We start from the raw sequence: 58253 nt of genomic DNA, 5'->3' as shown, positions 1-58253 counted from the left end.
GGCTAACCCTGCATGGCAGTGGTGGGCTCAGTGTGAGACATCATCGGCAACGACAGCACTGATCCTCTGTCGACCTCTATGCCCAGGTGATGGTGGTGCAGTTTGGTGCACGAGCGGTGGACGTGGAGTGCTTGGGTGGTGTGCTGCCCTGATCTGACCTTCCAGGGTTGTTGTGTTGAGTTGAGTTAGGCAAGTGTTGAGGTCCCAATCTGACCCGTCGGTGCTGTTTAGGTGTTTCTTTTTTCTTTCTTTTTTGTCTGGTTATGGCCTTCCAGGATTATAACATTATATTTTCTGCTATATCAATAGAAACGCACACGTTGTGCGCCATTCGTTAAAAAAAAGTCTACGTTTTCAGAGCGGCATTTATCCGTGCAAGAATTTTTGCAATTGTACTATTCAAGTGTCCAACATTTAACATGAAAAAGCATTCGACAGAACTAATTTACTGCACAATAACCTCTTATTTTCTCCTTTTTTTTGTGTATGGCTACAGAGCTCTTTGCTCAGGCCTCAGGGTACCGTCACCTATTTCTGCTCTTTCTCTTCATCGGTTACACTACTAATACCCTCGAGCGCCATTGCAGCATACTGCACATGTCTGAGGAGCGCTCCATAAATCTTCCTCCGTACTCTCTCGCACGCATCGCTCTCTTCTTCCTCGGACAGTACACCATCCTTGCTGCCTCTGTCGATCGAAAACATCCTCTCGTGCCGCACCACACGGTTGAGCCAGTCATCCACCTTCTTCAGCTGCTGAAGAAGCCCTGCAACCTGGGAATCACACGTCGTGTAGGCGGTCTCGCTCTCGATGTCGTCCAGGAACTTGTCGATGTACTTGAGGAACCACCGATTGCAGTCCGACCGCATAGCAGTAGCCAGGTCCAAGGCTGCATTCAGATTGCTTCCTTCAGTGGAACCATCTGCATTCTTCTTCGAGGGCCTGCTGTTGCAGTTGCACTTTGGCTTGGAACAGAACAGTGGGCTTATAGGCTTCGGCTCGGACACTGATGCCTTGGTAGATTCAGAGGCGGCTCGTGTGTGGCTGGAGAAGGGGGACAGGTCTGCTTCGATGGACGCTCTGACCCATGAGATGGCAGCTTGCTTCCTGTCCAGTGCAGCCTTCGTAGCAGCTCTCGGCGAAGCTGAGGATGTTGAACAGCGACATGCTTTTGCTTGTGTAAATCTAGCCTGTGACTCAGCTATGAAGATAGCGCGATCAAGTTCTTGAGAGAATTTCAAGAACCTGTCAATGAGCTCCTTCGGGTCGTCATCCTTGTCAGATTGTAGTTCAGAGTATTTGCTGAAAAGGGAGAGAAATTAAGATTGAGCTGATGTACACACTTTCTGAATATTTTAGAGAGTTTATGCTATGAACGTTTTCTTTCAGAACCATCAGACATGAATTTTGTCATAAATTTTACCATAATTCACATCCAGCCAATCTATCAGTGTTACTCACCTTAGGCATTTTATCAACTTCTCAGTGGCAGTTGCTTCTAGCAATCCATCAAGCACAGCTTGCAGTGCCATGTCTCTCTGCTTCATTGCTTCCTGCCATTGTGCCATGGGAAATCGGCAGTGTTAGATTCTTGAGGTAACAAAAGAGAAGAACAGCATACCGTGTACATTGCTACTATTAGAAGTCAAAACCTCAATGTTTGACAGCACGATTCAAGGACATAAAAGGAAAAGAAGGATGAAGTACTATACCTTGCCATGCTGCACCAATCTTGAAGAGAGTGAGCTCCACAACACATTGTTCTCACACCACTTGATGCCGCTGGATGAAGCACCCTGCAGCATCGCTGCGCCACATGAGCTGTCTCTGGGCGTGTTGCTAGACGCATGGCTGTTCCTCCTGGAGAGCACCTTGAACGCCTTTTCTGCCTTTCTCCTCACCGACTCCAGCGGATCACTCGCCACGTCGTTCTGGTGTGCAGTGAGTTTTGAGCTGGATTTACTTGGAGACACCTGCACGATACAGCAAAGTCCACTGAATTAGCTTGATTTCTACTACTAGTCATCACTTTGGTACATTGAACAGTGAACACTTCTATATATGAGCTGCAAGAAATGGGCTTACACTGTTGCTACGTCTCCGGGGAGCAACGGGCCTCACGTCCTTGATGCTTCCCGTGAAATCCCAGTTTCTCCTGGCGGTGGACAGCGAGGAGTACGATGACGACACGTCCGACGTGTCGTCGTCGTCGGTGCTGGTGCCGTCTATTGACGGGACACTGATCTTCCTCAGGCTCCTCGGGGAGTCCAAGCCCCTGAGCAGGCTCTCCCTCCTCCTCGCCACCGACGCCGGCGAGCCAGACTCGGGGAGATTCGTGATCGACTTTGACCTGTGGCGGTGGCTGATCGAGGCGGGGGATCCCCCCTGCCGCGCCCTCCTCTCCGGCAGCGGCGGCGTCGGCGACGGCCGGCGCGGACGCTCGGACACGACCTCCTTGACCTCTTCGTCGCCGGAGTCCTGCTGCTGGACGCAGGGGTACCGGCCGGGGAGGACGCGGAAGTTGCGGAGCACGGGGGCGGGGACGGACGGCATGAGGCTGTCGACCTCGATGACCTGGCCGATGTGGAGTCCGTTGGCGAGGATGAGGTCGTCGTGGTCGGCGTGGAGGGAGACGTAGCAGGAGCGGGACGAATCGGAGAGGCGGAGGTAGAAGCCGTGGTGGCCGGAGAAGGGGTCGGCGCCGGAGAGCGCGGGGGTGATGTTGGTGACCTGGAGGAGGACGCGGTCGCGGGCGCGCGGGCGCGAGCGCGGCGTGGGGACGGCGCCGGCGGAGTCGTCGTCGTCGGAGGGGTCGGGCGGGCGGAGCAGACGCTGCAGGGTGCCCGGCCGCAGCGCCGGCCTGTGCGGTGACGAGGGCAGCGAAGGAGTCGACCGCGACGACGACAGCGTCGGCGGCGGCGCCATTCGTGGAGGAGGGTGGGAGAGGAGAGAGAAAGCTGGTGCGAAATGTGCGATGGTGAGAGGAGAGAGAATGGCGGAATGGGAGGGGGAGCTGAATTTGTGGCGGGTGATGCGGGGTGGATTTGAACGGCAGTTTTGTTGCTGCTGTTGGGCTGTTGAACGGCGGGTAAAGCCCATTGTGATTTGTACACGGATGGGCTGTTGAATGGATCCGGCCCCAACATCATAATTTTAGCCGATTAATTAACACAGAAACTCGTGTTATAATCAGAGAGGGTGGCCTTCTAGATTTGGATCCGTTGTTTAGGACTTCTTTCCCTTGTACTTAATTTTGTGGGGAAGAAAGATCTTATGAAGGTTTGCAAGGAAATGTTCAACCTCCTCGTATTGTGGCGGGCCTTTGGAAGTTCGAAGTTCTTCTTGGAGCAAGCACAAATCTACCGCCATCCTTTGCAATAAGTTTCATATGTGGTGATAGAATAAGTTTCATATGTGGTGATAGCACATTATCCACATTCTTCTAGTGGTGTGTGATAACAGAAGAAGAAGGATCTACATGACTTTCATATCTTTTACTTTCGTGTTGAGTCCTTTTGTGAAAAACATTATACTTTGTACTTTTGTTTTCTCTGCCAATGAATACTAGTTATCCTTTAAAAATAAATGAAATCCCCTATCATGATCTCTCTTCTTTCGGTATCCAGAGGATCATCATTTCCTAACACTATCACAAAATTAAATAGCAATTGCTTAACTTTTGCAGATAATTATGCTAAAAATAACTTTGGCAGATAATGATGGTTGTTGCAACGTGGTCTGTTGCCACATGATAGTTCTCTTTTATCTACGCGAAAGTACAGAACAAGAATGGGATCCAAGAGGACTCTGGACATTGCCCTATTTAATTTTAGTATCTGCCGAACAAGGAAACCTAGCGCGATGGACACGATGTATGTGCTGCCGCATAAACCATAATCCCAACCACACTATACGTCATCGACACATGGTCAGCTACGTATACGCACGTCAGCACATGCGTGTATATACACGCTACACCCCGTACGATGCCACAGGCACAAGCACTGCTAGCTCTAGCACTTGAACATCTTCTTCTTTCAGGTTGGTTGGCATGCGTGTGTTTATTTCTGTTTTGTTAGTGTGTTGGAATTTTATCATCTCATCTAAAGTGTGTTGAATTTTTTTTCCCGGTGTTTGTATCAGCACTTGACCATCCAGCAGCAATGGCCATCGTGCGTTGCAGTGAAAGGACGGTACGTGATGGTCCCATTGGAGGAGCCAAGCTTGTTGGCATGCCGTAGCCGGACGTGTGCATCGAAGAGCACCGACCCGGTGACATCATACCACCAGTCGGACGACGCGACGACAAGCGTGTCGGCGTCTTCATCGATGGTAACTTCCAGGTTGCCCCTCCGGCGCCGGTCGTTGGCTAAACGCCTAAACCTGCCCTGCTCGGCGTGGGCTCCGTGGTTTATGCCGTTTTGCTATATATCCATCAATCAATTGAATAAGGGCGCGTTTGGTAGCCTGTAGGAGAGCTGAGCTAGGTCGCTCGGATGCATGCGCTCGTGTTTGGTTGGCTGGACGGATCATTGGGTCAGGCTCGCACGCTACTCAAAGCATGAAAGATGCTGCATCTAGAGATACGTCAGAATTGGTCGCATCCGGTGAGCCAGGCTCGCGCTGTGCAAGATTAGCATAGCTAATGATGTTATTAGCACATAATTAGTGAATATTAAGTGATTTCAAATCAAATTAAGATGGGATTAGGTAAAGTAAAATTTATTATAACATAATACCATAAGTAATTAATATTTAGTATTTATTTTGACATATTCGTGCTACATGATTTGTACTCATGTGGGCAACCAAACAACTTCTCTTCCGAACCAGGTTACATGCATACAAGGAACCAAACATAAGAGCCTGCATGCGATCAGCCTGGCTGGGATGAGCCAGGCCCATGGATAGGGACCAGGCTAGCTACGTGCAACCAACCAAACAGACCCTAAGACGAGCAGTGTAATATGGATCACTGTGCATTCGTGTGTATCTAGAGTGTATTTAGAGCTGCTCGCATGTTTGATTCATAATACATCATATACTTTGATAAGTATACCTGGACCGTACGTGCACGTCAGCGCTTAAAATCCTACGTGTCCATACTTTATGTTTTATTTTCTTTACCAATACATACTAGCTATCTATAGTTCTATGATGTATCTCTAGTTCTCTACACTACAAAGAGAGTTTAGATGTTTTCACCAAAGATGGCCACCTGAGAAGCTCTCATTATGGACCCACTGTGCATGTCAGCGGGTGTAAAAGCAGATAAGGTTGAGGGGAAATGGGCTTTCTAAAATGTTTTCATTGTTTTTTTTACCATCACCGAGCCAGCTTACCCATCTATATGCATCGGCACGGCTGCATCAGGAGCATCCAAATTAAATCATGGTTTCGCAATTGCATTCTTAGGATAAGATCTTCATAATAAGATCACAATTTAGCACGTTTAGACTTTAGACGATATTTTACTAAGAACATTATTTTATTAAAGTGGAACAATTATTTTATGAATATAGAACAAATGTTCGAGATTCAAGAGAAAAAATGTACCAGATTTGGAATAAAATTGTTTGCACTAAACGATCGAGAACTGAAACACAAATTGTTCGAGTGGAATAAAACATTGCTCAAGTTGAACAAGAAAATGTACACCCGGGACAAATCAGAAAACTCGCAGAAAAATTGATTTATGCACCTATCCTATTTGATAAGAATTATTGAACTAGAACAAAATATTTGTTAAAGACTTAAAGTTGATATGAGTTGCACGAAGAAATATGGGCTTGTTTAAGCGTGAGGAACAAAGAATTCAGCCCAGCCCACTTAACATATTTGGACTGAATGAAAGTCCTGTCTCGTCATGTATAAATTGAATCACTGGGCGTTGTTCTATTTTATCTGTGGATTGTGGACAAAGAAAAACAATTGAAACGCTGGTATAAGCTGGACATCCAAATTTTGGCCCACGAGCGTCCAATTATCCACGGAATAAAAGATCCATAAGAAAGATTATTCATATAGTACATCCAAATCCAATTACATCCGATCCAATGGGATGACACTGTGCTATTTAATTTTAGTATCTGCGAAGGAACAAGGAAACGCAATTGACAGCGTGGAGAGATGACGCTGGAGGGTGATGGACACGATGTATGTCAGTATCTGCTGCCGCATTAACATAATAAGTACATCATAATCAACACTACACTATCATCGACACAAGGATAGCTGCGTCCGTCAACGCTCGCCTCTCGCGTGTATATATAGACCTCGTATGAGTGCCGTAACCACAAGCACTGCTAGCTCTAATATACATCTTTCTCTACTTCTTGCGTTCTTCCCCGGCAGGTTGGTTGGCAATTTGGCATATGTGTCCTTTCAAAAAAAACAATTGGCATATGTGTTTACTTCTGCCTTTGTTAGTTTACTTGTATTATTATTAGTTTCCCTGGAACTACATACATATGTATTACAGCAGCTTAATTTGAAATTATACATATATATATATATATTTATTCTTTAATTTGTTTCCAAAAATATAGAGTTTTACATGTTCGTGTCAACTGACCATCCAGCAATGCCCACTATCTCGCGTTGCGACGAAAGCACGGTTGTTGATGGCGTCGGAAGAGCCATGCCGGGCCGAGTGCCGACCGAGTGGCCGAACCTGGTGAACATGGGGTATCTCCTGGCGCGGACAATCATCTGCACCGAGCGGCCGGACGTGTACATCGAAGAGTTTGCAGCCGGTGAAACCGTACCACCAGGCCCACGCGACGAGGAGCGTGTCCGTGTCTTCATCAATAGTAACTTCGTAGTTGTCCCTCCGATGCCGGAAGTTGGCTAACCTGTCCTGCTTAGGGCATGTACAACCCACAGATAAGGTGTTCGTCTTTAAGTGCCTCGAATCTATCGTACAATAAAGACAGATCATACAACCCACAGACAGGGGGTCCGTCTCTATACTGTTTAATACTTTGCATGTAGCTACGATCAACTATAAATAAATTTTTGTGTACCATTATGTGGCTATTTGGTAGAAAATATATCAAGGATAAATAAGAGCAACATGATTACAATATTTTTAAAAATCATCAATATAATAATTATATTTCATATAGATGCAACGTCTTTTGTCTAATTTCCTTTGTTTCCGTAGCGTTACCATATGTGCTCGATTAGATCCTTCTTGAGTTTCCTATGTGTTGGTCGAGCTTTGATAGTGGAATTTCTACTAAGTACCTCTGCGAAGGTAGGATTAGGGTTGTCGCTTGTACGCACTTCAGGTGGGAGCGCTATCATCACACTTGGATTCTCATTCAAATCCAAAACTTCTCTAATTGAATCCTTTTCATCTTCCACTATCATATTGTGAAGGATAACACAACCTTGCATTATGTTGATAACGTCCCCCTCCTTCCATAACCTTGCTGGTCGACGAACAATATTAAAGCGTGATTGCAGCACACCAAATGCGCACTCGACATCTTTCCTCACCCCTTCTTGCATCAATGAAAATAATTTGTCTTCTGCCGACTGAGGGGCCGTCACTGTCTTCACAAACTGCCCATTCTGGATATATTTTATCGGCAAGATAATAACCCATGTCATATTGTGTTCCATTTACATTATAGTGTACCGCAGGAGCTTCCCCTTTTATTGCTTGAATGAACAGTGGTGACTTGTTTAGAACGTTTATGTCATTCTGAGACCCGGCGGTACCAAAGAAAGCATGCCATATACGAAGATCCCGACTTGCCACCGCTTCAAGGATCATAGTAGGAACGCCTTTATCACCACGTGTGAACATGCCTGCCCAATCTTTCGGACAATTCTTCCATGCCCAATGCATACAATCGATGCTTCCCAACATTCCTGGAAAACCACGAGCCTCATTTTCTCCTAATATTTTTTTCCAGTTCATCGCTTCTTGGAGGGCGTAGATATTCTTCACCGAATTTTTCAATCACCCCTTCAGCAAATTTTTCCAAAATCTCCAAACAAGTGCTTGCAGCTATCTTTAACACCTCATCAAGTTGATTAGCCGAGCTTCCATAAGCTAGCATCCTGATAGCCGCGGTACACTTTTGAAGCGGTAAAAGTCCATTCCACGCGACGAGGAGCGTGTCCGTGTCTTCATCAATCGTAACTTCATAGTTGTCCCTCCGATGCCGCAAGTTGGCTAACCTGTCCTGCTTAGTCGACTCCATGATTTATGCCTTTGGTATATCAATCAAGAGAATGGCGAGCAAGTGTGAGACATGGGTCGCCGTGCGCAGTTATCTAGAGTGTATCTGGAGCTGCTCGAATGTTTGACTCATACATGTATGTAGTGTGATGAATCTGTATGATATACTTTGATAAGTATACATGAGAGAAGAATTACTGAGCTAGAACAAAATCTCTACCTAATGTTAAAGTTCCAACTACCGTGGTTGTTTTGCAAAAAAATCTCTCAACTTTTTCGTAATCAACCCGCAGACTTTAGAATAATTCCTGATGATTTTGCAAAAAAGTCCCTTTATCCACCCATACCCCTCCTCCTCCAATCTCTACTCTTTCTGAGGCCGTGTGCCATCCACTCGTGCCCTCCTCCTCCAGTTCCTTTCCCTAACCTCGCGGTCCGCTGCCATCGGCCCCCTCGCCATCCACCGGCCGCCACCTCCGCATGTGTGGTGCGTGCTGCCATGGGAGGTTGCACGTGGGGGAGAAGAGAGGTTGCTGCTAGCCCCCTCGCGCCACCGCCCGCCGGCCCCTTCTCCCCTCTCTCTCCACTTTCTCCTCCACCCGCTGCACCGGCCCTTCTCCTCCGGGGCGCGAGGTCGTGGCGGCGGGAGTTCCGAGGGGCGTGGTGGTCGGAGCTCCAGGGGCTTGGCGGCGGGAGCCCCACGACACCGGGAGTGGTGGGCCTCCAACAGTAGGATCTTGACCGGAGCTTCTTGGTACATCGGCGCAGGATGCGACGGCAGCTACGACAGGTGCGAGCAGCAGGTCGCGATGGCGACGGCGGACGGGTCGCGGGATGCAGGCTGCGTCAACGGCCGTGGCCGGCGGCGCTGGCGGACAGGATTTTTTTTCTTTTTTTGAGATGCTTATGGTTTACAATCCGACTGTGATAACCAAAATCATCACTGCCGATCTCGATCTAACGGATTGCAAAATCGGTGGTGATGACGGTTATAGGGCCAACAATGATAGCCCAATCTGTAGTAATGTTTTAGGTCATATTGTACCCCTGTAACTTTTATAAAATAATTGATGTGATCGCTTAGATTTCAGGCTATATCTATTGGACTTGGTGTTTGTTCCCGTTACAACACAAGGGCATATTTGTTAGTATTTGTTAAAGTTGGTATGAGTTGCATGAACAAATATGGGCTTGTTTAAGCGTGAGGACAAAGAATTCGGCCCAGCCCACCAAACAAATTTGGACTGAATTAAAGCAAAGCAAAGCCGGAACTGGAGCAAAATTAAAGCCGGAATTGGAGCGAAAGACATGCATTGTTCTATTTTGTCTGTGGATTGTGGACAAGAATTAACACAATTGACACGCTGTGCTTCTTAACTAGGCAAAAGATGCATGCGTGCCTTGTTATCATCGACATCACGAATTCACGATCGAGGCAAGCTACCTACGTACGTGCGTACGTCATCACTCGCCGCTCGCGTATGCGTATATGTCTATATATACACACAGAGATCTCGTATGAGTCCCATAACCACAAAAGCACTTCAGCTCTAGCTCTCTTTCTCCCTCCTCCGGTTCCTAGCTACTTCCCCTGCAGGTTGGTTGGCATGTGTTTATTTCCGTCTTCTTAGTTTTACTTGCAATCTTTTCTTAAAAAAAAGTTTTGCTTGCATTAGTTTCCCTTGAACTACATACATCAGCTAAATTTGATTTTCTCATCTCACTATCAAGTTAATGCCAAAGTACCGAAATTATTCCATGTTTCCAAAACCATAAAGTTTTACGTGTCTGTATCTATTGACCATCCAGCAATGCCAACCATCTCGCGTTGCTCGGGAAGCACGGTAGCTGGTGGCATTGGAGGATCCATGCTGCCGGGCCGGGTGCCGACTGAGTGGCCGGAACTGGTGGGCCGCCCATATCTCCTGGCACACGAAGTCATCTGCAGGGAGCGGCCGGATGTGTACATTGAAGAGCTAGGTGCTGCTGAAACCGTACCACCAGGTCCACGCGACGAGCATCGTGTCCGCGTCTTCATCAACCATTTCTACATTGTTGTCGCTCCGGCGCCGACCGTCGGCTAACCTGCCCTGCTTGACGGGCTCCATGATTTATGCTTTTGGTATATCTATATCATCTGAATAAGGCGATCAGAGTGTGATATGGATCGTCGTGCACTCAAGTTATCTAGAGTATATCTAGAACTGCTTGCATGTTTAAGTCAAATATGTGTGTGGTGTGAATGTGTGATGAATGTATCGGATACTTTGTTCTCCGTATATTAATCAGGTATGAAAATTGTGCGTTCTCCGTACGAAAATTGCTAACCTTTTGTGTAATGCAGTCATGTTCTTCAATATTTCATTTTTTGCCGATTAAAATATAGGAATTTGCGAGGAATAAGGTGATCGAGTGTGATGTGGATCGTCGTGCATTCAAGTTATCTAGAGTGTATCTAGAGCTGCTTGCAGTTTGAATCATATATGTGTGTGGTGTGATGAATCTATCGGATCTCTTAGAAGCGTATCTGATACGTATGAGAATAACTAATTGTGTATTTTCTGTATCAGAAAATCTAAATGGGGAGCTCTACATTTAGTATTAAAGGGAGAGCCCTCAAAATTTCCAAAAAGATGAACAAAATTTGATCCCGCCACATTTCTAAAAAGGTAAAGTTTGCTTATTTACCTTACGTGGACTTTTATAAATTAGAAATATTTGAATATTAGAAAAATAATTTCGTGAATATTTGAATATTATAAAATTGAAATGTTTGAATATTGACGATATGGATGGAGTCCACGACCACGACTCGAGCCCACTCGCAGGTTGCAGCACCTTGCCATGGACCTCCTGACTCCGGTGCGCCCACCACCCCATGCGTACGCGCAGCCGCGCATCCACGCGCACGGCGCACGCCGGCACGCGGCACGGCCGCCTCCTCGCGACTTGCTGTTGCTGGCTTGCTGCGCAGCTCCACCTGCTACTTGCCGCCCACACCCTCCGCTCCCTGCTCTGCGCTCCCCGCCCCGGGCCGTCCTCCGCCCACCCTGAACCAGGACTGCGGTGGGCGATTCACTACTACCTTTCGTTCTAGGTGGCCGCCGGCCAGCGCAAGAGCCAGACCCGCGGCTGCAGGCGTCCACCTCTCCCTTCGGATCACTCGCCTCGCACCGCTCCAACCCCGGCATTGCACTGCCGCACGCAACGCAAGCCGCGGCGGGCAGCTGCTCAGCTCCAACCCCACCCGGCACGTGCCAGGCCGGAGACCGCAGGAGCAGAAGCTAGCGGCCGGCCACCGGTGGGCGGTGGCCGCTCGTGTCGTCGCCGTCCGTCCTCCGGGATATATATGGCTCTCCTGCTGACCGGCTGCGTCGCGCCGGCGGTCGTCGTCCACGCGGGCCCGGCGCACCTACCGGCCGGCGGCGTGGCTGAGGATCCCGCCGCGCCGGCCCCGGCTCGTGGCGGTCGCCTCGGCGGCGGCTTCCTCCGCGCCGTCCGGCGAGGTGGCGGTACCGCCAGCCCGTGACTACGGGGTCGTGGGCGGGAGCAACGGCGCCGTCGCGCCCACCGCCAAGGCCACCGCCATCAAGAGGGTACGGTACTCGCTTTTGTCTGTGAGCGTTGGTTCGTTCCAGGATTCGCTTCGAAGCTAAATCATGGTATCGAGGCATCGGCGCGCGCATGGCCGACGGCGCCGGCGCCGGAGACGCAACTGAGCGTGCCCCGTCGACGGGCGGAGGCGCCTGATGCATCGCGACGCCGGCTGGCAGCAGCTCCGCCTCGCCGGCCACCGTCTCGTCGGCCAAGGGGTTTTACAAAAATTACCTGATCACCATTTTACATTAAGACTCCTAATTTGGATCGCGATTAATAGTCGTGATCTAAATTAGAGATGTTTATGTAAAATATGTATCTGGTAGTTGCACAAAACCACCTGATTTGGATCGTGAATATTAATCGCGATCCGATATTTTTCATAAAAAACTGGCTATTAACAAATAAGCCCAGCAGTTCTCCTCACTCCTCGGCGTTCCGCCGCCACCGGGGGCCGCCGCCCTCTCTCCCTGCAAGCGCAAGGCCCGGCAGATCCATTACCTCCCCATCCTGAAGCCCTAGCTTCAGCTCTTCACTCCCCCGTCCCCGCGCCAATCACCGAAATCTCTCCCTGCAACTCTGCAAGCGCAAGGCATCCACCTGACTGATTTTGCTTCAGTCAGGTGGTCGCCAGCGCCAGACCCGCGGCTGCAGCCTGTAGGCGTCCACAACAATGGCAGCCGCGCCAACTCTCACGATGTGTTCCTGGGCGCACGTTACGCACGTAGGGGCTGTAAAACTGGATGAGAACGTGGCTACATATCTTGGCTCACCACGGTTGCCTGTTATATATAGCAAAACACAGGTACATGACGCCAGGACTACGCAGGGGATTGCCGTGCGTTTTACGTTCCTAGCGATAGACTTGGATTCAGTTACAGACTCCCTATTTCTAGAATATATCTCTAACCAAGTCTATTTCCAATTTTAACCAACCGTGACTTCTATCCTGAACACGAGTACAACTCGTTTACAATAGATAACTGACATCTATTCTAACAGCCGCCCTCAATCGAAACTTCCTTTATACTTTAAGTTGAGATTGCCTTTGAACTGATTAAATTTGGCACTTGGCAAGGCCTTCGTGAAGCCGTCGGCGACTTGATCCTTTGTTGAGATGAGTCTTACCTGCAGCTGTTTTCGTGTCACTCGTTCTCTTACAAAATGAAAATCAATCTCAATATGTTTTGCCCTCGCATGAAACACCGGATTTGCAGATAGATATGTAGCTCCCAAATTATCACACCACAAAATAGAGGTCTGCTGTAATCTGACGCCCAATTCTTTTAACAACGACTCTAACCAAATGAGCTCAGCCGTAGCATTTGCCATAGATTTATACTCAGCTTCAGTACTTGATCTTGAGACAGTTGCTTGCTTCCTAGCACTCCAGGAGATAAGATTCCGTCCAATAAAGATTGCAAATCCACCAGTCGATCTTCTATCATCCACACTGCCTGCCCAATCTGCATCGGAAAAGGCACTTAACACCATGTGTCTTGATCGCTCAAACTGAAGTCCTGTGTCAATAGTGTGCTTAACATACCTAAGTATGCGCTTTACAGCAGTCCAATGAACACTGGTTGGAGCATGCAGAAATTGACACACTTTATTAACTGCAAATGCCAAATCCGGTCTAGTGAGAGTTAGATACTGCAATGCCCCCACAATACTTCTATATCGGGTAGCATCTCCGGCGTCTAGCAACTTTCCATCATAACACGAGAGCTTCTCAGAAGTTGACAATGGCGTGGGAGACGGCTTGCATGATGTCATTCCACAACGAGCCAAAATCTCCTTTGCATATTTTTCTTGAGTCAGCTGCAAACCGTGAGAATCACGCTTAACTTCTATACCCAGGAAGTAGTGTAAATCACCAAGGTCCTTGAGAGCAAATACTTCTCTTAAATCTGAAAGAAGTGCTGTAACCGCCTGTTCCGAAGAACTAGTAACAATGATGTCATCCACATAAATCAACATATAAATAGTTACTCCCAATTTCTGATAAATAAATAAGGAAGTGTCTGATTTTGAAGCTTGAAAACCGAGACTAATAAGCTTAACACTTAACCTCGCATACCAGGCTCTCGGAGCTTGCTTCAAGCCATATATAGCCTTGTCAAGACGACATACCAGAGTGGATCTTTTGAATCCTCAAAACCAGGCGGTTGTCTCATATATACCTCCTCTTCCAGAACACCATGTAAAAACGCGTTCTGAACATCCAGTTGCCGCAAGCACCAATTTCTGGAGACAGCAATAGATAGTACCAATCGAACTGTTGCAATCTTCACAACCGGACTAAAAGTATCCTCATAATCAATGCCATAGCGTTGTCTAAACCCTTTAGCTAACAACCGAGCTTTGTATCTATCAATTGTGCCATCTGCCTTCCTTTTAACTTTATAAACCCATTTGCAATCAATCAGATTGATTCCTTTCCTTGCTTCAACTAAGTGCCATGTTTTGTTCCTCATTAGTGCCGAGTACTCTTCTTGCATGGCCTTTTGCCACTTAGGATTAGTAAGAGCTTCTTGTAAATCCTTTGGTTCACCAGTTGAACAAAAATTCATCCACCGAACTGTTCCATCAGTAAACTTCTTGGGCTTCACAATCCCATGTTGTGATCTGGTGCGACGTGGTGAAACAGGTGAAACAGAAACAACTTGATCTGACGATGATTGGTCTGTAGTAGTGGGTGGAGCAGCCGTTGTCCGTGCGCCTGTCACAGTTTGGTCCCCCCCATGCGTCACGCGCGGTGGCATCGGCGCGGACTCCTGGGTCGGCTCGTCAGGACCAGATGCAGGGGAATCCGTCGCGAGATCAGCACCAACAACGTCCGGTAAATCAGTTTCGAACGCGGCGCCGAGATTTGTTGCGGGCGATGCAGTAAGAGACCCTGGGTCACTGTGTACACCGCTGGTAGCACCGTTTTCTTCATTGTTTTGAGCTGAATCGTCTGGATGTTCCTGAAAATCATCAGATAACTCACCAGGGACATCATTAGCAGCATTAGTAACACAACTTATATCCCCAGGGTTGAGCAAGTGAGGCGGCAAAAGAAAAATTTCCTGTTTAAGCTGAGCACCAGCATTGGGATGTAGATGGGCAAAAGGAAAAACTTCTTCATCAAAAGTGACATCTCGAGATATGTAAATACGACCTGTTGAGATATCCAAGCATTTAAAACCCTTGTGCATCGCACTATAGCCTAGGAAAGCACAACGAACAGATCGGAAGGCTAATTTCCTTGCATTATACGGGCGCAGATTAGGCCAAACGGCACAACCAAAAACTCTTAGAAAGGAGTAGTCGGGTTTTTCTTGAAGAAGACGAGCTACTGGTGTCTCATAATTTATGACTTTGCTAGGAAGAAGATTAATAAGGTATGTGGCAGTAAGGAAGGCATGATCCCAATATTTAAGGGGCATGGATGCATGCGCTAGAAGGGCCAAGCCTACTTCAACAATGTGACGATGTTTTCTTTCAGCAGCTCCATTCTGCTGATGAGCATGAGGACAAGAGACACGATGGCTAATACCAACACGCTGGAAGAAAGAATTTAATTTCTCATACTCGCCACCCCAATCCGATTGCATAGCCTTGATCTTCTTATTGTGTTTACGCTCGACAAGTTGTTGGAAATTTTGGAAGGCACTAAAAACATCGGATTTGTGTTTCAAGAGGTAAATCCATGTATATCTACTGAAATCATCAATAAAGCTCACATAATAATTATATCTCCCAGCAGAAGTAGGTGCAGGCCCCCAGACATCAGAATAGATCAAATCAAGCGGTGACTCAGAAATAGAATGTGACATGGAATAAGGTAACTGATGACTCTTGGCCATCTGACACGAATTACAAATAGACTCTGAGTTATCACTAATGCTAGGAAGCTTATTCAAACTAAGAATTTTCTGGACAATGGGATGTGAGGGATGACCGAATCTACTATGCCATCGGGAGACTGTGGGTTTGTGAGCTGCCCATGCTTGCTTTGTGACGCCACCTGAAGAAGTAGAGAGATCTAACGGATAGAGGCCTCCTCGAGATCTACTTTGATGGATAATTTTCCTCATTGCCTGATCCTTGATGCAAAAGAAATCGGGATGAAATTCAACGAAAGCATTATTATCTCGAGCTAACTTATGAACAGAAACAAGGTTTTTGCTAGCATTAGGAACATGAAGGATATTTCGCAGATGAATGTTACCACTGGGGTTATATAAGGTTGTATGACCAATGTTGCTAATTTTCATACCTGTCCCATTTGCGGTGTGGACTTGATCTTTTCCAGAGTACTTGTCATGGATGTGCATCTTCTCTAGTTCACTTGTGATGTGATCAGATGCGCCGCTATCAACGTACCAGTTGGTGTCAACACCATAGCCCCCATAAGCTGCCCCAGCTTCCTTCTGATACTCCTCGTCTTCGTCATATCTATACCAACACCGATTGGCCATGTGCCCTTCCTTCTTACAGATTTGACACACAGGCTTTTCAGTGCGCCTACCTTGATTAGTCTTGTTGGAACGATTGGGGTTGAAGTTGGTACGACCCCCCTGTTCATTGTTGCCACGACCACGTCCGCGGTTGCCACCACGCCCGCGTCCATAATTGTTGCGGCCACATCCTCTACTTGCCACATTAGCAGAAGACTGAATTTGGCCGCCCTCTTGATACATCGCCATCCTTTGATCAAAAGTCAGGAGCTGAGAGTAGAGGTCGCTCAAGGATAGAGATCCCACACGACCCATCATGGAGGTGACGAAGGAGTTGTACTCGTAGTCGAGGCCGTTGAGAACGAAGTGAACCATCTCGTCTTCATCAACGATTTTTCCAACAGCAGCAAGTTCATCTCTAAACGAGCACATCTTGGTAAAATATGTGGATGTAGACATGTTCCCCTTTTTTGTTGTAGATAGAAGAACGCGCAGATTCGCGATCCGCGCCTTGGAGTGTGCAGCGAACATCCTCTCCAGTGTTCCCCATGCTTCTGCCGCCGTGGTCGCCGTAGCCACCGGCGCGAGTGCTTCTTTGGAGAGGGAATTCAGCAGGTAACTCAGAACCTGCTGATCTTTCGCCATCCAGGAGCTATACTCCGAGTTGTGGATCACCTCCTTCTTGCCACCTTCTTTTTCGACCTCCAAGGTCTTGGACGGCTTGGTGGTGGTTCCGTCTAGGAACCCCATGAGCTCTGCTCCTCTAACGCTGGGAAGAAACTGCGCCTTCCAAAGGAGAAAGTTATCCCTCGTCAGCTTCTCGGAGACAGTACCGAGAGATGAGGACGTCGTCATGCTTGATGAAGCCATGAGCGTTGTTGCGTCGCGGCCCTGGTCGAAACAGGTTCAGGACGCGTGCTTCTGTCCCTGGTCGCGATAGGGCTCTCGTCGATCTTCTAGGAAGTCGGCGATTGGATGTTTTGTGGAAGAGAGGCTCTGATTACCATGTAAAACTGGATGAGAACGTGGCTACATATCTTGGCTCACCACGGTTGCCTGTTATATATAGCAAAACACAGGTACATGACGCCAGGACTACGCAGGGGATTGCCGTGCGTTTTACGTTCCTAGCGATAGACTTGGATTCAGTTACAGACTCCCTATTTCTAGAATATATCTCTAACCAAGTCTATTTCCAATTTTAACCAACCGTGACTTCTATCCTGAACACGAGTACAACTCGTTTACAATAGATAACTGACATCTATTCTAACAGGGGCGGCCTCGACAATACACAGACGGCCCGCAGTCGGCAGCTCCGGCGGTCTCCACGAGCTTGGCGTCGTACACGGTTGCATCAGGAAACAATGGAGATACGGACAGCATGTCGGCTGAGCACCTACATTACAGGTTCTACATGACAGCTCGTCAGCTCGTGTGATTGTGAACGTACTACGCCAGAAATTTCCAAGGTCAGTGACTGTTTCATACTTCCATTCAAGTTCTGAATTCTGCTTCTCCATTCAAGCGTTTCTTTCACTGTTCAGAGCTTTTTTTTTAAGTGCACTGTTCGGAGCTTCAGAGTTCTTCATTCGTAAAGTCATCTTCCTTCACAATAATTTTTGTAGATTCATGGATGAACATTCATATTATTTTCACCCGATGGTAGACTCATTGTTACTAGATGTGAACATTTGTATATTTATGATTCTCTGAAAGCTTTTGCTACCCTTTCAATTTTGCAGGTTCAGTAGGAATTGGTGTTTGATTATTGCGCCACAACATTTTTCTTCTCCAAAGATTTGACCTGCAAATAATGCAACAGAAGCTTGTCCTTCTACCACTACAAATTGCCTTGGCGGCTAGGGATTTTTTTGGGGCGCCAAGGTGTATAGTGTTTTCCTTGGCAGTGCTTGCAAACAGCTAAGAAAATACAATTTCATGGCGCGCTTTGTAAACAGCCAAGGAAATGTGCAACTTGCTTGGTGGTTTTTATCAACCGCCAAGAAAAGTGTGCAATTCCTTAGCTGTTTTGTTGAGGTGCCAAGGAAAGTGAGCATTTCCCTGGCTGGTTTATTGAGCTGCCCAGGAAAGTGTGCATTTCCTTGGCTGTTTTGTGTGTGCCGTCAAGGAAAATGTGCATTTGCTTGGCAGTTTTGTTGAGCCGCCAAGTAAATTTCATAATTTTCTTGGTAGCTTTGAGACGCCCAATTGGATTGCGATGAAGAATATGTGAATAGTTCATCTTCCTCTTTTTAATCTAAAATTAAACTTGTAACTTGTATTTCTCCTTCATAAGAACTTCAAATTTGATGGTTTTTTTTAATTTTTCTAAAATCATGTTGTTTCATTTAATGATGTTTGTTTGTACGTTAATTGCTATTTATTGGACTTTTTTCCTCATGGTTGTTTTCTCCACAAAAGTAGAAAATAGAAAAAATATTTTTTCATAACAATTGCTAATGTAACTTCATATTTTCTAATATTATCCAAATTTGAGGTGTATTTGAATTTAAAATTATTTTGAGGTACGTAAACTTCAAGGTTTAACTTTAGTTATATGAAACTATGTAAGTGATGGATCCATTTGTGAATAAAGTATGATCTAGTTTAATAAAATTATTTTAAACTTTATGGTAATTTTATGGACCGAAAGTATGTTTTAATGCCAAATTTTAGAATTTCCTGACCAAAATTAAATATTATTTTAATTACTCTTTGGTAATTTTGAGATAGAAGATTCAATTATCCCTAGTAAACAATTGAATTCTTCATGCATCTTTGGATGTGAGCCATAATGAAACATATGAGCCTAAATATTATTTTTATGTTAATTTTTGAATATTATTTGAGGTACATGTATTTCAATTTGGAATTACTTTCTATAAGCATGCATGAATTCATTTAAACTAAAGAAAATAGTAAATCAGTTCCAAAATTTTTGAGACTCCTACACAACAACACATATATTTTATATTACATGTAAAAATTTATTTGAGTGTATAACATAATTTATTTTTCACGTTACTTCAAAGGGTACCTTAATTAGTTGGAAATAAAAAGTAATAGTACGACATACTTGTTAAGTTCGTCCGTGACCGTTAGATCGAACGAACGGCGGAGATGCACTTGGTCACCGTCACGACGAGCTGATGCACGCCCCTCGCGGCCTCCTTCAGCGCCTGGGTTGACGGCGGCTCGACGTAGTCGGCACCGGAGCGGGCAGCTATGGAGGCAGATCTTGCGAGGCAGGGTGCGGCAGCCGCCACGTCGACGCTGGAATCGATTCCAGCGGCGGCCGTCTACCAGTCCCACGACCCTCAGGCCTCATGCTCCAAGAAGCTACGCAGTGCGCACATCTCGGACCATGTATGGCTTGAATCTTGAGGAAACTGTACTTGAGTATGTGTCTGCGGAATTAGTTCTTTTGGGGTCAGATCTGGCAAGCTAAGAACTCCATCTGGACGATAGGGATGGGAATCAAGTTCTAGGTCGACCTCATTCTTACGTATATGTGATTTCATTCCTTCCCTTTAGCTGTTTCCGTGCACATGCAAACAGGTGCGCACCTTATCTGAAAGATAGCTTCTTAGTTAGCTTGGGTACATCAATGAGCGTGGAAAATAGTTAGATTTGTTAGATCCGTATCATTGCATTATTCAAACATTTAAACATTATGGCATCGAAATGGTCGTGTAAATGGAAACTGTGACATGACCGTTAAGGTAGCAGCAGAGAGGTCCTTGCTCTAGAGATTCAATTGCTTGCTCTACTGAGGAACTAGCCATTAAAGAAAGGCTTTACTTAAGGTAGCAACAGAAAGGTCCTTGCTGAGCAGCCATGATGTCCGTATGTTTGCTAGTTAAGCTTTTCCACTTGTGCCATTCAGTTTCTGTCACTTTCTCTCGACTATTTATTGATGCCTTTTTTATTAGGTGAGGAGGAAAAATGACTAATGATATGATGGGGGCCCTGCTTGTGATAAGGTGAAATTACTTTGCTAATTTTTCAGTTTTTTTTTGTAACATTTGCTTAATGCAATGGCTACTTTCAAAAGAATGACCCTTCTATGCAGGTAGTACTATAATAGGCTTATTCATGATGAAATACAGAAAACGGAGCTGAGAAGAATATTGAGAATTGCAGAAAGTAGGAATTGTGGTGTGATAAAAGTTTATTATTAGTGTTTTATTTGATACTGGACAGTGATCTTTGGAGTTGTTTTGGTAGTCAGTGTACAGATCTATTTGTAAGTGTACAATGTCCAATTCAAGCTGTTATACTGGTTGAATAAAGCATAAAGCATTAATGGTTGCTCTGTATTGGATATGGTTGGATGATACTAAATTTTATTGTAATTTTTTTTTGCTGGTGGTACGTGTTTCCTTGGCGGTTGGCAGTCAAGGAAATCACAAATTCCGTGGCAGGGCAGCCAAGGAAAACATATTAGCTTGGCGGTTGAGGGTGGCTGCCAAGAAAACTAATTTGCTTGGCGGTTGGCATTTTTTTCTTGGCAACATGGAGTTTTTGCCGTTGTCCAAGTTTTCCTGCCAGCCAAACTGCCAAGGAAACAATTCTCTGCAGCCAGGCTCTCCACTCTCGGTGGAGGTGGATTCTGCTTGGCGGTCGGTCGCTAAGGATCATTTACTTGGCGGTTTTGGCATATTTCTTGGTGGTTTTTGGCTGCCAAGGCAATTCCAAGCTTTGGTAGTGTACAGATATGAAAATCATGCATTGAGCTGAAATGGACATTTGTACGTCGTAGTAGATACTAGATAGCTTCAGTTCTATTCAGCCAAATGTACATTTTCTGACTGTCAATTGATATGTTCCATGCTGCTAATCACATTCCCTGTAGTACGTCACACCTCGCCATATTACCGAGAGTCCTCCTCCCCACAACAAGGAACACAATTGACAGTGTGGAGATGACGATATCAAGCGCGATGGACACGATGTATGTGTTGCCACATTAAATTATAATCAACACTAAACTATCACCAACTCAAGGTTAGTTACGTGCGTCAGCACTCGCCGCGAATTACGTACGTCAACACTAAACCCCCAGGCGGCACGCGCGACAACCTTCGTGTCCGCGTCTTCATCGACAGTAACTACGTAGTTGTCGAACCGTTCCCGCGAATTGGCTAACATGTCCTGCTTGGCGGACTCCGTACGTGATTTATGTCTTTGGTATATCTATCAACTGAATAAGGCGCGACCTAATGTGATATGGGTCGTCGTCGCCGTGCATTCAAGCTATCTAGAGTGTATCCAGAGCTGCTTGCACGCTTGAGTCATACATGTGCGTCATGCGTGGATCTATTGGATACTCAATAAGTATATACCTAAATAATATATGGAATAATGAATTGTGTGTTTCTGTATCGCTAACCTTTGGACAATGGAATCATGTTCTTTAGCATTTCCTTTTTAGCCGATTAACATATAGGAATTCCGTATCAGATTAGTGAGGAGTAAGTCCCTCCAGGTTCTTCCTTGTTGAGGCTCGAGTGTTGTTATGGAACCTATGAGATGAACTCCTAGACCCATCGAGTTATTCCCTTGTGTATAGCTTGCTAGGCTCAAAAAACTATGAAAACATCAGAAAAGCTTTTTCATCTTTTCATATAAACTTAATTTTTTTTGACTTCTGGCTTTCCGAAAGCTGCAAGAGGAGTTCGCTATTTGAAACTGCCAGGAAGCTCCAACAAAGTAAGTAGAGATCGAACTTTATATTTTTATTTTCTTTACCAATAAATATTAGTTATCCTGAAAGAAAATCAGTATCACAATCATTACTTAACACTCACAAAAATAAGCATTGCTTAGCTTTTGGAGATAATGATGGTTGCATAAAATAGTTCTCTTTTAGCTTCACGAAAGTACAGAAGAATCGCTTTAGTGCCACTTCTCCTTATCTTATTTTGGAACGCTTTATGTTATGCATTAATGTATTACTATTTTATATGTCCAATCGTTCTCATTTTCACTTCGCTGGCGCCACTGTGGTATCCATCTGTTTTTCGTACTTCATCATGGTGGCCTTTCCATCATCATTCGGCACCGTCAGGCCTTCAAGTTCTCATGCTGGCTCCAGCCAGCCATGTGTGCAGGCCCTTGATTGTGCAGGTGTATCCCATGACTGCTACCTTTTCTGGTCTAGATGCAGAGACACAGCAGGCTTCTTTCTGAAGTAACCTTACTTGAATATTGGAATAATTCTTAACATGTCACTCTCTGTTCATATTTATCACAGCTGCAAAAGTAGAGAATGAAGATACCATAATACAGAGACAAGAAACGTCTGCCTTTGTACAGCTATATATCATTTAACCTTTGTAAAAAAAACTATTACACAGTGACTTTTATCTCCTGAGTTCTGATATCGACTACACATGCTCAACTCTGAAAGAATCACTGCCCTCAAATCCGAACAACTAATCCTACACATCAAAAAGCGATGTTTCCTACTAGTTCCTCTTTAAGACGACGAGCTGTCCTCTTCGGAGGAGCTCGGCTCCCTCCGCGGCTCGTACCGGCGCGGCGGCAAGGACGTGCCCGCCGAGACGCGGAACGACTTGCCGGACCCCATCATCACCCTCTCCGGCGTCCTGCCAACGTCCCGGCACACGCGGTCCAGAGTCGACAGGAAGTCACTCACCACCATGAAGATCCTCAGCGGATGAGGCTCCTCCTTGGTGGCGTCGCCGTGGAAGTACTCTGTGGTCTCCTTCACGCGCTGCAGCGCGCTCTCCCCGGCCGTCTTCACGCTCTCGATCTCCACCCGAGATCTTCCGAGGAACGCGTCCATCGCCTCGAAGAACTTCTCGCTTGCGCCCTGATTGGGACATGTCTCCTTGAGCTGCATGATCAGCTTCACCTTCTCGAGGTCGGTTTCGAGCCTCGAGACATTGCCGATCAGCGTATCCATCTCCAATGTGGCCGCCCTCTTCACGTTTGAGAGCTCACTGCTGAGCCCAGCAAGCACTTTCAGGCCGTCCTTCTTGAACTGCTCCTTGCTGGTGCTGACAGGATTTACCACTGCTGTTTGATCAGAACTGAAGCCTTCTGATCGGATGATCTCTTGTACCACGAAATGGAGCACTGTTGTGTTGCCGTCAGTCGACTTGATGTCCGCAAGCTTGAGAAGAGTGTCAAGTTTGAAGGCCCTCGCCTCGCCTCGATTAGTTCCATCATTCATTCGGTTCCCAGTCTTGAGAACTGCATCAAGCAACTTCAAGAATAGCTTGCTGCTTCTTAAATCTGCACAGGCTGCCTGAAAAAGTTCTGAAGAAATATTATGTTTTGATAATTGGCCTGAATATACCTATTGTTAACTGAATTGGCATGAAATCCATCAGTTTCCTATACACACAAACTCTACAAATCCTATAACAAATGTACAGTTACCAAGCGTTTATTTTAAACAACTAGTAACACACTTGCGGTAGGAACCAAGAATATGGCACTTATTTTCTGAAGAATGGACACACATTTATTTAATAAAAAAACGAAGCATACTAGTTAGTATTAGAGGAGGTGTTATAATATTAAAATGTAAAGGTTGAATCATCATAGCTGTTTACCTCCAGGGTACCAAAAGAATTCTTTAAATAATTCACTTCAGTATCAAAGTTTGCTCTGTACAGCAATGCATCTACTCTTTTGAAGGCAAAAGAAACATCAAGTACGTCTTTCAGAAAGCTCTCTGCTGGATCAAGTTTTGATATGTCACCACTATAATCTTTTAATTTCAATTCTTCTTCTTTGGTCGGTGCCATCTTAGCTAGTGTCTCATAGAACTCAGACCCCAAATCTCCGCTTCCTGTTGAACCATATATTCAAACCATATTAGTTAAAAGAACCAAAAGTCACATAGTGACTCTAACTGCTACCACAGAAATCACAGATTGACTTAAAGAAAATAATAAGACAACAGCAACCGCAGATTGACTATGCATCTCAATATCTGAAATAGGATTATATGTGCTATGTACAGACCTGGTGCAGGTCCTGGAATTATGAATGCGCTGGGAATATTAATGCACAGCATTTTCCATTTGTCAATGGTGTCTAATTACGTGGCTCGTGTATCACGCCAATAGTATATACAGATATTATTCAGTACTGTAAATCGCATCCTTGAAATCAAAATTGAAACAGAATGTATAGATGAGATATGTTCGTTGTGAACAATAAACAAGGGACACGAATTGATGTTTGTTAGATCCAACACCAATAGCTAATCAATGTTTCCATGTGCCTGCATAAGAAAACAACTGAACCATTGGCCCACTACCATGCCGTGAACAGCATAACCTTACTCCACAAAAGGAAGTCCCACAAATAGCTCTTATCATCGCTGTTTAAATAATCATCACCAAAATGTTTACAGTGCTAATAATTCTAGTTAGTGTATGCCAGATAAGGAAGACACCTAAGTGGTAAGGTAAGAAGAAATCTGGAAATAAGTCACACAAGTCACTTCCGGAACCAATTATGGGGATAATTACGTATGTTCTACAGCACAAAATAAAATAAATCCACAAAAGAGTGCAACGGTAGTGGATCAAGTGGCCATCATACCCAACAGCTCCTCTGTACTTTCTTTTTTGCGATCAGGTAATTAACAACTCCTCTGCACTAATTAATCAAAGAGATAGCCCCCAGATTCTGGCATAACACATCAAATTGCGCATGTCACAGGAAATGGTAATTTTGGTCGAGAAGAATTTATTGGACCATCGCAAGATATATTTCTTATGCTGACAAAAGTTAGCATGCAATAGGGATTCACCCCTTCTCACCCTCCTTGTGGTCTTATAAATAGCACGCAACATATGGAATTTTTAGTGTTGAATATAAGATGACTCTCAGGCAATTTAAAATAAAAATAAAAACTGGTTAACTCTTGACATGGTCAACTAATAAGATCAATGTACTTGTTTATAAGTTTATTATAAGAAAACACATCAACTAATCAACAACTTAAGACCAAGCAATAGAATGCCTAAATTTGGTATTGATAACCCCATGATGTCAAGACAATCATGAAATTAGTGAACCTACTGCAACTACTTCTACAAGGGACTGAGCTGGTGAGAGGTATGGGTGTACACCCCCACACCCAGGTCTGAGTCATCTTCCAATATAATGAGTGTTTTTTTTTTCTTCTAATTGCAAAAGCACCTAGTTTCTCATAGGTATTATGTTCTTTCATTTCACTAAATTAATTTATCAAATGAACTCTTCCTTACTTTTATAATGGATAAATAACAGTTGAAATCTATCAGATATTAGCTGAAAGAAAAGCAGGGCTAGGCGTATTAGTTGATGAATTCATATGACAAGTTCCAAGAATATTAGCTGAAAATTGCAAACATAAGTAAATAATGTAATTCCACCATCATCAACATCTATTGTCCACCAGATTTCCTTCTCCTATAAAAGATTTTATGCAACAAATGAAAATGGCACATCTTTTGGGAATACAAGAGAAGTTGACGAGCAGAGGATGGTGGAAATGATTGAAATTCTTGAAATGGATATGCAAGTTTTGGGCAGCAGTTACAGTTTTACCATTTATAACTACAGCTATTACCAAGTTAGAAAATGCATTAGAAGGTAAAGAACCTGCATCTTTGTGAAAAATGCAGCTCGCCTCTTTAATACATGTCCTAATCTGCGTCCTGATCTAACCATAACCTAACATGACATGACTGATGATGCTATATCACTGATGGTTCGCACAAACATCCATGCCAGCTAATCAGACCTTAATACCATAGCTACATTAGAAATGAGATTAAAGTTTTTTTTTTTGAGGCAGTAACCGAAGCGGAATTATCAACAACAGGATCTTATCTGGAACATATGACGTGTTACAAAGATTGCAGAACTTGTAATGCTAAAATTATCATCGTCGGAACGCATTGCCTTTTAGTCTATGTTATCGTGAAAGTAACCCCTCACCAGAAAAATCTTGAATGTGACAATTGTGGTCAAAAGGCAGGACAGGTATAGGACCCCTCACTATCAGCACAAATCTAAACAAAAGAAAAGGTGCTTTGTAGGAAGTAGGAGAGATTCCCTGGTATACTAAGAATTTGTAGGTAAGCAATACGACAGTTTCCCACTCCTAAAAATTGAGTAGATCTTCAGGTATAACCTGAGAATATAGGAGGAGGGATAGAATGGCATGTTTAGCGACCAACTCTACAAATTGCAGACTGAATAACATATGAACGACTAGAATGTGGACTGGTGAACAGTGCGACAAGTATGATGCAAACCCTATAGGCTATAGCCACAAGAACGGCATCCAGTGGAACAGGTTGACAGCAATATTCTGATCAACAAATAGTCATTAGCTCGTCGGTCGCTTAAAAGCTATTTTCATTTACCTGAAATTTATCAATTTAAGAATAACTCCCAAGAGAAATTCCCCAATAGATTAGCCTTCCTTTTCTTAACTAACCAACAACAGTATGGTGGCCTATTTTGGCAGTATTTTAAAAGCTGCCAGCCATTCAAACAAAAGAAAGCGCCAAATCGCATATTTGAAACAGTCAGGTGCTAGCGCTTGAGAGTGGTGCCAAGCACCTAGGTTTTGAATTTTGAAAAATGAAAAACTGTCCTTTGGATTTTCAATGGACCAAAGAGCAGCAGCACCCCAATCACTTGTCAAGTTGCTGTGCGTACTCTGTTAGCAGTAACTAGATTGTACTGTGAGGACACGTGAGCATTGGGATTGCACAAGAGCTTTAGAAAATCCCAAGCTTCAGCAGGGGACCAGACCAGAATTATGATGGTAAAAAACTGAGAACACAAGCTCACCGTGCATGAGTGCTCCAATCACATCATCCGACGTCACATTGAGCGCCTTGAGCATGATCGCGACGTTCTGCAGCCGCTTCGGATCGAGCAGCCGGCTCTCCTGCTTCCCGGCGCCTCCCTTCCTCGCCGCCTGATCGGAATTCCCTGCGCCGCCAGTTTTATTCAGGAACAAGCTCTCCATTGCCGCCTCGTCCACGCTGCATCAATCACCGCGGGTTCACGTCTCAGTGCAAAACGATGAGGCGTTGAGGAAACACGAACGGGAGAGGGGCGCACCGGAACGAGTCGGAGTTGTTGACCTGGTCCCAGACGGTGGTGCGGCCGGAGATGGCGCGGAGCTTGTCCCAGTGCAGCGGCTTCAGGCTCGGGGGCTTCGGCGGCCGCGCTCTCCCGCCGTGGCCGTCGGGATTCTCGCCTCCCCTGTCCTGAGCAGAGGGCTCCGAGGAATTGGTTAGCGCCAAACTGGCAAGGACAGCGGGGGGTGGGGACTCCGTGGGCATCGGTCGCAGCAGCCTCTGCCTCGGCGGCGGTGGGGGCGGCGGCGGACGAGCAGGCCGTGGGGGATTCGCTTGTGGCGGAGGCGGTGGTGTGGGCGCGGGCGCGGGAGCAGGCGCTGGCGGTTGAGGTTGAGGAGCAGTTGGCTCCAGGCCGCTGCGCTGGCTCGTGCTCCGGCTGAACGAGGACTTGGCGGTCTTGGGCGCGGTGTAGAACGTGGCCTGGTCCTCGTCATCGGAGGAATCCCCCGTGGTGGTCATCGGCGGCGTGGACACCGGCGGGGGTGGTGGCTGCGTCGCCGGCCGCCTCAGCGGCGGCAACGGCCGGAGGTCTGGGCTCGGCTGCTTCACGAGCGCGAGCGGGCGGAGGTCGGGGCTCTGTGGCCGGTGCCGGCCCACCTCCACCATCGTCGTGAGCGGGTCGATGTATATCGCGTCGGACGCCGTCGAGCTCGGCGGCGGCGACGACCTCTGGTGCCGCGTGCTGCTCCCGACGTCGCTGGCGACCCTCGCGGCCGCGGCGCCGGCGCGCGCCGGCTTCGCGGCGCGGAGGGCGGCGGCACCGCCCCCGCCTCCCCCGTCGGAGCGGCGCCGCCGCAGGAGGAAGCACGAATAGAAGGCCACCGCGAGCGCGACGAGGCCCGTGGCGAGCGCGATGGCGATGGCGTTCGTCAAGCCGCCGCCCTTGGACGAGGACGACGTCGCCGCCGCCGCGGCACCCGGCGTGGGCGGCGGCGGCGGCGGCACGATCGAGTCGTCGGACCCCGGCGGCGGCGTGGAGTCGATGGGGAAGAACGGCTGGTGGAGCGACCGCCGGGGGAGACCGCCGCCATCGGCCCCCGCCTCCGCCGACAACAGCGACGCCCCAGCTACCACCACCACAGCGAGCAGCGCGCTCACAGCCACCTCTCTTCCTCGCACCATCGAATAAGCTCTGATAGAACCCCAAAAATTCTCCCAAAAACACCTGAATTCTCCTCCGAATTTTTTTCAAAATTCCGGTGTCGTTGCGTCAGTTTCTCTTTTGGGGCGTGGCCTCCGGGAGGAGAAGTGGGAAGGGGCCGCGTCACCGAAGTGGCAAAGGAGTGTGTGCGCTGTACGCTCCACGAGCGTAAAAGAGAGCGGAGCGGAGTCCTCGTTACGAAGAGTCAAAGACCAGTACACTGACATCTGGGCCCCGGCTTCCGGGCACGAAGCAGCCCCACAGGTCAGAGGGTTACTGTACCGGTTGATTCGCGATGGAACTTCTCGCGTTCAGGTGCGGGAGGTGTCGAGGTGAAGCGAGCCAGCCGCCATTTCGGCGTGTTCGATCGGTCGGTCGCACGAGAGGACCACCCGGCCCAGGGGAACCAACCATCAGTGCTGAGCAATGAAGCGTGGGACCCGCCTGTGCTGGGCCACGCGCGTCAGCATCAGGGCCACCCGCCCGTCGCGTGGCCAAGCAGTAAATGAAGTGGCCATTCGTAGTAGTACTAGACTGGTAGCAGCAGTAATCCAGGAGGAACCGAGAGAGCGTGGGGACACGACGGGCCCAGCGGAAATCTTACGGCCCTCCTCAGTCCTCACCTCGGTTGCTTTCCCTCCTCCCCTCCTTTTCCTACCCACGCGGCTCCAGCCCTATGCATCTACGTCTCACTGCCGAGCGGGACCCAAGAACTCGGGCCCGCGTGGCGGTGGGTGAGATGCGTCGGTTGGGGACCGCGACGGCGTGAGTCACGGTGACTTCCTCGTCCTGTTTCCCCCCGCCAGCGCACGGCCCGGCCGCGGCCGTCGTCGTCGCCTGCGGTGGGGAGACGGTGACTCGAGTCGGGGCGGTGGTGGTACAGTGCGCTCGTGCGTGTCAGTGAACTTCAGTGGGGCTAACTCGCAGGGCGTGTCGGTATGTGGGGGGTGGGCGTGACGTGGCACGCGGCGGCGGGCTCGCGCCGCTGGCACGGCCGTGGGCGGAGTGGCGGCGGTCAGGACTCAGGCGGTGGGATGTGAAACATCATGCAGCGCCGAGCTGAGGGAAAATGTTCAGGATGTGCAGTGCAGAGCATGGCGCCTCTGAACTTGAGACAAACTGTGATTGATGAGATAATCTTGAGAAGAAACGGTGTAGAGGAGAGGAAAGGCAACACATGGAGTGATGGAGACAGCTTGAACTCAGGGTGAGGGCGAAAGATGGTTGCGAATTTTCTTTTCCTGTTCGGAGATTCGTCACCGGCTCCAGCTTCCACTACAACCACCGGATGCATTGCTTTGCACAGCGATTGTGGGGGAAGCCACGTACATCCGCGCACAGCGCTAGCGCGTGTGAGATCGTGGAATCGCCGGAGTGCCACGGCGACTTGACGAGGGAGGGGGATGTAGCGCGGGAATCCAGGAGAAGTTGGCTGCATAATTCAGTAGCAGTACATGCAGAGGAAGACTTTGGGGGCAGCGTGACCAGGAAATTTTGCCGAAATTTGTCAGCATTCGAGAGGAAATTTGACTGAAACTAACCGACACTTTCTTCTCGTCAATCGACTGACGGAGATTAAACCGACTACCGCTATCGATCCGATGATGATGATGATGTTAGAGTAATCCAAACGTGCTGATGATGATTCACGCGCGCCAGGAAACAAAGTTGCAGTCCTGTCCGAGAACTCCTTTCCAGGCTCACATTCATTCCAGCTTTTGACGCGGCGTTTCATTTCGTCCGCTTCAGCCTTCTTCCAACTCCTCTTTACGGGCGTCCAGTTCAGAGCATCGCCGTCCTCCGAAGCAAGCACAATGCCGCTGCCCGAGAAGAGCCAACGGCCATCCTGCAGCAGTGCTGTACCCGTTCACTGCTGTCCGCCTTCCGTTTGGTGCGTGCGCCCGCCTGCAACTTTTGCGCCCATGTGTGCGGATCCTTGCTCGGAATGGAATGGAATGTACGTTGCTTGGGACCCGACCCGACCGCCTGTTAGTTGCACCGTCACGTTGCTGAAGGTACTCTAAACTCGTTGCCTCGTTGGTGTCAAGCCACATCGTTCCCTTCCTTCCCCGAATCAATGAGCCTCCGAAAGGAGAAATGAGAGCAGGACCAGGGACATGGCACATCGCCGGCGAAAGGCGGTGAGTGACGTCCGCGCCCACCCTGTTAATGCGCCTCTCGCCGTTGCGGCGCGAGCAACCGACCGGCGCGTCGCCGTCGCCGGTGCGCAGCTGCGTCTGCGGATGGCATGTAGATGCAGGGGGACACGGGTGGATGCGGATGGCGACCGCTTCGTCTTGTCCCGCGCGTCGCGCTCGTGGCAGCGAGCCCGGCGGCAGGAGCGCCGCGAGTGAGTTTGTGCACCAGGCCATGGCAGTGACCTGGCGCGCTTGATGGTTTGTGCGGTCGCAGTGGACCAGTGGTTCAGTGAGACAACTGAAAGAGTGGCGTTTTTTGTCCCGGGACCAGGACCACCCATGCCACACGCGGACTACGCGCGCCTGTGCTGCACGAGGCGCGTCGCCGACAGTGTGAGCGTATTACCCCGTGATGGCGGGATCACCGTCTCTCATGGCATCATCAGATTCAGAGGCGACGCCGTAGGGCGCGTTTCTTTCCTGCACAGGCATCATCGTCGATTCGTTGTCACAATTCACGAACTGCATGTGGCTGGAGGCCCTGCTGTTAGTGGCGTAGTGGTGAGTGGTGACACTTGTGTTCTCTGAATCAATTCTGATCATCACAAACAGTACGTGCCCGGAAGGTTCTGTATCGTCGTGCAGTAGGAGCAGACACACTGCACTGCTATATCATCTTTCATCTATATATAGGATCACTGTATACCTTTACAGTTTGGGAGTGCACATCCCATATTAGAGTTTGGCTAAGTGCATCCCAGATTAAGATTAGTATAGAAGCCCGGAATTATCTCTGTTATTACAAAAAAAACTAGTTAACAATCTTCAATTCTTCATCAAATAGAGTTTGATGGCAAACGCAAGAAACAGCACGCGCAAATTGACAAAAAAAAAACTATTACAGCTTTGTTTGAATCTCAAGCTACAATGAGATATCCACGTGTCTGTTCATGCCATTTTGGTTTTGTCCTTGTAACAAAAGAATTGACATAATTTAGTTTCCGAGGCGTGTTGTGAGCTTTGTGATGGACTGATGATTATAGCCTTGGACGTTGAGGAAAAGACTTTTTTTGTCTGATTATCATAGCTACATCTCGCTATCGATAAACGAGTCATCTACTTTTGAAAGAAAAACTAGCTATAAACTGACTCGAACTCGAGTGGATAGATTCCATCACAAGAAATACACTGACTCGAACTCGAGTGGATAGATTCCATCACAAGAAATACACTAAGTTCAAGCGTTTTCTATTTTGAATCATTAAGATATGAGTCTGATACTCTGATCACTAGTATTTTCTATAACTTTAAATTTGAAATATAATTTTTAGGATGTGATTAAATAGTTTCTTACAACAAATATAATGTAAGAGTGTATATAGCAAATATATTTAGTGTCAAATATGTTAGTAGTCAAAGTTCACAGAGTTTGATGGCAATGATTCAACTATTTCAAATAAACGGAATCGAGAGGTACCTTTCAAAACAGTGAATGGCAATAGAACTATAGAAGTCGTATTTTATAAAAAGAATGGAAATGAATTAATTGCATGGAGAGGCCCAATACCATGGGTGGCCCAAGTGAATTTTAGGTCGCCCCAATAGCTACGAAGGCCCATCTCGGAGATGAAGAACTTTGCCAAAAAATGGAAAGAAATCCGACTCCAGATCCAGCCCCTTTCCCCTTTGCCCTTCCAAATCGGCCAATCTCACTCCGCTCGAACTAAACCCTGCCATCGCCAAGAACCAGCCGCAACCCGCAAGCCTGCAACACAGTGATCAAGCCCGAAACATCCGCCATGGCGTCCGCCTCCGACCGCGGGAAGCCGTCCAGTTCTGCCTCCTCCATCGTCGCCGACAAATCGGTCGGGTACCACGACCTCAAGATCGACGGCTGCGCGCTCACCGTCGGCACACCTACCGAACGGCTCATCAAGTCCTGCCCCTTCACCGTCGGCGGCCATCGCTGGCGCATCTGGTTCTACCCCATCGGCGGCCTCCTCGGGTACGTTTCGCTCTACCTCGTCCTCGACGACGACATTGTGGCCAAGAGCGTGACGGCGCAGGTCCAGTTCAGCGTCATGCTTGAGAAGCGAGCGCTGTTCTTTGTCAAGTGGGAAAAGAAGAAAGCCCTCTCCAGATCGGCCGATCTGAAAACCCAAGGCGCTGGTGCCTGCCGGGAGTGGTCAGTGTTCGCCAAGAGGGAGGCCTTGGGCACGATGGCGAGCCACGGCGGCGGCTCCGTGACAATCAGGTGCGACGTCACCGTCTTCGACGCGTTCCGCGCGGAGGCGGCGGTGCCCAAGCCGAAGCTAGCCCCCGTGCCGCCGTCCGAGCTGCAGAAGCACCTCGGCGACCTCCTCCAGAGCGGACGCGGCGCCGACGTCGTGTTCGAGCTCGACGGCTGCGAGCGGTTCCCGGCGCACCGGTGCGTCCTCTCCGCCCGATCGCCCGTCATCAGCGCGGAGCTCTTGGGAGCGAGGGCGAGGGAGGGCGACGCCGCTGCTGCTGCGCCGGCCGGCGTCGTGCGCGTGGAGAGCGTGGAGGCTCGGGTGTTCAGGGCCCTGCTCGGCTTCGCCTACACGGACGCGCTGCCGGAGGTCGAGAAAGTGGAGGAAAACTCGGTGTACGCGGACCTGCTCGCGGCGGCGGACAGGTTCAGCTCGGAGAGGCTGAAGGTGATGTACGCCAACAAGCTGTGCGAGCGCGTCGACGCCGGCACGGTGAAGACCACCCTCGCGCTCGCCGAGCGGCACCGCTGCGACGGCCTGAAGGAGGCGTGCCTGGACTTCCTCGCTGATCCGGTGAACCTGAGGGCGGCCATCGGCACTCATGGCATGTGACAGCTTTCGAACACACGCTTCTTTCTATTTAGCGAGGATCTAATTGACATGCTGGCATCGTAGTCGATCGTGCAGTTATCATCGGAGTGGTGGTTCGTTCATGGTTCAGTTAGCTAGTATGGAGTAGTTCACTCATAGTATTAGTTTATATCAATCTGAACCTAGGTGCACTGTTTGGATGCTTTTGCTGTGGGCTGTGGCTCTTAAGACCTGTTTATTGCTATGGATCGCTGCATGAGTTCTCTGTTCTGAATGTGAAGAATTCAAACCTGTGTTGCTTATCCTGAATGTTCAGTGTGCTGGGAAAATTCAGATTTGAGCTCTCAATTTTACTAGGATTTTCGAATGAATGCTGACCTGTCTGACATCGTCTTCTTCCACCAAGAAATTCAGTTCTCTTATCAATTTCCACGGGCTTATCGATTGTCGTGTCAAGTAAAAATGTTAAACACATGCCAGGGAAACAATCATTTCAGTGACAAAGATAGATGTTCGGATGACATGAGATGGGATGGGATCGTCGCTGGTGAAGTTTTATACCTCATAAGGCCACCACCAGCGGTCGCCTTTTGCGCTGCCGTGGTAGAAAAGGTACGGGGGATGCGGTAGCAGTTAACATTCTCGGTGCGTTTGGTCGTGATGTGTCTTTTGGAAAAGTCATTGTGAGCTGTGGGCTGTGGAAAAGCAGCTGTGAGAAAGCAGCTGTGGGAAAAGCAGAAGATCGTTTAGTTAGAGGAGCTGTGAAACTGTAGGCTGTGTAAGAATACCTGTAATGCCCCTAAAGGTCTGTTTAACATTCTCGGTGCGTTTGGTTGTGCTGTGGCTTTTGGAAAAGCTAATGTGAGCTGTGGGATGTGGAAAAGCAGCTGTGAGAAAGCAGCTGTGGGAAAAGCAGAAGACCGTTTGGTTAGAGGAGCTGTGAAACTGTAGGCTGTGTAAGAAATACCTGTAATGCCCCTAAAGGTCTGTGAGTGTGTTTATATGCAAATTGCTCGTAACAAAATAATGCGTTCACTAATTCAAATGTAAACCACTATTTTAGGAAGAAAAAAATAAATTTTATATATTTTTCATCCATTAAAGTAATTGGTCCACATAAATAGAACTATATCCATCAAAAGTTCTATACAAGGATGCCATCCCTCAACATTACTCTCCTCCTCTCGCACTAACCAAAGCATCAGCTATCCTAGTACGAATGGTATTCATGGTATCCTCATTCTCCACATCGTCACTCTCATCTCCTTGTGTTTGTCTCATACCACATGTATATTGTACCAAGTAATCCTCCTCATCATCACATCTCTTGAACTCCTTATCACACAAATTGTTGTCACGAATAAAATTATGCAATGCAAGACAAGCCATAATGATATGTTTCTGAGTACGAGGTGAGAAACTTGGCATGTCCTTCAAAATACGCCACTTCTACTTTAAGACTCCAAAAGACCAATTTGTTTTACCTCATCCCATCCAAGACCAGTTGCACAATTCTTGAACTCCATAAACGTTGAATACTCCTTTTTCAGAAGATCTAACTTGTTCTTCAATTATTTTTTTGTTCTCCTATCATCGGATTTTTCTGCAAACTTGGAAACAACGTTCTTCCAACCGGTAGTAGTGAAAATTCCCATCGGCCTATTCCCTGCTTCAATCTCTTCTTTGCAGGCATCAATCAAACGCCTTAAAAAAGTATCACCCCAATTCACCTTATCACCTATTCTTCAACCAATCAAAGAAAACTCATAAGAACTAAGCTAAGACATAACTATGAAGCCAACTATCCAACTATTAAACTAATGGAAAATAAATAAGCATAGATGTCCAAGTACAAATGTTCACTGATTATATATTTTTGAATTATCATTTTGCATTTAATCATACTGAGTACAGTTGATTGTTCATACCTCAAGAAATTCCTTTTCGCAGGTAGCTTCCTATTTGATTTTGTGTTGTAATTGTACCTGACAACATAAAACAATTGAAATAGTGTAAATGATTTATACGACACAAGTGTTATAAAAAAATTGGTTGAGAAGGAAAAAGGAAGACATACCTTGGGCGTATATTGCGCTTGGTGACCAGGAGCAGGGGCAGGGGTCGGCGATGGGGGGCCAGCAATGGGGCGCCCTCCTGTTGAAGCTAGGGGGGCGGCGGGTGGTGTCAGGGGGCCGGCGGCGGGGCTCAGGGGGCTGGCGATGGGGGTCCGATGGCGGTCGACAGGGGTGGCAGTGGGCGTTGGGGGCCGGCAACGGGGGCCCGACGGCGGCGCAAGGGGGCGGTGATGGGGGCCCGACGGCGGCTGTTAGGGGGCGGCGGCGGCCGTCAGATGGGCCGGTGACAGAGGCCCGGCGATGGGGGGTGGCAGCAAGCGTCACGGGGCCGGCGGCGGGGGCCCGACGATGGGGGCGACGGACGGGTGTTAGGAGGCGGCGACGCGAGGCCTGACGATGGGGGACGGTGGACGGGCGGTGGTCGGTGAGGGGGGGTGGCGGACAGCCGGCCGGCGGCCAGGGGAGGCGGACGACCGGCCGGCGGGAGGCAGGCGGCCTGGAGAGGGATGGCACTGTGCGGGGGACGGGGGAGAGGAGCGGTCCGGTTGTTTTCGCGTGCGGGAGAAAAAATAGATCTGAAACGGTACATCATAACCAATGGCAGGTGGGTAATTTTTTACCCAAAAAGCATTTGAAAGTAGGGGGCGAGATGCTTTTGGATTTGTACTACCATGAAAGTTGTTTTTAGGCAAAAGCACCAATAGTTTTGGAACTTTTTGATTAGATTTTGACTTTGGCAAAAGCAAAAGCAGGTTGGAAAGTCTAACCAAAGAGCCTCTGTCGTTCACAGACTGCGCAGCCGTGGAAGTTCAAACCTCTGGAAGTCTGGAGCCCCAAGAAAACCCCGCGGGCCCGCGTGTCCAATTGAACCCTGGGCGGCGCGGCGCGCGCCCGGCTTGCCCAACCACGCCACGACGCTATGCTGCCGCCGCCACCGCCGCCCGCCGTCACCTCGCTGCCCTACCAGTGCTCCGTCCTCCTGCGGCGCCTCGCCGCGAGCCGCTCCCTTGCCTCCTCGACCTCCTTCCTCCGCGCGCTCCGCCGCCTCCACGCGCGCCTCCTCACCGCCGGGCTCCTCCACGCGCAGTCGCACCCGCACCTCACCCTCCGCCTCACCCACCTCTACACACTCTCCCTTGACCTCCCCGCCGCCGCGCTCCTCTTCCGTTCAAACCCGTGCCCCGTCGCCGCCACCTCGCTCGTCGCCGCGCACGCCGCCGCGGGCCGCCTCCCCGCCGCCGTCTCCTTCTTCGACGCCGTCCCGCCCGCGCGCCGCGACACCGTCCTCCACAACGCTGTGATCTCGGCGTACGCCCGCGCGTCCCACGCCGCGCCCGCGGTCGCTGTGTTCCGCTCACTGCTCGCCTCCGGCTCCCTTCGGCCCGACGACTACTCATTCACCGCGCTCCTCAGCGCCGCGGCCCACCTGCCCAACCTCTCTGTCCGGCACTGTGCACAGCTACACTGCTCGGTGCTCAAGTCTGGCGCCGGGGGTGCCTTGTCGGTGTGCAACGCGCTCATTGCGCTGTACATGAAATGCGAAGCGCCCGTGGCGACGCGAGAAGCACGGAAGGTGCTTGACGAAATGCCGGCTAAGGATGAATTGACGTGGACTACTATGGTAGTCGGGTATGTTAGGAGAGGCGATGTTGGTGCTGCTAGATCGGTTTTTGAGGAGGTTGATGGGAAGTTTGATGTCGTGTGGAACGCCATGATCTCAGGATATGTGCAATCAGGAATGGTTGAGGAGGCATTTGAGCTGTTCAGGAGGATGGTGCTAGCTAGGGCGCCTCTTGATGAGTTCACATTTACCAGTGTTCTGAGTGCTTGTGCAAATGCTGGGTTCTTTGTGCTTGGGAAGTCTGTCCATGGTCAGATCATTCGGTTGCAGCCAGATTTTGTGCCTGAGGCAGCTTTGCCTGTTAACAATGCATTGGTGACCTTCTACTCAAAGGCTGGGAAGATTGCTGTTGCAAAAAGGATATTTGACAGTATGAAATCGAAGGATATAGTTTCTTGGAACACAATGTTGTCAGGGTATGTTGAGAGCAGCTGTTTGGACAAGGCAGTCGAGGTATTTAAGGAGATGCCTTATAAAAATGAGTTGTCATGGATGGTGATGGTCTCAGGATATGTCCAAGGAGGGCGTGCGGAAGATGCACTTAAGCTGTTTAACTGGATGAGGGCTGATGATGTCAAGCCGTGTGATTACACCTATGCTGGTGCTATAGCTGCATGTGGTGAACTTGGGGCACTGAAGCATGGGAAGCAGCTCCATGGGCATCTTGTGCAGCTTGGTTTTGAGGGGAGCAATTCTGCAGGAAATGCACTCATTACCATGTATGCTAAATGCGGTGCTGTGAAAGAAGCTCATCTTGTGTTCCTTGTGATGCCCAATGTTGATTCTGTTTCATGGAATGCTATGATTTCAGCTCTTGGGCAGCATGGACGTGGAAGAGAGGCACTTGATCTCTTTGATCAGATGGTTTCTGAAGGCATATATCCAGATAGAATTTCCTTTCTCACAGTATTGACAGCTTGCAATCATGCTGGTTTGGTGGATGAAGGCTTTCGTTATTTCGAGTCCATGAAGAGGGACTTTGGCATCATCCCTGGAGAAGATCACTACGCGCGACTGATTGATTTGCTTGGTCGGGCTGGACGAATTGGAGAAGCTAGAGATTTGATCAAGACAATACCTTTTGAACCTACCCCATCCATTTGGGAGGCCATTCTTTCTGGTTGTCGGATTAACGGAGATATGGAACTTGGTGCTTATGCTGCAGACCAGCTGTTTAAGATGACACCACAGCACGATGGCACCTACATCCTACTGTCCAACACTTACTCGGCCGCAGGACGTTGGGTAGATGCTGCAAAAGTAAGGAAGCTAATGCGTGATCGAGGGGTAAAGAAAGAACCAGGGTGCAGCTGGATAGAAGTTGGAAACAAAGTTCATGTATTTCTTGTTGGCGATACAAAACATCCAGAAGCACATGAAGTTTACCACTTCCTTGAAATGGTTGGTGCGAAGATGAGAAAGCTCGGATATCTTCCTGATACAAAGGTTGTGTTGCATGACATGGAACCTCATCAGAAGGAGCATATATTATTTGCTCATAGTGAGAGGTTGGCGGTTGGTTTTGGACTCCTCAAGCTGCCTCCTGGAGCTACTGTTACAGTCCTTAAGAACTTGAAAATATGTGCTGATTGTCATGCTGCAATAATGTTCATGTCGAAGGCAGTTGGAAGGGAGATTGTTGTTAGGGATGTTAGGCGGTTTCACCATTTCAAAGATGGAGAATGTTCATGTGGTAACTATTGGTGAACATACTTTTACTGCTGTACTGTAGGGCCTGCTAACATATGTCCATCAGGTCCTGTCTCAGCTTTATATTGTCGGCCATCTTGGTTGTAATCAAACAAGAAGCCTTGAAGAGGCAGGACTGGACCAACTCAGATCAAAGAGACTTCGCTTATCATGGTGTCTCTGTCAACTGAGGTCTTACTGTTAATCTATTAGTCTGTGTTCCATTGAGGCTTGAGATTGGTGTTCTATAGGCTACCCAGAATATGAGGGGCAGTGTGCTTAATGTTCATCTGCAAAAATCCTTCTCGGTAAGCATCAGATTAAACATATAAGCTTGCAAATCTAGGTTGACGTTTTTCACTTAGTTAATGATGAGAACTTAAGTCTTGTTCCCTAACAATTTCAGGAGTCGTAATGTCATGACCTGATTCTTTGAACACCATAATGGACCATGGAGCTAAATCTTTAGGCAGACCGATGACGGCCAATGCATGGGGAACAGGGGCCAACTCGGCTAGTCACATCATCTCTCTATGAATGAGGTAAGATGTTGCCATTACTTTCGTTGTCTAGGGTTTTTGCTTATCATGAAAACTGCCACTGAAGCAATGTCATCTTTTCTTACAGACTGCCTGGGACTGCTCAGCGATGTAGCTTTACCAGTGTGATTTTGGGATGGCAGTGACATCGACAATTGGTGCATATGTGATTATATAGGCTGATACAAAGGAGTCATTTGATACAGTTTTTCATTAGACGATTACATGTTTCCTCAAACATCATTTGTGTAAAGTCCATTACCTCATTTGTACAGGATGGGTGAGGGTGAGCATAATCGTCCAAGTGAGATTGAGCACACTGGAGATCAAATCAGAGCTCTATTCGGATTTATTTTGGACAATGCTCGTCTTGCTTGGTATCATTCATCACGGGACAGCATGCACGTGCTTTTTTTGTTCCCTGTCAGATGACGACTTGTATTGCTAGAACACAGTTACACAGTATCAGACAGGCCTGCCGTATTATTAGCAAGGGAGGGGTACCACCCTGTCAGTCATCACGTAGTCCTGTTGTCATGGGATGCGCTTCAGCGCTTGCACTGCAGGGAGTGTGGGCTGCTCCACGACGTCAGGTACATTCCTTGCAGAAACACCACCCAAGCTGGGGGAATCAGGGGGTATTTAAGAGAAGGAAAACGCATTATCATCGAAGACACCTCTGAAAATATAAACCCATTCCAGAACACATGGAGACACGTATGCCCATGAAAGAATATTTGAAGAATCGAAGACGAATTGTAGAGCAACCGGAAGAATAGCGTGCTTCCCACCGTTGTTTATACATGCAACTATGCAAGTACCGTTATGATGCTGCATGATCATGATGCTAAACTTTCAAGTAGTTAACACACAATCGCTGGACACACACCTTTTGCCAATGAAGGGAAATAAAGGACACCAGAGCAGTAAATTATGTCAGAGTCAGGAACATATAAAACAGCTTCAAAACACTGATCCGCTTCGAAAATTGAGTCTTTACTATTTTTATTTAAATACCCCCTGATCCAATTATTTGCGTAAAACCCCTAAAATGAATCGATTTTTTAAATAAATAAATAAATAAATTGGATCACATGGCTAGATTTGGTTGGCACAGAGAGAGAACGACGAATAAAAGAACGACGAATAAATCATATCTCAAATGATATGCCATCACGGTCTCATGGATCGAAGTGATGCAGCTGCCCCGCGGCAACATATCAACACAGAATGAGGCAGGCCCTCAAACAAAACCCACACCGTGAAAGTGAGACAACTCCAAAGAAACTTCTTAACTATTCCCGCATAAATCATGCTATCTGACGTTCCAGATACACGAACAGTAGTAAATCATTTAGGTGTAATATTACTCCAGCATCAACAATTACACTATCATGAACGCAGAAGCTCCAACGGGATGTGCCAGTAGTAGTTTACACGGATAAAGGTCCAGATATAAAGAGAAACACACAGAATGGCTGTTGTTTTCTCATCATTGTAACCTCGTTACTCGACCAACATAGCAGCATTCTTCCTCGCCTGAAATGATCAAAGCGTTGGATGTGTATTAGTCAATGACTCACAGTTAACAGATGAAGCAAACACTATGCATCCTTGTGTCATTGCTAGTTTTTTAGCTCTAAACTGTTGGCGCATGCAAATGCATAAGAAAAAGATTGCATATTGCTTCTTAGAAAAATAATTGCATATTGCTGCTAGTACTATGCATAACGAGACCAAAATCTTACCAAACATCACCCCAGAGGATTACCAAAAGCTACATGAGCAGAAATATTTATCATGAATTACTATTAACATCCATGTAGGATGCCTTTTATCGTCAGGGTACCACTTACCAGTAAAAATCATTTCAGTTATTATGATTGACATGAAGAACAACGCAAGGGCACAGGGCTGTTAAACAGGAGAGGAGTTTTTCACATAAAGAGGACATTAGCATTACCTGGGCTAGACGACGCTCTTTGTTCAATTTGAGAGCTCTTTCTTTTTCCTCTTCAGACCTAAAGATTTTCTGCAGGAGGTTTGGGTTGTTTGTGATCAGAAAACATACTAAACTAATAGCAAGAGAAGAGAATAAGCATATCAACATTAGAAACCTGAACAGATAAGAGAAGATGTTAATGGTTTTAAGGAATCAAGTCTGAACAGATCATGCAAACATGTATCAACACTCACCCAGGTCCATATTACAATTTTCAGGGGGTATAGCAATAAAGCCAATAAGTATTTTCAGGCTTATTTATGTGACTGAAATAGTGAAATCACACAGGAAATTGCCAACAGAGCATTTTTCTTGTCCTCAGGCTAACCAGTTCAAAGGAAGCAATCAACGACACTAGACACTACCTTATGCCTTACTTTTCAGAGTCACCCTTGTATCCTGGTATATCTAAAATAAGACAATGAAAGCTTAAACCCCCAAACCCAGATAAGCTATTACATCCTATCTTGGTAGCTTTTCCACCCAATTATGGCCTATTTTTCACTATCCTGGTTATAGTCACTTTCTATCCAATTGTGCCCTATTTTTCTCTATCCTGGCTATAGTCGGTTATTACTAAAGGTATGGCTGTATGGGAATTGTATGGCAAGTAAGCAGTTAAAGACCACACGAACTTAGCTTATTCCAAACTGGCATGGCCTAGTAGAACATTAATGTTCAACTTTCACAAATTTTCCTACATTGTAACTACCTTTGCAACTTAGGTCATCTATGGCACGGATTTCTTACCTTATCAGTGGATGACAGGGTTTCAGTTGTGTCAACCTTAATGTCAAAGATATCTTGAAGAAGTCCATTCTCCTGTGTTTAAAAGAATGGCAATGTTTGTCATATCAAGTAACTTTGAGAAGTAAAAAATAATCATTCAAAAGATAGTAACCTTCACATGCTTCAGAAAGCCTTTCCCAAGGAACCGCTTTAAGAAATTCAACTGATTATCAAGGAAAAAAAATTAGCTAATGAGAACATGAAACAATATGTACCATTTTGCAAGCCAATGAGAGAAAAAGGCAATAACCTGGATTAACTCAGACCATGATGAAACCCTTAAGACATCACGCTTTCCAGCAATCTTGATTGATTCTTCAGGGCAATCGCCATACTGTAAAAAGATGGTTATCAACAATAAGTGAAACAGAACCAAGAATTTGAAGATCTTGCTAGATCGGGTATTGACAGACCTTGACAAAATCCAAGATTCGTTGAAACAGGTCTCTTTGATCGGTAAGGTTTTTCTTGTCTGCGCCTTTCCCCCCAGCCTCTGCAGAGAGATTAGAGGCTAGACCAGATATCTTGGCTTTTAATGCTTGCATATCCAAGAAAAGCTTGTTCTTAGAACCACCAGTTCCTCCTGTGTTGGCATCGCCATCTTCACAAGAAACGTCAAGCAGATTTAACTCAAAGCACAAAGCCAATGCTTCACCAGCGGCCATTCGAACAGCACGATCCTCTGCTTCTAAAAGAGTAGAGAGAAATGCGATGGGCCTAGCAAGTAGAAGAAAGGAAAGTTAGGTAAAGCCATTAATTGTTTAGTGCACACACATATGCAGGAGCAAAACAGAGGAGAGTACTTACTCTTTCCAACTGTCGGTATTTATCCTCCATGAACCAATAGTAGTTAGGAGAAACGTCCATGCAGATATAGCAGCTGCTAACACAGGAGGCTTAGGTTTCCGGACAGTTCCCACCTGCAGAAATTCCAAACGTATTCAATCATCCTAGAAAATTTGATGCAGCTTCTTCAAACATTACTTGCGAAACATGATAACAAGAAAATGGAGAAATTTACATTTGAACCAGATTTTGGATGAATCACATCCCACATGGCTTTCAAAGCTAACTCTGTTTCAGCCAGATCAGTTGCACCAACAAATGTGATGACAGCCAAACAATCAAGTGCCTACAGAAAGTCAGTTCAACTTACTTATTAATTGAAAGTGCAAACAAAGAATGGAAGCCAAATGAAAAACAAATCAACACATACAGATATCATCTTTGAGGCATCGGACCAAGCTTGCAGTACCCTACAAAGTTGGGGATGTGACTCCTCCATAATTTCATGTGAACTGCTCCCAGCACCGAGTGTAATAGCCAATAACCCTGGATATTCCAAAAGAAAACAGCCAAATATGGTGTCATAAAACAACAGTATTTGTTTCGAACTACAAAGTGTGAACAGGGACAGGATACAAACCGATGGCACGAGATGCCAGAAAAACCTCCTTAGCAGATCCTTTTTTCACAGAATTGTTGAATTGACTTAGCATAGTGGCATACCTACAAAAGCATAAAAACCAATTCTTTATTTTACCAAGCAGATTCGGATAAAATATACCATATTTGAAAGTGAACTATCCTGATAAAATAGTGTGTAAAAATATGATACTTAGTTAGTTTGTCAATTTAAAATATGATTTCCAGATAAATAACCAAAAAAATTGCATGAAACACTTCAGAACTTTAGGCTGACTAACAAAATTTATAACATACTTGTTCTCCAAAAGACCATGAAGCATAAAACTTTCAAAGGCATCAACCAGTTTAACCAATGCTGCCTCTCTTGTAGATCCCCTGAAATAGATACAAATGGTAACATCAGTACGATGTGTATTAGTTAATGAAAGCACATAGGTTAATGGCCATAATTAACTATAGTTAATAGTTAATGAGAACAACATCAATAACCATGATCAATTATTGTTAAGAGAAATATAGCTATTCAGAAATGGTGTCCCCGGAAATGACACAAGGAAGCAATACACAAAAAATACGCATAAACCATAACCTTGTCCCCATCGCATTTTAGACATTACTGCACAAACAATAAAGGCTCGACTGAACATACAACTTAACCCTTTGGAAAGTAATTTTCCAATCTTTGAACTACTCTTGCATAGTAACATCTCCAGGTGCAAAGGCACAGTTGAACATAAAACAAGGGAAGTAATTTCCACTCTCTGAACAATTCTAATTCAGTACCACCTCCGAGTGAAAATTGGGCATCTATTTAACCATTTCACACTAAATCAATAGGCTACAATTAAGTAGAGCAAACAACAGTCCCACATGGAGCCATGTAGCGAGCATTATGCGAACAATCAACAAAAGCAAATTAACAAAACATCTAAAATAGGTCACATCATAAGCCACCTATATCTACGCATAATCGAAGTAAACAGCACCCGAACAGAAATGCCCATGTCACCATCAGCACCCGAACAGCAAACAATCACAAGGATACATGTTAGAGAAGGCTAGAAGGGGAACCCCGACCTCTTTTCGTAGAGGTCATCGATGTACTTGTCGAGGACGAACTCCTGCGAGTTGACGTGCTCGGTGGCATACGAGATGGAGAGATCCGACAGCGCGGTGGACGAGGAGCCCATGCTGTCGGCATCGCTGCTGTCGAGCAGGTCGTCCCCGCCGCCGCGGGCCTTGCTCTTCTTGCCTGCACAAACAAACCCAAGTCCCCACAAATCACCAATCAGAACCAGTACCGCCCATCACAAAACACCACCAATCGACCAGCGTCGATAGAAACTCACTCTTCCCCATGGCGAGACCGGCGCGAGACGGGAACAAGAACTCAGAGACTCACAGGAACCGGGAGACAAAAAACCGCGGCAGGGCAGTAGAATCAGAACCGCGAAGGACGGCGCGAGGAGGAGGGCGAGGAAGAGGGTGGGATCAGGAGCAGGTGCGATGGACGCGGAGAAAGGAGAAGGGGCCGGCGGGGGCGGCGAGATCGGGGCTGGGGCGGCGCGGGTCGGCGCAGGGACAGGGGTCGGAGAAGCAGAAGCAGGGTGTCTCGCGGAGGTGCAGCGCTGCCATGTGAGGATTTCGCGACGAGGGGTGTGGGGAGCGGGATGGGGGAGTGGCTTCTTCAGGTTTCTCTCGCGCTCGCATTTGCTTGAGGAAATGAGGAAGGGAGGGGGGGAGGCGGCGTATAAACTAGCGGTGGTGGGAAGAAGCGGCGCTGGCTGGTGGAAGGGACGGGAAGGGCGAGAGGCCCGAAATGGAAGCTAGGGCACGCTGGCCAATTTCTTTTTTGTTTTGGGGTTGCTTTTCTTTCTCGTTTTGTTTTTCCTTCACGGCTTTTACTCGTGACTGGCTGACTGAGAACGGAAATTATCTGGTTCTCTATCAGCCTTGTGCTTCTTTAAGAAAACGCAAAAGTTGTGCGTGTCCTCTAATTTAGACGAACAGAAACATGGGAAAACTTAAACACTCGTGATTTTATTCAAAATATTGCTTAATGAAATGTGCACCGGTGTGAAAAGGGAGTTGTGTATGATATATTTAGTTAGGGTTTGCTTGGACATTTGTAGTGTGTGTTTATTTAGGAATTTCAGCCTACAGTGCATACTCATACCTGCATTTGTATTTCCCTCGGAGAGCTTTGCCAAGAAAAAAAAGAGAAAACATAGTCGAACTGCTGTCATTTAGCTGTGGTGGCACGACCTAAGCACATGGACGCTTATATTAGCATGCAATTTTGATTGGATTCGCAGCCGACCTCGAGAACTACCTTGTTTATTTCAAGTATGTAAGGGGGTGTTTGGATCCCCGGACTAAACTTTAGTCCGTGTCACATTGAATGTTTAGATACTAATTAGGAGTATTAAACATAGACTATTTACAAAACCTACAGCTAATGATGGATTAATTAGGTTTAATAGATTCGTCTTGCCGTTTAGCCTCCATCTGTGCTAATTAGTTTTATAATTAACACATATTTAGTTCTCCTAATTAGCCTTCAAATATTCGATGTGACACGAATTAACACCCTCTGAGCGGGAACGACGCATCACGCCTATGCCATTTGGATCGCAGATTTAAAAAGAATTGATTGGCTTAGCGTGTGCTCGGTACCAGTGGCGGAGGGAGGGGGCACCCAGGGCCAGGCCCCCTATGATTTGGATGTTTCCACTAGAAATTTTAAGTTTGATTAAATCTTGAGCAAATTTAGCATTGCTGATCCTTGACAACGAAAAATGGGGATTTCTGACTATGCTCCTGCTGCTCGGTACGTTCCGATTCCTCCAATCCCGTGTTAGCCAGTCATCTTATCGTCAGCCGTCAAATATCGGGTGATTAGCCGAATTAAGCACTGTCGGTTGCAACCTAAGCCACCGTTAACTTGGACGAAACCTGCAGCGCATGTTGGCATCTGACCAAAAACGCAGCCGCAGAAGATACCCCTTGGCCCGAATCGTTCACCGCATCACCGGATATTCGTTTCCTGACTCGAGTCGAGCCCACCCCCTTTGGAAAAATTCGATGCGGAGGTTCTCTCCAGCGTACGCCAACCGGTTCGGCAGACGGCAGTGTGCACGGCACGGGCCAGGGCCGGATCCACCCCACCACGCGGCTCGCGACACCCGCCCCCACCCGAGGCTGGCGAGCGGCTGCTCGGGAAGACTGGAAGCCCGGAATACGGTACAGCGCGCGACGCATGGCGATGGCGCGCCTGGGCAGGTGGCGCGCGGTGAGCCGGTGGCGCGCGCGAGTCCGCGTCCACCGCGTGGCGCGGTAGGTTGCAGCTTGCAGCACTCGGCCGGCAGGTGCTGCTCCCGCGTGCGCCCGTGGGTGCCGCGCGGTCCGGGGCCAACCAAAGCTCCAGCCTCCGATCCAAGCCTCCGATCCAAGCTTCCACTCCTCTTCCAGCATGTTCGCGACGAGACGAGCGTCACGAGGGACGTCTTGGCCACACGCGCCATCGCGTGCGTGTCGAATTTGGGTGTGGAAACCAAACTACACTATCCACGCGCCACAAACCCGGCAGCAGAAGCCATTTCGCGACGTAAGGATGCTGCTACGCGTACAAGATTTCCTTTTCTACGGAGTACTTCTCTAGAAGACCTGAAGAGAGGATCGCAAGCAAAGCAAAAAAAAAAAAGGAATTTTCCACGTGTACTACCACTTTGGATGCGCGTGCCATACACTTTGGCTCATGGTAATATAAAAACGCAGAAGTAGCACCTTTTCTATTACTACATAAATAGATCTTATGGCATAGACAAACTATTTCCCGAAGCAAATACATATGCACCGTGAACTCCATTTTTAGGGGAGAAGAAAAATCAAGCTAAAGAAATGCTCTCAGCTCACAAATTAGTAACATTATCATTTTCGATGTCAATATGGTCTAGTATTTAAAATCTAACTGGTATTTACAAATCTGTTGTAGAAACTGTCGTAGAGATAAATCTACTTGTATCATTTCAAGTATCTAAATTTAAATAAAACGCAATTTACAACTGAAATTGGAATACGTAAGACAATTCTAAAATCCCTCTCGCTGTGACGGAAGGAGTAGCTTGTCTGATTCTATTCGGGAAAATGGCCAGTAGATGATAACATACTCTACGTGATGTGTTCCTTTTTGAACTTTGAACACTTCCGTAGTGGAATAGTGCCGTGTAGTTCGTATCTCGCTCTTTTCTAGACGAGTATGGTTTCTATAAAAATATGAAGAACTGATTACGGACTTTTAAAAAATTAAGAACTGATTACTAGTGTATCTTTTCGACATCTTTAATTCGATATGGCTGACACGCCCACAGTCCTTTTTTTGCTTTGTTTTAAGTTTAAGCTTCATTTTCCAAGCCTGGACAAGTGACAGGAAATAATGTCGGGTTTCATTTAAGGAAACCCAACTCGGCCCAGCAGTAAATCATCATGGCCCCGCGCATTATTGGGCCAATCATCGTTATCTAGGCACTTGGGCCAGTTTCAGACATGGCAATCTTAGGCACCCTGGCCCATCCTAGGATCTCGTCAGTTTTTGTCACTTCGCGCGCGTTCGAAGAGCGGAGAGGTCACCGTCTCGCTCCTGCTGGATAGCTTCTCTCTGCAACCGACCACTTATTTGCAAGGATAATTAAGCAACTAAAGATCTGGAGGAAAAACCCAGGTGGGGCTGCAGAAGTCCAAACACCAAAGCGCTGGTCTAATTGCTCCTGATCTCATGCCAAAGGCCTCGCCGGTATCCACGAAGTCTATAGCATCCTCGTCCAGATTTCCCTATCCATACTAGCAAGCAGAAACGCACTTGCTGAAGCGCTGACTGATGAAAAGTGCCTGGCCTCCGCCGCCGAGCCCGCCACCGTCCACGGGCACCCACGCGCCCGCGCCCGTGTCCGCCTCGAAAACCTCCACTTTGCCCGTGTGCTTGGGGCCGGGGACGTGGAATTGCAGCTGCCGCCTTACCATGATCAACTTCCCATTCGCGTCAACGAGGTACCTGACGGTGATCTCAGCATGAGGTGGCTCCTCGTCCTCGTCGTACCAACAGTCGACGCCAACAGGAACCTGGTTCTCCCTTATAAATTCTGCATCCGCGCTGTCATACTCGTCGTTGCTATCTGACGAATGCTCTAATTCTGACTCTAAAGAATCAGAGGGTAATTGGTGAAAGCGTTTACCCCGTTGGGGGCGCTGTACATGTTTATATAGGGTGCAATGCGCGGAGATATACACGGATGCAACAACTTGGAGAGCCCAGCACCGGGAGATCTTGTTACAACAAATTGACATCTAAATTAGCTTGCATACTATCAAGATCTCCCAGGCTGGATGCTTATCTCAAGTTGTTGCGGATGTTTACAAGATAAACACGTACTCTATCATCTATTTTAACGCCTCCCTTAATTACAACTTTCTTAAGTTAAGATTGACTTTGAAGTTCTCCAGTAGTCGTACTGAGAGGGGTTTTTAAACCCGTCGTCCACTTGATCTCATGATGGCACGAAGTCACTAGTTAGTAGTTTTGTGAAACACGTTCCTAAAAACAGATAATCACCTTAATGTGTTTGGTTCTCGCATGAAAGATCAGATTTGATGACAAATATTTAGCTCCCATATTGTCACACCAGAGTCTTGCTGCTTGTGGATTTTCATCCCAATTTCTTGAAGTAAAGACTGCACCCAAATGATTTTTGCAGTAGCATTAGCAATAGCCTTATACTCAGATTCAGTACTGGATCTTAAAACTATAGGTTGCTTACGAGCACTCCATGATATAAGGTTAGTACCTAAAAATACAGCAAAACCTCTTGTACACTTTCTATCATCTACACAGCCAGCCCAATCTGCATCTGAGAAGGCACTAACTAGGGAAGACTTTGATCTATGTATATTAATTCCCAACTTAGTGCAATGCTTCACATATCTCAAAATTCTCTTCACAGCAGCCCAATGAACAGTTGTAGGAGCATAACGAAATTGACACACCTTATTAACTACAAATGCAATATCCGACCTTGTTAGAGTCAAGTACTTTAAAGGCCCAACTATACTTCAGTACTGAATTGCATCATTGCTTCCAAGAGGTGTCCCCTCCTGCAAAGATAGCTTCTCACTGGTAGATAAGGTGGTAGAGACTGGTTTACAATCTAACATGCCTACTCTTTTCAATAAATCTGAGGCATATTTATCATGTGTCAAGATAATACCATTGTTTACCTTGCTCACCTCAATCCCCAAGAAGTAGTGAAGGTCACCCAGATCCTTGAGTGCGAATTCTCCCTTAAGATCACTCAACAGGGCCGAAGTTGCTTTCTCTGTGGAGCTAGCTACAATAATATCATCCACATATACTATAACAAACATAGTAATGCCTCCCTTGCTATAAAAGAATAAAGAAGTATCAGCCTTTGAAGGTTTGAACCCAAGATCAATCGGTTTTGTACTTAACCGTGAGTATCACGTTATGGGAGCTTGCTCTAGACCATATAGGGCTTTATCAAGCTTGCATACATAGGTTGGACGTGATGCATCTTCAAAACCTGGAGGTTGTTGCATATACACCTCCTCCTCTAACAAACCATGTAGAAAAGCATTCTCAACATCAAGCTGTTGAAGACTCCATCCTCTAGACATAGCAACAAACAAAATAATACAAATGGTAGCTGTTTTTACTACTTGTCTGAAAGTATCCTCATAATCCAACCCGTGTATCTGCTTAAACCCTTTTGCAACAAGGCATGCCTTGTACCTATCCAAGCTCCCATCAGATTTGCGTTTGACTTTATGAACCCACTTACATCTTACAATATTTCTGCCTTTCTGAGGTGGAACAAGATGCCATGTTTTATTATTCATAAGAGCCATATACTCTAAATCCATAGCAGCTTTCCAATTATTATCATGCAAGGCTTCATCAAGACTTTGTGGTTCACCAGAAGAGGTAAAACACCTGTATCTAACGGTGCCATCAATATATACCTTTGTTTTCCGAATTCCATTGCGTAGTCTTGTTGTAGGTTGTGTAGTAGGCGGAGCAGCAGCAGATTCTTGAGCCGCAGACGATCCAGCAGGAATAATCCCCTTGGGATCGGAGCCACAGGCGGGGCAGTAGCGCCATCACGAGCCGAAGGCGCTGTCGAGGATGCTATCGGCGTCGTGGCGTCATCCGGTTCGTCATGTGGGTGGAGCTGCGCACCAGGGACCATGGACGTGGCAGGCGCTGGTTCGCGCCATCCCCGTCTTGGTGTAGCGATAGGCGACGAGGAGGAAAGGCGTGGAGGGGGCACGGATCCTAAGCCGGATTCGCTCCCAGGGACCGTGCCCAGATCAACTCCGGCATCTGTGCCGTTCATGCCTATTCCTTGAGTAGACGACACCTCCATACTTGATGTGTTCCTGTGTTGATTTTCTTCACTATTTTCATCAGCAACATTAGTACTTACAGGATATAAATTAGGCACATGATCAACACACTCATTAGCACCACCACTAGTCATAGTTTGAGGATCTAATAACAGAAGGATTTCTGGGCGCAACTGTGCACCGGCATTGGAGTGTAATTTAGAGAAAGGATATACCCTTTCATTGAAGGTAACATCTCTAGAAATATAAACCCTACGAGATGAAATATCTAGGCGTTTGAAACCCTTATGGAGTGTGCTGAATCCAAGGTTGGAGCATAATTGAAGTATGTGGTAGTTGTATGGCCGTATATTAGGCCAACATGCGCACCCAAAGGTGCGAAGGGAGGAATAGTCTGGTGTTTTGTGGAATATGCGCTCAAGACGAGTCTCATAATTTATGACCTTGCTAGGGATACGATTGATAAGATATGTGATAGATAAGAACGCCTCATCCCAAAATTTTAGAGGCATGGATGCATTAGCAAGAAGAGCCAGACCTACTTCCAAAATATGCCTATGCTTGCATTTTGCAGCTCTATTTTGTTGATGCTCATGAGGGCAAGACACATGATGAGAGATGCCAATTTTACTAAAAAAGGATTCAATTTTTGGTACTCACCACCCCAATCAGTCTGAACAGCTCGAATTTTTTGATCAAATAGGCGCTCAACAAGATTTTGAAACTCATGAAATTTCTGAAACACCTCAGATTTATATTTGAGAAGATAGATCCAAGTAAACTTGCTAAAATCATCATTGAAACTAAAATAATAATGTTTTCTCCCAACAGACTCACGAGCAGAACCCCAAACATTAGAGAAAATGAGTTCTAAAACATTAGAGAAAATGAGTTCTAAAGGTGCACTCGACTCACTTACTGATTTTGGGTAAGGCAACTGATATGCCTTTGCTTGTTGACAAACATCACAAATAGACTCATTATTGGACTTACTAGAACAAGGAAGATTTTTATTGGTAATGACTCGACAAATGATAGACGAAGCAGGATGTCCTAGCCGATCATGCCACCGAGAGAGAGGCAGCTTGGTCACTCCAAAGGTGTGCTTTTATTGTGCTCGTGGAAGGAAAAGGGTACAACCCCCTTTGACACCGTCCTTTAACAAGAGTTCACCTAGTTTCCTGATCCTTGATCAAAAAGAGGTTTGGATGAAACTTAATAAACGCAGAATTATCTAAGGTTAGACAATGCACACAGACTAAATTCTTTTTAGCTTGAGGGACATGTAAAACATTGTTAAGATGTAAATTGCGACTAGAGGTGCTAATAGTAGATTGACCAATATGTCTAATTATCATACCCGCACCGCTTGCAGTGTGGATGTGATCTCCTCCAGTATACTTGTCACGGACAATTTCTCCAACTTCCCGGTGATGTGATCTATAGCGTCGGTGTCCGTATACTAGTTCGTATCGAAGCCATATGAACTGGTAGTTGCAACAACATGCTTCTCTTCTGGAACGTAGTCCTCTTCAAATATGTTCCAGCACTCAGCAGTCATGTGCCCCTTCTTGAACCACACTTGGCACCTCCCACGGTTGTCAGGGGAGCATTTTTTATTGGAGAAGCCACCTAGATTGCCTTGGCGATGATTGTTGGGGCCGTTGCCACAGCCACGGCCTGGGCCGCGTCCACAACCTCCATGGTTAGAAGTGTGGCCATACGCACCTCCTCTTCCTCTTCGACCGATCATGTGGGCCGAACCTTGTTGCTCTCCTCCATAGACCAGATCCATCCTGGTCTCGTAGGTCAGCAGTTGAGAGTAGAGCTCATCTAGTGAGATCTTCTCTACCCTTGCAGCAAGAACAGACACCAACAGCATGAACTCTTGGTCCATGCTGGTGATGATGTGCTCGACTAGCTCTTCTTCAGCGAGAGGTCATCCTGTTGCCGCCATCTCGTTGCCATAACCTTTCATCTTTGAAAAATACTCAGATGCGGTTAGATTACCTTTCTTAGTTGTTGACAGGGCGATCCGCAGGTTCATAGCCCATGCACGAGTCTACGAAGCGAACATTGCTTCAATGGACTTCCATGCCTCCGTTGCCGTCTTGGCATTGACGATGTGCATCAAGGCGTCTCTTCCCAGTGAGGAGAGCAAGAAGATGAGGATCTCCTAGTCCCTAGCATCCCACTCATCAAACGCAGGATTGAGAGTCTTCTTGCCTTCCTTGTCGACAATCTTCTTTGCTAGTGCCTCCATTTCTCTAGAGAGATGTCCGTTAAAACGGGCACCTCGGATGATGGCGCGGACTTGAGCTTTCCAGAGGGCATGGTTTGCCTTGGTGGGTTTCTTCGAGATGGAGTGGAAGGATAGCGGATTGGATGATGATGACGAGGAAGACATGGCTGGCTAGGTTTAGATGGAAAGTATGGCTCTGGTTACCATATAAAGAATTAGAGGGCAATTGGTGAAAGCGTGTTACCCGTTGGGGGCCACTGTACATGTTTATATTGGGCACAATGCGCAGAGATATACACAGATGCAACAACTTGGAGAGTCTGGCACCGGGAGATCTTTTAACAACAAATTGACATCTAAACTAACTTGCATACTATCAAGATCTCCCAGGTTGTATGCTTATCTCAAGTTGTTGCGGATGTTTACAAGATAAATACGTACTCTATCTTCTATTCTAACTCCTTCTCCTCCTCATACTCATCCTCAGAGCTGCCATACTTCTCTCCACTTATAGACGCCAGCTTGTCATCGCCATCATCATCATTGTTCTCCTGGTCTTCCTCATCATCGACATCGCTCCATGGCACGTAATCGTAATCTTGCTTATCCAAGGGATGTCTAATGACTTGTTTGCAATCGGTTACCGTGGGCATCTTTTCGTCTTACAATAATGCGAGGTCGAAGGAGAAGAGGTCCTCAACCTTGGTGATCCCGTAGAGCTTGTCTCCCAGGAACGTGACGTTGACTGAGGGATATGGGTACCCTATGGGTCTCCACCGACCAGGATACTAGCCAGGCCTGATAAGTGGGCCCGCCCGACCAGGGCGAGCGGGCTAATGATATGAAGATACTTGGAGTACACGCTAAGGAGGTCGGGTGATTCAAATCAACCCGGATATGGTGGGATACGTATTGTAATCCGACTCAGATCATCTTCCATGTAACTACCTAGTACGTTAGATTCAAACCGACTTGTAACCCTAGGTTGTCAGCACATCTAAGGCGGCCAAGGGAGCCTCCCGAGGGCAACCCCAACAATCCAACATGTAAACCACGCACCAGCGCAAAGCAATACAAGCCACTAAGCATACAGGATGTAGGGTATACTCTCCGGAGGCCCGAACGTGTCCAAAACCCTCGTGTCCGTTGAGTTCTCGCGATCACCTTCGAGTTCTTGGTTTCGCAATCGCTTCCACCTACAAATCAACCACTTGGATAACCCCCCTGGTGGACTGCCAGGCAACTAAATCCGACATTAACGATGTAAATGTAAGGCGGAGAGAGCGGCTTGCGTGTCCACGTGCCCTTCCCCGGCAGGCTCAGCACGAACGGATAACTCCAGCTATAGGAGAAGATGCGACAATGTCCTTAGCAGTGGAGTGCATGAGCACCTTAAGGGCGTCAAACACCCCAGGAAGAGCAATGGAGCCCACGCCGTTGACATCGGGGAGCAGCACGATCGTGTCGGAGAAGGGGTTGTGCAGGACGAAAGAGTAGTCGTTCGCACGGAGCGACCACCGGTCGCGATGGCAAAGGGCGAGCCAGCCGCCCATGGAGCTATCGTAAGCGGTGTTCTCGGGGTCAGGGAGCGCGAGGCTGCATAGTCCGTGGGCGGGATGCACGAACTCGCTGTAGCGGACGGTCCCCTGCGGCAAGTCGCGACCGTCGTCAGAGAGTGTTAGGAAGGAGCCGTCGCACGGGACAACCCATTGCAGTAGCGGCGTCCGGGGGCAGTTGTGGCACACGGCGAAGTGCCAGGAATGGCAGACGGCGTGAAAGCTGGTGCGGTCGGTGGGCTTTGGGCAGCACGCGGCGATCCGACCCAGGAGCTTCGACAGGAGCTCAAACCACGCAGGAGATGATGTTGTGGACTACACCACCATTGATCGCGATGTATACGCATGCACGACGCAAATTACTGGGTGCAGTTATGCATCGCAAAAGGCGACAGATCAACCATTGTCACCTTTTGTTGCTGGCTTGCAGCCTGATTGGTGGGCTGCATGATGATTATTGGGCTGCGCGGGTGAAAGAATCGAGTGGAGTAATAGCTCACTAGAGTTAGTGATGTCGTCCACATGCAACAAGGTCCGAAAACTAAAAAAGTCATAACTCTTGAACCGGACCTTCAAATCAAATTTCGATTGTACCATTAAATTTTTTATAACAAGATCTTCAAAATAAGATCCCACTGACTATGTTTGGAGAATATTTTTTAAAAATATTTTTTAGATACATATTAATTAGTTATAACTACTGCAAACACATATTGAACACCATGAAGAAATAACTATTTTCTGCGAACAAAAAATTAAAGATATTCTTTGAGTTCATATATTTTGTTCGATGTGTACGATTGTCTCACAGAATATGCAACCTTGATTAAAAAAATATGAATAAAAAAGTTCATCCAAATATAGTCAAGTGGGATCTTCTTGTAAAGCTTTTATTGTTAGAAATCCAATGGTGTAATCGGAATTTAATTTTGATGCTCTAAATAATATTTATGAGTCCGTGGAGAGAGCATGCATGCATGCAGAAAAGATAAAAATGATGACGTGACCCACATGCATGCAAATCTAAAAACTAAAAAAAAAGTCAGAACTCCACTTGACTATGTTTGGTAATATTTTTTAAAAATATTATTTACATACGCATTAATTAATCCTAACTACTAGGAACACCACAAACAAATTATTATTTCCTACTAACAAAAAATTAAACATGATAAATCAAAAATGGTAAGATGCAAAAACATATTGAACATCACGAACATTTGATTGTATAGGACAAAAAGAGAAACTAATCATCGTGAATAAATAAATCCACATCATCGAACAACTTAATCTAAAAAACCAAATATTGAAAGACAAATTAGTAGAATATGAACATCAAGTTGGAAGATTTTTTTTCCAGATACATATATCTAGAATAAATTATACAAACTCAAGGAAAAAATTATACTCATAGAACAAATTAAATAAACTCACAGAACAAAAAATAAATACATCTGGAACAAATTATATGAACTCATGAAACAATTAGTAGTACACATTGAGCAAATTATATGAACTAACGGAACAAAAGATCTATATATACCTTGAACAAATTGTAGAAACTCACAGAACAAGTATTTATACACATAAATCAAATTATATAAACACATCAAATAATATTTGTGCACTTGAAACAAATGCGTGATGGACATATAACAATATTGTAATCCACGAATCTACATGGTTGAGCAGTTCATATCATGATAGTCAAACTAAAATATTTATACATGACCGACAAGTTGTTATAGAAAGAATAAGAAAAAAGAAAATTTAGTATTCAACAATTAAACGGGTCTATATCCTTGACCAATTCAATCTATAAAAGGTGAATAATGAGTCAGCTACGTGAAGGAATGAGCCTATAAATTGAATATATAATTTTACACTGTGAACTAATAAGTCTATATAGAGCAACAAAATATACTAAGCAAACAAATTATATAGTAGATTACTTTAAAATATAAAAAGTACCGCTATAAAGAAATTATGTACTAAGAAAAATATACACATGGTCATAAAAATATGAAATAAGGAGTTAAAATAAATAAAGGAATGCAAAAAGAAAAATAAAATCAATGAGGAAAAAAGATAAATTACGTGCAAGAAGGAGTACAAGAAGGAATATGTGAAAGAGAATCTAAATTAAAATAGAAAAGCAAAACATGAATTAAACTAATAAAAAGTAAAATGAAACAAAGAGAGAGAAAGAAAAAGGAATGAGAAAAAGAAATCGAATATGGTGTGAAAGTAGCCTGCATGCGGTAGCAATCAAAAATAAAGGAAAAGGCAAAAAGAAAGAAAAGATGAGAAGATAAAAGGAAGGGAAGATAAAGAAAATAAATAGTATTATGAAAAATACAATAAAATATTAGAATAAAAGAAAAGGAGGAAGAGAAAGGAAAAAAGAAAAGAAAAACAGCAAAAACATGAAAAGAAAAGGAAAACAAAAGATAAAAAAGGAAGAAAAGAAATATATTGGAAAATAAATAAAAGAAGACATAAAGAAAGATAAAAAATGAAAAATGCATGTGCATGTGCCTTAGTGTGTGCATGCACAAAGCAACATGCGAGGTGACAGTGACAGAATAGCGAGGCGACAGTGAGAGAATAGTAGTAACGTGCATGCGCTGTGGTGGTGCTGAAATGGACGCTTTCGCTTTGCTGCATGCAGCAGAAAATAGTATAAGCGGATTTATCACGCGCCAATCATATATCTTGTTTGGCTGACAAGTACTAGCTCATCCAAGCTCCTTCAGGCGATCAAATGATTCCCATCACGTATGCGATGTATATTCACTGTGCAATCCTCGTATATATACGGGGCAAGTTCTTTGTCGTGGCGAGATCGGGCTTGCGCACCGTATCGGAATCGGAATCGACGGTGGTCTAGTTCGAGATAGTTGTTTATCTCGCTCTGATCTTGGGCCTGATCTTTTTCCAAAAGCTCAGAACAAATGACTCTGGGCTTCTTGGGTGAATCTACTGGTATGGGCCCCCGTGTAAGGCCTGCCCATATATGTGTCCTAGAGTTTGGGCAGCTTCTTTTCTATCGACGACGTCGCGCGTGCAATCCAATCTGCAAACCGCGGAGCGGCGGCTCCCCCGCACAGGGCGCACGGCGTCCTGGCTCATCGTTACCGGGATAGCCGGATAGGCAAAGCTTCTCCGTGCCCCGCAACTGGATGGCGCACCTGCCACCTGCCCCGTTCGCCGTTCCTCTCAGCGCTCCGTGTCATCGCGACGGGAGATGGATGAGATGAGACATGGGGCTCGAATTGGCCCGTGCCGTGACCCACGGGCGCAGGAGGATATGGGCGCGAGCGAGCACGTCGCGCTCGAAAGCGAGGGAGATATGTCTCCCGGACGCATGCCTGACACTCACACCACCAGTTGTCTTGATGTTCCCGCGAGATGCTGTCAATT

The 58253-nt window shown here is 46.5% G+C and overlaps 5 protein-coding genes, 2 non-coding genes and 1 pseudogene across 7 annotated transcripts; 2 read left to right on the top strand and 6 right to left on the bottom strand.

Moving 5' to 3' along the window:
• Positions 1-327: 327 nt before the first annotated feature.
• On the bottom strand, positions 328-3299 carry LOC117844463 (uncharacterized). Its single transcript, XM_034725162.2, has 4 exons — positions 2087-3299; positions 1714-1974; positions 1463-1554; positions 328-1303 (listed from the first exon to the last, which is right to left on the bottom strand). The coding sequence occupies exons 1-4, from the start codon at positions 3098-3100 to the stop codon at positions 529-531; spliced, it is 2142 nt and encodes a 713-aa protein (XP_034581053.2). The 5' UTR covers positions 3101-3299; the 3' UTR covers positions 328-528.
• A 2774-nt stretch (positions 3300-6073) lies between these two features.
• Positions 6074-8217, bottom strand: LOC140221957 (uncharacterized; annotated as a pseudogene).
• Positions 8218-16491: 8274 nt separating this feature from the next.
• On the bottom strand, positions 16492-16630 carry LOC117846644 (small nucleolar RNA Z247). The gene has a single exon (XR_004638373.1). It is a non-coding gene; the product is annotated as a small nucleolar RNA Z247 (small nucleolar RNA).
• Positions 16631-22505: 5875 nt separating this feature from the next.
• On the bottom strand, positions 22506-28677 carry LOC117845151 (formin-like protein 13). Its single transcript, XM_034726080.2, has 4 exons — positions 27353-28677; positions 27077-27273; positions 23827-24065; positions 22506-23516 (listed from the first exon to the last, which is right to left on the bottom strand). Exons 1-4 carry the CDS (start codon positions 28492-28494, stop codon positions 22722-22724), a joined length of 2373 nt encoding a protein of 790 aa, XP_034581971.1. The 5' UTR covers positions 28495-28677; the 3' UTR covers positions 22506-22721.
• A 3773-nt stretch (positions 28678-32450) lies between these two features.
• Positions 32451-33494, top strand: LOC117844462 (BTB/POZ and MATH domain-containing protein 1). The gene has a single exon (XM_034725160.1). The coding sequence runs from the start codon at positions 32451-32453 to the stop codon at positions 33492-33494; it is 1044 nt and encodes a 347-aa protein (XP_034581051.1).
• A 2821-nt stretch (positions 33495-36315) lies between these two features.
• Positions 36316-39915, top strand: LOC117844858 (pentatricopeptide repeat-containing protein At1g25360). Its single transcript, XM_034725665.2, has 3 exons — positions 36316-39166; positions 39265-39400; positions 39486-39915. Exon 1 carries the CDS (start codon positions 36468-36470, stop codon positions 38874-38876), a length of 2409 nt encoding a protein of 802 aa, XP_034581556.1. The 5' UTR covers positions 36316-36467; the 3' UTR covers positions 38877-39166; positions 39265-39400; positions 39486-39915.
• Positions 39916-40665: 750 nt separating this feature from the next.
• LOC117844859 (uncharacterized) lies at positions 40666-45407 on the bottom strand. The gene is made up of 13 exons (XM_034725666.2): positions 44966-45407; positions 44694-44868; positions 43911-43991; positions 43615-43697; positions 43405-43520; positions 43210-43320; positions 42996-43108; positions 42602-42905; positions 42439-42522; positions 42301-42351; positions 42150-42221; positions 41361-41429; positions 40666-40936 (listed from the first exon to the last, which is right to left on the bottom strand). The coding sequence occupies exons 1-13, from the start codon at positions 44973-44975 to the stop codon at positions 40904-40906; spliced, it is 1302 nt and encodes a 433-aa protein (XP_034581557.1). The 5' UTR covers positions 44976-45407; the 3' UTR covers positions 40666-40903.
• A 7425-nt stretch (positions 45408-52832) lies between these two features.
• On the bottom strand, positions 52833-52971 carry LOC117846652 (small nucleolar RNA Z247). Its single transcript, XR_004638380.1, has one exon. It is a non-coding gene; the product is annotated as a small nucleolar RNA Z247 (small nucleolar RNA).
• Between the last annotated feature and the right edge of the window lie 5282 nt (positions 52972-58253).

Source organism: Setaria viridis, chromosome 2, assembly GCF_005286985.2.
Source record: "Setaria viridis chromosome 2, Setaria_viridis_v4.0, whole genome shotgun sequence".
NCBI classification, from domain to species: domain Eukaryota; kingdom Viridiplantae; phylum Streptophyta; class Magnoliopsida; order Poales; family Poaceae; genus Setaria; species Setaria viridis.
This window is presented reverse-complemented; position numbering and strand designations above follow the sequence as displayed.

Excerpts from the sequence above, each read along its gene's own strand:
- LOC117844858 (XM_034725665.2), top strand. The coding sequence starts at position 36,468 with ATGCTGCCGCCGCCACCGCCGCCCGCCGTCACCTCGCTGCCCTACCAG.
- LOC117845151 (XM_034726080.2), bottom strand. The coding sequence starts at position 28,494 with ATGGTGCGAGGAAGAGAGGTGGCTGTGAGCGCGCTGCTCGCTGTGGTG. Across the intron at positions 24,066-27,076 it reads GATTGGAGCACTCATGCACG|GAAGCGGAGATTTGGGGTCT; the intron begins GTGAGCTTGTGT and ends ATGGTTCAACAG. Across the intron at positions 23,517-23,826 it reads ATTCTTTTGGTACCCTGGAG|GCAGCCTGTGCAGATTTAAG; the intron begins GTAAACAGCTAT and ends GAACTTTTTCAG.
- LOC117844462 (XM_034725160.1), top strand. The coding sequence starts at position 32,451 with ATGGCGTCCGCCTCCGACCGCGGGAAGCCGTCCAGTTCTGCCTCCTCC.
- LOC117844463 (XM_034725162.2), bottom strand. The coding sequence starts at position 3,100 with ATGGGCTTTACCCGCCGTTCAACAGCCCAACAGCAGCAACAAAACTGC. Across the intron at positions 1,555-1,713 it reads GATTGGTGCAGCATGGCAAG|GAAGCAATGAAGCAGAGAGA; the intron begins GTATAGTACTTC and ends GCACAATGGCAG. Across the intron at positions 1,304-1,462 it reads AAGTTGATAAAATGCCTAAG|CAAATACTCTGAACTACAAT; the intron begins GTGAGTAACACT and ends CTCCCTTTTCAG.
- LOC117844859 (XM_034725666.2), bottom strand. Across the intron at positions 43,521-43,614 it reads TCTGGCATCTCGTGCCATCG|GGTTATTGGCTATTACACTC; the intron begins GTTTGTATCCTG and ends TGGAATATCCAG. Across the intron at positions 42,523-42,601 it reads GAATCTTGGATTTTGTCAAG|TATGGCGATTGCCCTGAAGA; the intron begins GTCTGTCAATAC and ends ATCTTTTTACAG.